General features: G+C 46.1%; 2 protein-coding genes across 5 annotated transcripts; one reads left to right on the top strand and one right to left on the bottom strand.

Annotated features, from left to right (window-relative positions):
* The first annotated feature begins 548 nt into the window (after window positions 1-548).
* On the top strand, window positions 549-31,996 carry MAX (MYC associated factor X). Of its 4 annotated transcripts, XM_040411809.1 has the most exons (6): window positions 549-908; window positions 11,773-11,799; window positions 27,658-27,765; window positions 29,953-29,970; window positions 30,085-30,208; window positions 31,174-31,996. In XM_040411809.1, exons 1-6 carry the CDS (start codon window positions 873-875, stop codon window positions 31,359-31,361), a joined length of 501 nt encoding a protein of 166 aa, XP_040267743.1. In that variant the 5' UTR covers window positions 549-872; the 3' UTR covers window positions 31,362-31,996. The 4 variants fall into 4 exon arrangements, with proteins under 4 accessions (XP_040267743.1, XP_040267745.1, XP_040267744.1 ...); XM_040411811.1 differs by lacking the exon at window positions 11,773-11,799 and having other exon boundaries at window positions 555-908; XM_040411810.1 differs by lacking the exon at window positions 29,953-29,970 and having other exon boundaries at window positions 556-908.
* Window positions 31,997-38,501: 6,505 nt separating this feature from the next.
* LOC120981473 (galectin-related protein-like) lies at window positions 38,502-41,534 on the bottom strand. The gene is made up of 3 exons (XM_040411014.1): window positions 41,487-41,534; window positions 39,370-39,588; window positions 38,502-38,857 (listed from the first exon to the last, which is right to left on the bottom strand). Exons 1-3 carry the CDS (start codon window positions 41,532-41,534, stop codon window positions 38,714-38,716), a joined length of 411 nt encoding a protein of 136 aa, XP_040266948.1. The 3' UTR covers window positions 38,502-38,713.
* Window positions 41,535-60,948: the final 19,414 nt, after the last annotated feature.

The raw sequence follows: 60,948 nt of genomic DNA, 5'->3' as shown, positions 1-60,948 counted from the left end.
AACAGGATCAGTTGATCATTTCCTTGACACCGGGATTTGATGACTGTTTCCCTGAGAATGAGATCACTCTGTCATACAATATCCAACCTGTCACCAGGGGGGAAGGCACACCCCCACATTTTCTAAGAATCTCTAGGATCCCTGTGATCAGACATTTATGCCAGGAATCTCTACTCCCCTTTAAAATGCCTCCAAGTGCAGAGAATCCCTTTAAGGCTTGTAATGCTGCAATGTATGGATGTAGATCTCAAAAGACCATCCCACCAGCTAACCTGGGACTACTGAGCTCAACATCCACACCAAACCCACACCAGTGAGCAGCAGTCCCCGCTGTCCACATCACAAGCCTGCCACTTTCCCCCCTTCAGCACTGCCCAAAAACACTGCACCCAGCAGCCTCCACGTGTCTCCAGCTGTCTTCCGGGAAACCATCTGAGCGTAAACTACAACTTCCGGCAGCCACCGCGGAGCGCGCGCATGCGCCGTCTCGGCCCCGAGCGCAGTGGGACGTGTAGTTCCGAGCCGCGCACTCTCGCTGTCTGGGAGGGCTCTCGCGCACTACGTTTCCCGGCATCCTCAGCGCTCTCCCCGTGTCGGAGGCCACAGCTCTGGCTAATGCTCCCTAGCAGTGTCTAGTCACGTGTGGCTTCCGCTGATCTGTTTTCCTGGGCACAGTGAGGTCTCCCCCTTCCTGCAGTTCCCCCTCACTCGGGTTGTTTTGTCCCCTGCGCCTTCGTTTCTTTTTTTTTTTTTTTTGTTTTCTTTTTTTTTTGTTTTTGTTTAGTTCCTACTTCGCCTTCACCACGGATCTGCCCTTCCACCCCGTCTGATCTCCCCGGGTCACGGCTTCCTCCTTGCGGGTATATGAAAGCATGAGCGATAACGATGACATCGAGGTTGAAAGCGACGTGAGTGCACATCCGATTTCCGTCTGAGATGGGGGGGCAGAGGCTCTCCCCTGTGGGCTGCTCGCCCCCCCCCCCATTATGTGGTGTGTTCCCCTTTAAGGCCACAAAGGTGGTCTGTGGATTGTGGCCCAGCTGGATCCCAGAGAGGGAGGTTCCCTTTAAATTCTGATACTGGGGGATCTGAGTAGTCCCTATTATAGACGTAAGGGGAAAATCCTCTAAATACCCGGTCTGACCGGATCGGTCACCGGTGAGTCGCGATGGTGGTCTGTGGATTGTGGCCCAGCTGGATCCCAGAGAGGGAGGTTCCCTTTAAATTCTGATACTGGGGGATCTGAGTAGTCCCTATTATGATATAATATTATAGACGTAAGGAGAAAATCTTCTAAATACCCGGTCTGACCGGATTGGTCACCGGTGAGTCGCGATGAGCGTTCTGCGCTCGTGTATATATATATATATATATATATTCTTAAAATAATTGGATGGATTGTGAGTTTTTAGGCATGGGGTTACATAGCGATCTTGGCAGTGCAGCCATAGAAATGAACGCGGTCGTAGCGCGGCGCGCAAAAATAACCGAGAAGGGTCTTTTTTTTTTTTTTTGGGGGGTGTTTTCGACCCCCTCTCATCTCTATGGCTGCGCTGCGAACATTTATTAATGAGATAATCGCATGGTCGTCGACTGCCGTGATGAAATAATTGGCGCACTCTTCTTTATCGCATACCTAAGGCCTCATGCACACGACCGTGATCCGTTTTTGTTTCCGTGTGTCTTCCATGATTTTTGGAGGATCACCAGACATGATGGAAAGTGTAAGTCAAGTTTGCCTTGCAAATGATAGGAAAAAAACGGACGCGGATGACAATCTTGTGTGCCTCCGTGTTTTTTCACAGACCCATTGACTTGAATGGGTCTGCGAACCGTTGTTCGTGAAAAAAAAATATATAATTATTTTTTTGACGGACTGGAAACACGGATCACGGACGTGGGTGACAAACGGTGCATTATCCAAGTTTTCAACGGACCCATTGAAAGTCAAATCATGGAAAACAGAACAACGGACACGGAACACAACAACGGTCGTGTGCATGAGGCCTTAGAATAATCGAGAATCGCCCACCCTGGCCTATGGGGTAAACGTACCGTTCTCACTGGCGGGTCGACGTGGTGGGACTACCTCCGCTTTTTTCATTGTAAGGCCTCATGCACGCGAACGTTGCTTTGGTCTGCGTCTCGGATGCGGACCCATTCACTTCAATCCGTGTGCTGTCCGCATCACGCAAAAAATATATAACTTGTCCGTTTTGCGGATAATAGGCGGGTATTAGCGTTGAGCGAACTTGTGTTTTAAGATTGGCGTCTAAGGTTCGGGTCATGGTCCGTGGTAACGCGATTTAAACACAAGTTCGGTTACATTAATGGCTGTCCGTGCCGTTCTGCAAATTGCGGAGCGCACACGGACGCCATCAGTGTTTTGCGGATCCTTAATTTGCGGACCGCAAAACGCACAACGGTCGTGTGCATGAGGCCTGTGGTGCACGTATTAATGTCATTTTTGTATATATTTTTTTTCCGAAATATAGTACAGCTTAATTTTTTTCATGTTTCATGTACGTCGCTATACGTGATATGGCGCCCACCGTCCCAACCAGGGGCATGATGTCATCTGGCGGTGTCATAGACAGATGGCATCACTTTCTGTTTGGATGGGCGCAGCCGCGCATGTAGTATTTACATCCGGACATGGCGGGTCATAGTGTACTCTATACTGCCCATATAGCGCTGCCATATCCTACACTAGAGACTGTAGCGCCATCGTGTGCAGCTGCCTCGCCATAGCATTGGGCACCAAGTGTGAAGATGATGGGGGCACGTGTAGGGTCAGTCGTGACGGGTGACTCTCCGGCCTGCACACACATGGGCTCTACGTCAGGGCTTAGCAACCTCCGGTGCTTTAGCTGTTAAACTACAACTCCCAGCATGCTCCATTCACTTCTTTGGCAGTTTTGAGAACAGCTGAGCTAGTGTGCATGCTGGGAGTTGTAGTTTCTTAACAGCTGGCGTGTTGAGCACCGCTGGACGGGGTTATTAGCAACTACCATTTATCCACAGGATATGTGATAGATAAGATTGTTGGGACCCCCGCACCAGTCACTAAAATGGAGGTCTAGAGCCCCTCACTGCACAATCGGTGGTCACACATGCTCGCTGGGTTTCCATTCAAAGCCTGTAGGACTGACGGCGATAGACAGCACTGACCCTTGTACCCAGTCCTGTACGCTTTGAACGGAGTGGGCCCTGCATTATGTAATGGGGGGGGGGGGGTCTCGAAACCGTGGGGGTCTCGGTGATCAAGCATGAATTTGCAGGCGTTTAGAAAAATAAAACCCCATCAGAATAAGTGCAAGGGTTTGAGGTTTATCAAAACTGGTGTAAAGTAGAACTGGCTCAGTTGCCCATAGCAACCAATCAGGTTCCACCTTTCATTTTTCAGAGCTCCTTTGGAAAATGAAACGTGGAAGCTGATTGGTTGCCAGTTTTCCCTTGGAATTTTTGGTTTTTCAGGTGGTTTCATATCACTCTCCTTATAGGGGAGAAACATTATGAAGAAAGCGCTAGTGAGCACAAACACGCTATGCGCCAAAAACACCACAAAAAAACGGAGCTGCTAGAAAATAAATAATGGTGCTAAATCCATGCGTGTAAGCGCCCTCAAAGGGGTTGTCTGAACGTTGGTGGGATACGTACAGTAAATGATAAAAATACACATGGCTTTACCCTTCCAAAGTTTTTAAAAAATAGTTTATAATAAATAGTAGATCGTCCTTTGTGCCTAGTAATATGACACCGCCCTATGTGCGTTATAGAGCGTCACAACATTATAATAATCAAGTAGAAGTCAAATAATCGCTCAAGGCAGGGGACCCTATATACTACAGACATGGGTTTTATTGACACTAGAGAAGACAGCTATGTGTGTATATATATATCACGTATAGTGAAACAGACTAAGAGTTTTAAATCGTACAAACATATTAGAAACCCCTATATAATCCATAGAAAAAAATCCTAGATTTTGTGTATATATATATATTTATTGGGGTAGTGTCTTATTGTTGTATTTGTTCTTTGTATGTTAATACTTATAGGTATTAGGGTTTCCAATATGTTTGTGTGATTTTATGTTTTTTATTTTTAGTTTGTTTCACTATGAGATTTGTCAATAAATCCATGTTTGTAATATACAGGGTCCTGTGCCTTGAGGTAATATTTGACTTTTATATTGATTATTATATTGCTAGGTTATGTCAGATAGGTGGGGGTCCCATCTGCACCCAGAGTTCAGGAGAGCGCATTCATTTTTGTGGAAGCGTTGAAAATAGCTCAGCAGCGTGCCATAGAAGTCCCATAGAAACAAATGGAGAGCGCACCGCACAAGCGCGACCACCGCTCTATATTCACTTCAATGCAAATGCAGAAAATAGCCGAGCCACCACTCGGCAGTTTTCGGCACTCCCATAGAAATTAATGGAGGGCGGCAGCGCATGCGTCGAGAGTAGTGTTAATCGAGTACCAAAGTGCTCAGGTGCTTGGGTTGAACACCTTGGGATGCTCGGGTACTCGAGTAGAACACTTTGGGATGCTCGGGTGCTTGTAGGTGAGGGCCTGCTGGTAAGCTGACCCTCTAAAAGATTGTAGGTAAGGGCCTGCTGGTGAGCTGACCCTGTAAAACATTATATGCGAGGGCCTGCAGGTGTGCTGACCCTGTAAAATATTATGGTTGAGGGCCTGCAGGTGTGCTGACCCTGTAAAATATTATGGTTGAGGGCCTGCTGGTGAGCTGACCCTCTAAAACATTATGGTTGAGGGCCTGCTGGTGAGCTGACCCCCTAAAACTTTATGGTTGAGGGCCTGCTGGTGAGCTGACCCTCTAAAACATTATGGTTGAGGGCCTGCTGGTGAGCTGACCCTCTAAAACTTTATGGTTGAGGGCCTGCTGGTGAGCTGACCCTCTAAAACATTATGGTTGAGGGCCTGCTGGTGAGCTGACCCTCTAAAACTTTATGGTTGAGGGCCTGCTGGTGAGCTGACTCTCTAAAACATGGTTGAGGGCCTGCTGGTGAGCTGACCCTCTACCACAGGCATGGCCAACCTGCGGCACTCCAGCTGTTGTAAAACTACAACTCCCACCATGCCCTGCTGTAGGCTGATAGCTGTAGTCTGTCCGGGCATGATGGGAGTTGTCCAACAGCTGGAGAGCCTCAGGTTGGCCATCCCTGCTCTACAACATTAGTGAGGGCTGACTAATAAGCATGTTGATGTGATGGAAGAGGAGGCGGAGCAGGACGAGAAAAGGAAGATTAAACCATATGCCCTTTTTTGTGGTGGAAGGGGTTCATGGGAATGCAGTGTATTCAGTACATTATAAAAAACGCATTTAAAGTGCCTTTATGTTCAGCCACTTTCCTCTGGTGGAGTGGAGAAGTCAGGGGCAATCCAGGCCTAGTTTATTTTGATAAGAGTCAACCTGTCAGCATTTTCAGTTGACAGGCGGATACGCTTAACAGTTATTATGCCACCAGCAGCACTAAATACCCGCTCTGACAAAACGCTGGCGGCAGGGCAGGCCAGCACCTCCAAGGCGGAGAGCGCCAGTTCGTGCTACGTGTCCAGCTTGGACACCCAGTAGTTGTAAGGCACTGAGGGATCATTGAGGACGTTGACACGGTCTGCTATGTACTCCTTCACCATCTTCCAAAATTTTTACCTCCTTGTGACACTAGGCCGCTCATCAGGGTGAGGGTGCTGGCGGGGTGTCATGAAACTTTGTCTTTGGAGAGTGTTGCCCTGCCTCTTTTGGAACTGCTGTGTGTTCCCCTCGTCTCCCCTCCTCGGTTGCCCAAGGAACTACGGACTCTTTTTATTTTTTATTTTTTGAGCAATTTTTCCACAAGGACCTTCTGGTATTGCACCGTTTTGCTTGTCATCTCCACCAGAGAAATGAGAGATGAGAAGTTCTCTTTGTAGCGGGGGTCGAGAAGGGTGAACAACCAGTAATCGGTGTTGTCCAAAATGCGTAAAACGCGTGGGTCACGGGAAAGGCAGCCTAACATAAAGTCAGCCATGTGTGCCAGAGTCCCAACAGGCAAGACTTCGCTGTCGTCATCAGGAGGATGACTCTCAATCTCCTCATCCTCTTCCTCCTCTTCTGCCCATCCACGCTAAACAGATAGAATTAAACTTCCATGGGTACTACCCTCTGTAGCGGAGGCAACCGTCTCCAGCTCCTCCTCCTCATCATCATCACCCAGTTTGCGCTGAGAAGACGAACTGAGGGTGTTCTGGCTATCACCCTGTGTAATGTCTTCCCCCATTTCCACCTCTTCCACATGCAAAGCGTCGGCCTTAATTGTGAGCAGCGAGCGTTCGAGTAGACACAGAAGTGGGATGGTGACGCTGATAATAGCGTTATTGCCGCTCACCATCTGTGTTGATTCCTCAAAGTTTCTTAAAACCTCACAGAGGTCAGACATCCATGCCCACTCCTCGCTTGTGAAGAGAGGAAGCTGACTGGAAAGGCGACGACCATGTTGCAGCTGGTATTCCACTACTGCCCTCTGCTGCTCACAAAGCCTGGCCAACATATGGAACGTCGAGTTTTAGCACGTGCTCCCGTCGCACAACAGTCGGTTAGCTGGCAAATGTAAGCGTTGCTGCAGCGTTGACAGACCGTCGGAAGCTGTCGATGACTTGTGGAAATGGGCACACACGTGGTGCAACTTCACCAGTAGGTCAGGCAAATTGGGGTAGGTTTTGAGAAACTGCTGAACCACTAAGTTGAAGACGTGGGCTAGGCATGGGATGTGTGTCATCTCAACGAGATCCAAAGCCACCACCAAGTTACGGCCATTATCAGACACAACCATGCCTGGTTCAAGGTTGAGTAGTGAGAGCCACAGCTCAGTCTGGTCCCTTATCCCCTGCCACAGCTCTGCGGCCGTGTGCTGTTTATCACCTAAGCAGATCTGCTTAAGCACGGCGTGTTGATGCTTCCCCACAGCAGTGCTACACTGCTTCCAGCTACCGACTGATGGTCGTACCCTGGGATGGCTGTCGGTAGCACCTGTGCCATCCCAGGGCACGACTCGCTCCCGGCCCCCACAACGTTCACCCAGTGTGCCGTCAGGGAAATGTAGCGTCCCTGTCCAAAAGCACTTGTCCATGTGTCAGTGGTTAATTGGACCTTCCCAGTAACTGCGTTGGTCAGGGCACAGGTGATGTTACGGGACACATGCTGGTGTAAGGGGGGCACGGCCCCCTTGAAAAATAGTGGGGACTGCGTAACTGGGGAAGGCCGCTGACATCAGGCTGCGGAAGGCCTCAGTGTCCACAAGCCTAAAGAGCAAAATTTCCACAGCCAGTAATTTGGAAAGTTGCGCATTTAGTGCTATGGCCTGTGGGTGGGTGGCTGGGTATTTGCGCTTGCGTTCAAATGGTTGGGGTAAGGACGTTTGTACGCTGCGCTGGGACACGGAAGTGGATGTGGTCGCTGATGGTGCTTGCAAAGGTGCAGGGCGGGAGGCATCCGGGGCTGCGCCTTTGACAGGGGATTGGCCAGCATGTAACGCAGTGGAAGAGGAGGCAGTGGTGTAACCCGCACACACAGATTGTGGACCCAGGCGTTCGGCCCACCTATTACGGTGCTTTGAATGCCATGTGGCGGATCATGCTAGTGGTGGTGAGGTTGCTAGTATTCCTGCCCCTGCGCATTTTTGTATGGCACAGGTTGTAAATTACAATTCTTTTGTCGTCCACACTTTCCTCAAAAAAGCGCCAGACTGCGGAACACCTATTCCTTGGCAATGGAGATTGCCGCAAGGGTGTGCTCCGGGGGAACAGTTGCGGGCCTGTTTGGTGTAGCCCGCGTTCTCCCTTTTGCTACCCCACTGCCTCTTCCAGCCTGTTGCGGTGCTGCGGATCCCTCCCCCTCCTTACTGCTGTCCTCGCTCGGCTTTCCATCTTCCCAGGTTGGGTCAGTTACTTCATCGTCCACCACCTCCTCCTACACTTCCTCACTCTGCTCATCCTCCTGACTTGTTGACCTAACAACAACTTCAGTTATTGACAACTGTGTCTCATACTCATCATCAATTTCACTATATGTACATTGGCTGGTCTCAGCCCTTGATTGGCACCAGAGTCCATATAATTGAGTGCGGTTCTCCACTTCATCATATATCATCCTCATCATCAACCTCTTGAGACACTAATTGGCGTTGACTTATTGGCAACTGTGTCTCATCATCATCATCAACCTCATGAAACACTAATTGCTGTTCCCCACTGTCATCTTCTTGTGACTGTGGATGCTCAAGAGTTTTTGGAAATCGGGGCACAAGATCTCATGTCCCTCTTCAAGCGTGCTTGTCGAGAGTCCCAAATGAAGGAATGGCGCTGAAAAGAGCTCCTCGGAATATCTGAGTGTGGGATCACTTGTTTGGCAAGACTCTCCATGGTGGGAGGAAGGCGTATCAGAGGGAGGATTGTGTTGACCAGACTCTTGGCTACTGAGACTGGACTTGGTGGAAGACAGGGTGGTGCTTAACCGACTGGAAGTATTATCTGCTGCAATCCAACCGACCACCTGGTCACACTGGTCTGACTTCGAGAGCATTGTCCTGTGCCCCCCCTGCAAACTAGGACTTGAAGCTAGGTATTGTGGATGATTGTTTTTCTTGTGCTCTGGCAGCAGGCACAGTTTCAACGCGCCCAGGGCCACGGCCTCTGTGTGCACCATCAGCATCATGGCCAGTTCCCTGTCCCTTACTGCTCGCCTTCTTCATATTAAATGTTATATATGCTTGAAAGTTTCACATGTAAAGTAGCGTAGGATTTGTAAGTGTATGCGCAAAAAATTTAAAAAAGGTATTTGGGATGTGGAAACGTCACACAGGAGATATACCTCAGATAATGTCGCTGATGTCAGCAGCGGCTAATAAAAAATTACAGGGAATGTCACAGGTATTTAGGATGTGGAAACGTTACACAGGAGATATACCCCAAGTAATGTCACTGTCCGCAGTGGACACCGTCTACGGAAAAAGTACACTGGATATCACAGATATTTTTGGGATGCGCACACGTTACAAAGGAGATGTAGCGCAGATAATGTCGGCCGAATACCGCCATGTGCCAAGCATCGAGATGCTCGTGCCGAACTGGCGTTTGGCCGAGGATGCTGGATCACCACTAGTCGGGAGCTTTGGTCTAGAGATAGGTGCGGGTCCAGGTTAGATAACCCCTTAAAGACCTTTCACACCCCAGCAGAATGGTCTTTGGGCTATCTCCACATTGTTGTAGTACAGCACTGGTTTTGGATGAGGTTGCACATAGGACTGTTCGGGGCGCGACTTTACATAGCATGCCTTGAATTCGCAGGTTTTTCTGTCAGATTTCATATGATTTTGCCCTGTTCCATCTCATGTCGTATTTATGGAGCTATTCTCCCTTGATGCCTAAAATATGTCAGAAAACTCCATTAGATTAGAGATGATATGCGCCAGTGTGAACGAGACCTTGCATTCAATCATGATTAGATAAACTGATTATATGTCCCTATACCTGTAGTCCAGGCCTACATGATTTTAAGGGCTCATTCAGACGGCCGTTTGCTATCCGCAGAAATGCGTATCCGTTTTTTTGCGGACTAAATGCTGACCCATTCACTTCTATGGGGCCCTTTTCTAGTCTAGGGTTTCGCAAAACAAATGAAATATGTCCTATACTTGTCTGTGAAAATCAGGACATGGCCCCATTGAAGTCTATGGGTCCGCAAAAATACTGAATGCTATCCGTTTTTTAGCGGATCCGCCAAAAAACGGACAGCATTCAGTATTTTTGCGGACAGCATACGGCCGTCTGAATGAGCCCTAATAATAATCTGTATATGGATATAGCTGACATACTTTCCATGGCTGTGTGCTGAGATGCCAAAAATGAACAAGCCCTTTAATTTCTTTCAGCTTCATTTTGTGCGCTTTATATGGATTTGTGCATGTTGTCACCGAATCCGGTACATCATTTGAAAATGGCGCTATGTCGACCAATTGTGCTCCATCTTTCTAATAGTACAGATTAGAAACCACCACACAAATAAAACAATGACTAACTTGTGATACGCTGATGTAATATGGGAAAATATGGGGTAGGGGAGTCAGTGGCCTTTAAGTGATGAGCTTTCATTTTGTAAACTGACAGGAAAAAGTGAACAGTGGCCGCAATGGCTGCTGAGCTTCATCTACAGTAAATACGGCCCAGAAGTCAAGGTGTTGCTCATGGCAACCAATGAGATTGCTGCTTTCACCTGTTAAGCTGCATTTGGGAAATGAGAGCTGGGTTCTGATTGGTTGCTAGGGGCGTCACATCACGTTTCTGTGCAGTAGTTTTCATAAGTGAGGCCTTGTCTGTCCACACATTGACTGGAGGGAAATCCTGTATTTTATGTCTATATATGCCATGTAGAATTGGTGTGTCAACTTGAAAATGGCTGCCCCCGAGTGACCTGACAGAAATGGCGGGAGACTTGTTTCACAGCCCTGGAGTCAGACAAGTGTAATGGCTGCACTCAGTGTGTAGACCAGGAGTCGGCAACCTTTAGCTCTCCAGCCGTTGTGAAACTACAACTCCCAGCATGCCTCATTCATTTCTATGGGAGTTCTGAGAAGGGCAGAGCAATAATGCATGCTGGGAGTTATAGTTTCACAATAGCTGGAGTACCGTAACCCCTGGTAGAGACCCTTATGCGTCTAAAAACGCTTGATGACCTCCATTGTGAATCCGTTTTGCTACAGCCATATAATATCTGTGTTTTGTGTGGCACTGCAAGGGAACGGCCACGCGTGGCTTAAAAGCTGTAAAGTTGCACACGGAAAATCCGCCACATTTTCAGTAGCAGTGACCTCAACATGCTTCTGACACGTTTTCTGTGAGAAAATGTCGCAGATTTCGCCCTTTGCCATGCCAAGGGTGAAATCCGTGGCCAACCCCGCAGAATTTCCGCAACAGAATCTGCATCTTTTGGTTACTGCGGATTTTCCGGTGTGGATAATCCGCAGGGGACTCGTCACACATGGCCGTACTATAGAGGGCATGTTCACATCTGCATTGGGGGGCCTGAATGGACACAAAACGGACCCCATTATAGTCAGTGGGGTCTGTTCTGTTCCATTGATTTCAGTTATGTGCCAAATCCGGCGCTTCCGTTATTTTCATCGCTCTCCTCCTCTAACAGAGCAGAACAACAGAAACAACTAGCGGCGCTGAGAACGTTAAAGGGGTTATCCCATGATTAATGTGAAAAAAATGAAAATCCTTTATCATATAGAACCAGCCCTGTACCTTCCATAGATCCCGAGATCTCCCCATTCATTGCCCTCCTAGATTTATATCGGTCTGCCAGCTCAAGGGGAGTGTCCTTTCTGCTGCAGCTAATCAGGGGTGTCCTTCCTGCAGCAGCCCTCTCAGGAGGCAGTTGAAGGATAAAACTGAGCATGTGCGGCCATCTTGGAGTGTTGGACAGAGAAATAAGGAATAGAACAAACAGCAGGTGGCGCTATACAGATACATTTTATTGAATAACTCAGCGGCTATGCTAAATGTTTAATTACATGCAATTACAAAAGTATTCAGATCCACGTGCTGGCGGCGTCTGTCCCGTATAAACACCTCATGGGTGACCGATACCATGCTTGCCAGGTTCCACCTAATTACTATATTTGAAATTTATGTTGAGAGTGTAAAAAAAAAAAAAAACACTAACGGAGGTCTATATATGTATTTTTTTTCCCCTTTTTGTTTTAGGAAGAATCTTCGAGATTTTACGGCTCGGTATGTGAATTCCCCTGTTCTCGTCTTTTTAAATTTTAGTGTTTAGCTCTCGTTAAGGGTAAGTTCACACGCGGCAAATCCACTGCCGGATTTCAACTATGGAAATTCAGCAGCCGGTTTCTCTGACAACCGCCACTGCAATAAAAAGGCCAAAACGGGCTGGTTTTCAGGTGTCCTCACCTGCGGGATCACAGCAGGTCTTCCGTTGCGCGTTTCAAATCGTGAAAGCCATGGGTAATACTGGCAGCGCAAACTGATTTCCGTGCATTTAAAACCCACGGTGCAAGTCCATTTACAGCGCATTTTTATTTTTGCAGCGTGAGGATGACATGTCATCCACCTGGCGTCTACTGTACGCGGCAAAATTAATTTCTGTGGGTCCGCAAAAAAATAAAAATGTCCAGCGCACAGATATCACCCATGTGGTCGTTCCACAAATTATAGGACGTGTCCTATTATTTTCCATATTGTGGACATAAATAGTAATGGAAGCGAGAAAAATGTGGACGGCACGCGGGAGACGTCCGTATTTTGCGGACCACCATATGGACATGGTAAAGTACATGAGACCTTACCGTGCTGCTGCTGACTTATGTGCGGCAAATTCTCTGCTTTGTACAGTAGCAGCCGAGTGGATGTGATTTAAAGATATCTGACCCAAATGCTGCCAAAATCCGCAGCAGATTTTTAAAGGGGTTGTCCGACCCGGAGGGGTCTCAGGCAGAACCCCCCAGAATAGCCGGACCTGCAACTCTCCTCATGTCAGCATCCGGTTTGACACAGGTTTAGGCCTCCTGCACATGGCCGTTTTTTTCCCCCGTTTACTGGTCGTTTTTTGCGTTCCGTATACGGAACCATTCATTTCAATGGTTCCGCAAAAAAAAACGGAATGTACTCCGTATGCATTCCGTTTCCGTATTTCCGTTTTTCCGTTCCGTTTTAACATAGAACATGTCCTATTATTGCCCGCAAATCACGGTCAGTGGCTCCATTCAAGTCAATGGGTCCGCAAAAAAACGGAACACATACGGAAATGCATACGTATGTCTTCCGTTTCTGTTCCGTTTTTTGCTGAACCATCTATTGAAAATGTTATGCCCAGCCCAATTTTATCTATGTAATTACTGTATACTGTATATGCCATACGGAAAAACGGAACGGAAAAACGGAACAGAAACGGAAACACAACGGAAACAAAAAACGGAACAACGGATCTGTGAAAAACGGACCGCAAAACACAGAAAAAGCCATACGGTCGTGTGCAATAGGCCTTATGCGGCTGCTGCAGCCAGTGGGAGACAAGTCATCTCTGGCTGCAGTGGCTACATAACCATATCAATCTGGATGTTGTAGCGAGGAGCGCGAAGAAAAGAAGCTGGAACCCAGAGGCGGGAATCGGAGAAGTATGCCTTCCGCAGGTCCGGCCATGCTGAGGGTTTCGGATGGACAGGCCAAAAATCTTTAAAGGGGTTGTCCGCTTTTTTTTTATATTGATGACGTATCCTCAGGATAGGTCGTCAATATCAGATCGGCGGGAGTCCGACACCTACGCCTGATCGTTGCCTTCTCTTCTCTGTTTACCGGCTCGCCATAGCAATTGTGGCGCCAAACAGTCTAATTGCAAGTATGGTGTCCCCATTCACTGCATTGGGACGCCTCCTGTAGTATGCCGTGAATGGGGATGCCATACTTGTAAGTACACTGCCATTGCTGGCGGCGAGCAGAGAAGGCAGTGCCTTCTCTTCAAACAGCTGATAAGCGGGGGAGTCGGATCCCCGCCGATCTGATATTGATGAGGATAGGTCATCCATAGTAAAAAAGCATAAAAATCCCTTTAAATCTACAATTTATGCTACATATTTCTTCTGCGGAATTCACCCTTTGCAATGCACAGAGTACATTTTTTTAGGATCACCATAGTAATGGCTCGTGCTTAGGATAGGCTATTGGTATGGAATCGTCGAGGTGCGACTCTCGGCATCCCTGTTGGTCAGTGTGATGGGGCAGCAGTGCCCTGACGAATGCTGTGTACAATGAATACATTTAATAGCGGCAGTGCTGCGTATTTTACCCAGTACCCTGCACTGCCCCATCAAAATGTATGTGACGCCAATATATACATACCAGTGTAAATGATGACGCCGCCACAGCAGCGCTTGTCGGTGTGCCGCTGCCTCTTCAAACCGCCGCGTAGTCTTCTCGCCTAGTTTGTCAGTCACGAAGGAGGAGGAGGATGCTTCTTGGCATACTTAACTGCTCATATAAGATTTTCTACATAAGGGTCCATTCACACGTCCGTTTTTTCTTTCCTGATCTGTTCCGTTTTTTGCTGAACAGATCTGGACCAGATCTGGACCCATTCATTTTCAATGGGTCCTGAAAAAAAATCAGACATTGAGCTGTCCGTTTTTTTCCAGGACCCATTGAAAATGAATGGGTCCAGATCTGTTCAGCAAAAAACGGAACAGATCAGGAAAGAAAAAACGGACGTGTGAAAAAGGCCTAATGGAGCAATGGATTGCTCCCGCACCCCAACGATCAACTGTTTGAGGAGGTCGCTGTGCTCTAGTGAACGCTACAGCTTCCTCGCAGCTCACCAAGCACAGCGCCGTCCATTGTATAGTGGTTGTACTTGGTATGGCAGCTGTGCCCCATTCATTTGCATGGGACTGAGCTGTGCCTAGGCCATGTGATTAATTAAATGTGACCTCACCGGCTTAGGGTAAGCCGCGGCGCACTCCCGAGTGCTGTGGCCTCCTCAAAGAGCTCGGGGCCCGGGAGTCAGACCCCCACTGATCAGATACTGATGACCTATCCTGAGGACACTTGGAAAATGCTTTTATGTTTAAATATATTTTAAAGACGTTTTGGTGACACGGTCAGGGGTCCAATCACAGCAGTCCCTGTTTCCCGATCGCTGTTATTGGTCACTCAGATCTGAGTGACCAATCGCAGCGCGTCCTGCTTGCTGGCAGGGAAAAATCACACAGCACAGCTCCGATCTCCTCATTCTGACAGTTAGGGTCCATTTGCACGTCCGCAAAATGGGTCCGCATCCTTTCCGCAATTTTGCGGAACAGGTGCGGACCATTCGTTTTTGATCGGGCCGTAATGTGCTGTCCGCAATTTGTGGATCCGTGAAAAAACACTTACAGACGTGTGAATGGACCCTTACACTTCAGGAGATCGGAGCTGCGCTGCCCTGGTCTCCTGTCAGTGCCCCCAAGTGAATAAACGACTCACAGTGCCGCAAACACAGTCAGTTCCTCTGATACCCCATCCTCTAACTACCCTTCCTCCCCACAGAACTCAGTGGGTTAATTGTTTTTAGATTTTTTTTTTTTAATAGTGTAAAGTATAAAGGGCAGTAGGTAGCTTAAAATAGTTGAGGTTGAGAAGAATAAATTGTATAATAATAATAAAAAAATATATATATATATGTATGTATGTATGTATTTTTCGCCTTATAAGACGCACCTGCCCATAAGACGCACCTAGGTTTTTTAGGAGGAAAATAAGAAAAAAAATTTTTTTAACCAAAAGGTGTGCCTTTGGTGGGTTTTGAACTAATGGTGGTCTGTGGATGATGCACTGTTATGGGGGGGATCTGTGGATGGCACATAACGTATATAGCATCTTATGCTATATATGTGTCATCCACAGATATCCCCCATAACAGTGTCCCTGTGTACGGTAAATAGTGACCCCAATACAGGGGGTGGAGGCTGGCAAGTGGTGTTGAAATCTCGGCGGGGCCTGGTGCAGTCACTGTACTCTATTACACCGGGCCCCGCACACACCAGTATTCATATGTAAACTGTAGGCAATTGATTTGTAAACTGTAGGCAATTGATATGTAAACTGTAGGCAATCGATATGTAAACTGTAAGGTAGCGCAATCCGCGTAGTACTCACTATGAAACGCCCGTACTAGCAGGCAGGCTGGCCAGTCACTCACTTCCTCACGCGCCTGCTCCGCCTGCTTCATTAATAAAGTGGGAGGAGCAGGCGTGTGAGGAAGTGAGTGATTGGCCAGCCTGCCTGCTAGTACGGGCGTTTCATAGTGAGTACTACGTGGATTGCGCTACCTTACAGTTTACATATCGATTGACTACAGTTTACATATGAATACTGGTGTGTGCGGAGTAAAGTGACTGCATCGGGCCTCGCCGCGAGTAGCCGGCCTCCAGCCCTTCCTTCCTTCCCGCTGATACATCGCAGCCGGTAAATAAATGTCAGCGTTCGCGCATCTTATGGGGCGAAAAATACGATGTGCGTGTGTGTGTATACAGTGGGGGAAATAATTATTTGACCCCTCACTGATTTTGTAAGTTTGTCCAATGACAAAGAAATGAAAAGTCTCAGAACAGTATCATTTCAATGGTAGGTTTATTGTAACAGTGGCAGATAGCACATCAAAAGGAAAATCGAAAAAATAACTTTAAATAAAAGATAGCAACTGATTTGCATTTCATTGAGTGAAATAAGTATTTGAACCCCTACCAACCATTAAGAGTTCTGGCTCCCACAGAGTGGTTAGACACTTCTACTCAATTAGTCACCCTCATTAAGGACACCTGTCTTAACTAGTCACCTGTATAAAAGACACCTGTCCACAGAATCAATCAATCAAGCAGACTCCAAACTCTCCAACATGGGAAAGACCAAAGAGCTGTCCAAGGATGTCAGAGACAAAATTGTAGACCTGCACAAGGCTGGAATGGGCTACAAAACCATTAGCAAGAAGCTGGGAGAGAAGGTGACAACTGTTGGTGCGATTGTTCGAAAATGGAAGGAGCACAAAATGACCATCAATCGACCTCGCTCTGGGGCTCCACGCAAGATCTCACCTCGTGGGGTGTCAATGGTTCTGAGAAAGGTGAAAAAGCATCCTAGAACTACACGGGAGGAGTTAGTTAATGACCTCAAATTAGCAGGGACCACAGTCACCAAGAAAACCATTGGAAACACATTACACCGCAATGGATTAAAATCCTGCAGGGCTCGCAAGGTCCCCCTGCTCAGGAAGGCACATGTGCAGGCCCGTCTGAAGTTTGCCAATGAACACCTGAATGATTCAGAGAGTGACTGGGAGAAGGTGCTGTGGTCTGATGAGACCAAAATAGAGCTCTTTGGCATTAACTCAACTCGCTGTGTTTGGAGGAAGAAAAATGCTGCCTATGACCCCCAAAACACCGTCCCCACCGTCAAGCATGGGGGTGGAAACATTTTGCTTTGGGGGTGTTTTTCTGCTAAGGGCACAGGACAACTTATTCGCATAAACGGGAAAATGGACGGAGCCATGTATCGTGAAATCCTGAGCGACAACCTCCTTCCCTCTGCCAGGAAACTGAAAATGGGTCGTGGATGGGTGTTCCAGCACGACAATGACCCAAAACATACAGCAAAGGCAACAAAGGAGTGGCTCAAGAAGAAGCACATTAAGGTCATGGAGTGGCCTAGTCAGTCTCCGGACCTTAATCCAATCGAAAACCTATGGAGGGAGCTCAAGCTCAGAGTTGCACAGAGACAGCCTCGAAACCTTAGGGATTTAGAGATGATCTGCAAAGAGGAGTGGACCAACATTCCTCCTAAAATGTGCGCAAACTTGGTCATCAATTACAAGAAACGTTTGACCTCTGTGCTTGCAAACAAGGGTTTTTCCACCAAGTATTAAGTCTTTTTTTGTTAGAGGGTTCAAATACTTATTTCACTCAATGAAATGCAAATCAGTTGCTATCTTTTATTTAAAGTTATTTTTTCGATTTTCCTTTTGATGTGCTATCTGCCACTGTTACAATAAACCTACCATTGAAATGATACTGTTCTGAGACTTTTCATTTCTTTGTCATTGGACAAACTTACAAAATCAGTGAGGGGTCAAATAATTATTTCCGCCACTGTATATGTATATGTATATATATATATATATATATATATAATTGTGGGGATTCGCTCTGGTAGACAGGGTGTGCGGACGCAGTACAAAGGCAAGTTACCAGTCCTTAAATCAAACTTCCGTGTTTATTCACACATAAGGCAAAAACAAAACGTCACTTTGCAGTCTTGGTGTCAGTTCACACACAATGGAAAGTCCACATAGCAAAAATCACCTTGTTGGCAGTTCTGCCTCCAGCAGCCCATAGCAGACTTTTAGGGTGGGGTCTGTTTCCCCTACTACACGGGTCTCAGCCCTCCAGCACGGCACAAGACTCAGATCCCAGCACACACACACTTTGCTACTGAGCCCAGCCGTCTTTTAAGGACCGCTAGGTGCTGCCAAAACCCGGACCGGCACTTAAAATCCAGTCTAGTGTTTGACCCCACCTGGCTGCAAATCAGCCCAGCAGCACACGATGGGAGGAAAATACCTGTCCTCCCAGACCATACCCTTCACTGTGTGACTAATATAAACTTTCATTGGTGGCGCAGTGCGCCCGCCCCTCTCTCTTCTTATTGGCAGCAGCGGCACAGGGGGGAGGGAAAGAGACTCCTTCTCGCCCGTGCTGCTGAGGAGAACACGGTACGCGCACTGACAATTATTGGTAATTAGATAGTTTTAGTTCGCCAGAGTACTGGCAGTTAGCTAGAAATAGTTTAGGCATTAAAAAAAATTAAAAAAAATGTAAAAAAAAATTTATACAAAAATAATATATATATGTATGTATATACAAAAGTTGTAGTTTGCATTATATAATATGGCTGAGCGTATGTATACGGCAGAGGAGGAAGACGCATTTATCTGTTCTGATACAGAAAGTGCAAGCGAGACAGAACTTTTTTAAATTTCGTCATCATCCGCTAACACTAGTGATGACAAGCCTGGCACTAGCGCTATTGACCCCGAATGGATGCCCACAGAGTCATATGCTCCGTCTGTTCCAGAATTTGATTCCGTCACAGGCATCCGTTATAATGTTATGGGGTTTATTGCGTCCATACAGCAGTCGACAACCACATATGGGGTGTTGAGTTTTGTTTGGCTGTTAACCCTTGCTGTGTTACAGGAAAAAAAATTGATTTTGCCCCCTTTCACACAAGCGAGTTTTCCGCGCGGGTGCAATGCGTGACGTGAACGCATTGCATCCGACGCTGAATCCGGACCTATTCATTTCTATGGGGCTGTTCAGATGAGCGGTAATTTTCACGCATCACTTGTGCGTTGCGTGAAAATCGCAGCATGCTCTATATTCTGCGTTTATCACGCAACGCAGGCCCCATAGAAGTGAATGGGGCTGCGTGAAAATCGCAAGCATCCGCAAGCAAGTGCGGTTGCTAGGAGATGATCGGGATGGGGACCCGAGCATTATTATTTTCCTTTATAACATGGTTATAAGGATAAATAATAGCATTCTTAAAGGGGTTGTCCGGGTTCAGAGCTGAACCCGGACATACCTCCATTTTCACCCCGGCAGCCCCCCTGACTTGAGCAGTTCATGCTCCGATGCTCTCCTTTGCTCTGCACTAAATCGCGCAGGGCAAAGGCATTTTTTGGAGATCCGTTGACCTACCGGGGCTCTCCATGGGGCTGCCAGGAAGCCCGGTGACGTCACCGGCACTGATGGGCGGTATTTAGCGCTGCCCTAGCCAGTAACATGGCTAGGGCAGCGCAGAAGCCCGCCCATCAGAGCCGGTGACGTCACCGAACACACTGCCGGGTGGAAGTTTCCGTGCGGCAGTGTGTTATTGAAAACAAAAGAGCCCTGGCCCTGCGCAATTTAGCGCTGGGCAAAGGAGTGCATCGGAGGGGGGCTGCCTGGGTGAAAATAAGGGTATGTCCGGGTTCAGCTCTGAATGCGGACAACCCCTTTAATACAGAATGCTAAGTAAATGAGGGATTGAGTGGTTAAAAAATATATATATATTAAACTCACCTCAGCCACTTGTTCGCGCTGCCCGCCTTCTCTTCTCTTCTTCTTCTTTGATGACCTGGGAGGAAAAGGACCTTTGGTGATGTCACTGCGCTCATTACGTTATCCATCACATGATCCATCACCATGGTGATGGATCATGTGATGAGCGCAGTGATGTCACCAAAGGTCCTTTTCCTTCCAGGTCATGAAAGAAGAGAAGTCGGGCAGCGCGAGCAAGTGGGTGAGGTGAGTTTAATTTTTTATATATATTTTTTTAACCCCTTCATCCCTCATTTACTTAGCATTCTGTATTAAAGAGGACCTTTCACCGATTATGACAATGTGAACTAAGTATACATACATGGAGAGCGGCGCCCGGGGATCTCACTGCACTTACTATTATCCCCGGGCGCCGCTCCGTTCTCCCGCTATGCCCTCCGGTATCTTCGGTCACAAAGTTATGGTAGGCGGAGTCTGCCCTTGTTCTGCTGTAGCGCTGGCCAATCGCATTGCAGAGCTCACAGCCTGGGAGAAAATAACCTCCCAGGCTGTGAGCTCTGCGCTGCGATTGGCCAGCGCTACAGCAGAACAAGGGCAGACTCCGCCTACCATAACTTAGGGACTGGAAACTCCGCCTACTATAACTTAGTGAGCGGAGATACCGGAGGGCATAGCGGCAGAACGGAGCGGCGCCCGGGGATAATAGTAAGTGCAGTGAGATCCCCGGGCGCCGCTCTCCATGTCTGTATACTTAGTTCACATTGTCATAATCGGTGAAAGGTCCTCTTTAAGAATGCTATTATTTTCCCTTAAAACCATGTTATAAGGGAAAATAATACAATCTACAGAATTCAGTGAAGAAGTCCGGGTTTGGGTCTGGGTACCACATGCCGATTTTTCTCACGCGTGTGCAAAACGCATTAAAACGCTTTGCACTCGCGGGGAAAAATCGTGCATTTTCCCGCAATGCACCCGCAACGCCCATGTGAAAGAGGCTTAAAACATCTTTTTTTTGGTTTAAAAAATGCTGTTATTGTGTAAAACCGTAATAAATAAGAAAAAGTATACATATTAGGTATCGCCACGTCCGTAACAATCTGCTCTAAAAATGGCACATGACCTAAATCCTCAGGTGAACGCTGTAAAAATAAATAGATAAAAACTGTGCTAAAACAACAAATTTTTTGGTCACCTTGCCCCATAAAGTGTTAAAATGAATGATCAAAAAATCATATGTACCCAAAAACGGTACCAATTAAAACTTCAACTCTTCCTGCAAAAAACGAGCCCCTGCACAAGACGATCGGCAGAAAAATAAAAAAAAATATGGTGTTCAGAAAATGGAGACACAAAAACATAATTTTTTTGTCAAAAATACTTTATTATGTAAAACTGAAACAAAGAAAGTAAACATTTGATATCATTGCGTTCGTAACAACCGGCTCTATAAAAATAGCACATGATCTACTCTGTAGATGAATGTTGTAAAAAATAAACAGTGCCAAAACTTGCCTCATAAAAAATGTAATATAGAGCAATTAAAAATCATATGTACCCCAAAATAGTACCAATAAAACTGGCACCTTATCCCCTAGTTTCCAAAATGGGGTCACTTTTTTGGGGATTTTTTACTGTAAGGGTGCATCAGGGGGGCTTCAAATGGGACATGGCATCTAAAAACTAGCCTTCCAAAAACCATATGGCGCTCCTTTTCTTCTGCGCCCTGCCGTGTGCCCTTACATCAGTTTACGACCACATATGGGATGTCACTGTAAACCGCAGAATCAGGGTAATAAATATTGAGTTTTGTTTGGCTGTTAACCCTCGATGTGTTAAAGAAAAAAAAGGATTCAAATTGAAAATCTGCCAAAAAAAGTGAAATTTCAAAATTTGATCTCTATTTTTCTTTAATTCTTGTGGAACACCTAAAGGGTTAACAAAGTTTTTAAAATCAGTTTTAAGTAACTTGAGGGGTGTAGTTTCTACAATGGGGTCATTTATGGGGGGGGTTTCCACTATGTAAGCCCCACAAAGCGACTTCAGACCTGAACTGGTCTTTAAAAAGTGGGTTTTAGCAATTTTCTTAAAAATTTTAAGAATTGCTTCTAAAATTCTAAGCCGTCTAACGTCCTAAAAAAATTAAATGACATTTACAAAATGATGCCAACATAAAGTAGACATATGGGGAATGTTAAGTAATAAATATTTAATGAGGTATCACTTTCTGTTATAAAAGCTGAGAAATTGAAATGTTGAAAATTGCGAATTTTTCTAAATTTTTGGTAAATTTGGGATTTTTTTCATAAATAAAAATTTATGACTATCATGAAGTACAATGTGTCACGAGAAAACAATCTCTGAATGGCTCGGATAAGTAAAAGCGTTCCAAAGTTATTGCTACATAACGTGTCAGATTTGCAAAAATCAGTCTAGTCACGAAGGTGCAAAATGGCCCGGTCATTAGGGGTTAATCTCGTGAAAGTTTTTGTTTTGTTTCTTAAGGTTTGTTTTTTCTTTAGTTTTATTTGTGCAGAGACTTTTAGCTGTTACTATGTCACTCCAGATTGGCCTTCATACGGTGAAATAAAGCAGCTGGTTTGCCGGGCGTACATATAAGATAGATGTTGGCCGTACAGTCTCTCCCAACTTTATAATACACCGCCACATTTGGCTCGGCAGAATGTACATGTTAATTTATTCGGGAAGCGGAGATATGTGGCTGCCAGACACATCTGGCACCACCTATGTCCAAGCAAAACAGAGTCTGGTCGGCAAAGGCCCGTGCATCACGTCAGGGGGGCCATCGAGCTGTATTGTCAGGGGACCCGCTGATTAATGTAAAAAATGAAAATCAGACGTCCTATAATACATGACTATCTCTTTCTAACTAGGACCAGCCCTGTACCTCACATGGATTCAGAGATCTCCAGATTCATTGCTCTGCTAGATTTATTTCAAGCTGATAGGTCATTAGTATTAAAATTCTGGAAAACCCCTTTAAGGACTACATGAATAGTACCGCTTACACTGACCTGCCTACACCCCTACGCTGTGCTGCCATAAAGCTCCACTGGATCAGATTGTTGGACTCGCACATAATCGAGAGGACCTCATGCGGAGCTCATGAGTCCTCTCAATCGATTTCACTGGAATTTTGCACCGGCACAGCATAGGGGTGGGGGGTATCGGCATAAAAAGTATTGATTGGAGGTCATCGGCATAAAAAGTATTGATTGGAGGTCGGTGGAGGTCATTTAGTACTGCAGGTGGTAGTGGTAAATTGAAATGACTGACTTACAGAACTATGTAAAAAAAAAAATCTCCCCCAAAAAAGTTTAAAAATTAATATTGCCTCTGTAATCACTAGAACTAGTTTGAATGTTGTTGTTTTTTGATCAGCGTGCTTTACAAAAAATGGGCTAAAAAATGATACCATGATACCAAAATTGGTACCAGTTAAAACATCAACTCACATAGCACCATCAATAAAAAAAAATATATATACTATGGTCCCTGGATGACTCTACATAAAGAATTTTTTAAAGTGGTGTCATTGTGCAAAAGTTGTAAAGCATAAATAAAACACTACATACGTTTTGTATCGCTCTAATCCTCGACCCAGAGGATGAAATGAATGGTGAATGTATACAACAACAACAAAAAAAAAAACAATGGCAGAATGTTTTTCCAGTCCTACCCTTCAAAAACATGTGCATGTGTCACAGAGTGTCATTAGGAAGTTGTTGTTATGCAAAAAACAAAGTTGCTACATTGACAAACGAAAAAAGTTTTGGCCCTTTGCATGCAATGGTGAAAAAAAATTGAAACAAAAATTGTCTAGACATGAAGGTCCAAAATAGGCTAGTTACTGGTTAAAGGGTCCTGCAAACCTACCTTGAAGAGGACCTTTCACCGATCCTGATGTTACAATGTAAGTACCTGGCAGTGTAGGGCATATTGAGGAGATGTGATATCGCTTATTTCTTTTTTTGCAGATGGGCTGCTCCATTCCCCCGTTGTGGTTTCCCACCCTGCATGCTAATCCATACCATCGGTACCGGGAGGAGGATGCGGCCGTGTTTCTCAGTGGTCTTCTTCTCCCTGGCTGTGAGCTGGGTAATCACAGTGGACAAGAGGGGCTTTTTTTCTGCCTGGCTGTGAGCTGGCCAATCGCAGCTCAGGAGATGCCCCCTGAGAAACGCGACCGCCTCCTCCTCCCTGTACCGATGGTATGGATTAGCATACCGGGCGGGAATCCAGAACGGGGGGGACCGGGGCAGCCCATTGGGAAAAAAAAAAAAGCAATATCACATCTCCTCAATATGCAATACACTGCAAGGTACTTACATTGTAATGTCAGGACCGGTGAAAGGTCCTCTTTAAAGGGGTTTTCCGGGTTCTTAGCTTTATCCTCATTTTCACCCAGGCAGGCCCTCTGACATGAGCATCGGAACATTTCATGCTCTGATGCTCTCCCTTGTCCTGCGCTGAATCGCGCAGGACATGTGCTGTGTGTGTATATTTTTTACACTGCTAGGCAGAGGCTTCTGCCTAGCAGTGTTCCCGGTGACGTCACTGGCACTGATGGGTGGGCTTTAGCGCTGCCCTAGCCGTTTTTACAGGCTACGGCAGAGCTAAAGCCCGCCCATTAGTGCTGGTGACGTCACCGGGCTCACTTCTAGGCGGCTTTACCCATGGAGAGCCCGGTGCATCACTAGATCTCCAAAAAAGCCTTTGCCCTGCGCGATTCAGCGCAGGGCAAGGGAGAGCATCGGCGCGTGAAATGCTCCGATGCTCGTGTCAGAGGGGCTGCCTGGGTGAAAACAGGGATATGTCCGCATTCAGCTCTGAACCCATACAGTGCCCTTAACTGATAACCTATCCTCTAGATAAGTCATCAGTATCTGATCGGTGGGGGTCCGACACCTGGGACCCCCCTCTGATCAGCTGTTTGAGAAGGCACAGGCGCTCCTGTAAGCACAGTGGATTTCCCTAGGCCATTGATGTCATATTCATTGGTCACATGGCCAAGTGAATGGGGCTGAGCTGCGATACCAAGCACAGCCGCTTTACAATGGAGTTTTTTAACTTTTTAAAAATGTAGCGCACTAGGTTTTAAGTAGAAAACATTCAGATTTACTAACATACGTCTTGTTTTCCTCTACTTCCGATTTCCTGACTGCTGCAGCGATGTAAATATTTAGCTTGCTCTGGAGTTGCCATGGTAGCGTCAACTAGAGTAACCTTTCCAAACTATGACTTTCACTTAGAAAAACACATTCATAAAAGTAGAGGTCACTCGACGGTATTCAGGATATCGGAGGACGGAGGGAAAACCAAAATAAGGTGTATATTAGGAAACATCGTTATTCTCAAATCTGTTTAACATGAATTGCTATATGTTACACACTATGGAACCCCTTTAAATTGTAAGTGTGCAAAGTGTGGGATATGTCCATAGGGTCCAGTGCACTTTTACTGTGTGGCTGACCTCCTGTGAACCACTGGATTGCATCATCACCGATCATATCTCTCCCCTGACATCTCCACCCCCCTTGATTTGTCTGTATGTCCTCGCTGCTCAAGATATAATTTCTGCCTAATCCAAGAGACAAGAAGTGCAGGGGTATTATAGGAGTCCCTCCTGTGATTAGCTGCCGTTATAAAACTCCCCTGACTCCTAATGTGTCTATAATAACTGTGTGCAGAATATCCAGTGTATCCTGAGAGATGCAGCTTCACACTGCTCTCCTGCTTCTTGTAAGAGCTGATAGAAAAGCCTATCTCAAGCAGCAGGCAGGGGAGACAGGCTGAAGCTGTGTCGCATCGAATAGGAAGTGAAACCCTGCAGTGACCCTATGTCACTGATCCATCACTAGCTGAACGTAATTTGATGAAAATCCACTCCAGGGGCATGATGGGAAATGTAGGGTATATATATAGAGAACCATAATTGAGGGGGAAGGGGGGGGGGGAACGACAAAGATTGGAGACAACTTGTAAATGACACTTCAACTCAGCTCAGGCATGCTCAACCTCTGGCCCTCCACCTGTTGCAAAACTACAACTCCCAGCATTCCCGGACAGCGTACAGCAGGGCATAGTGGGAGTTGTAGTTTTACAACAGCTGGAGGTCCGCAGGTTGAGTATACTGTATACACAGCAGCCTGGGGGGGTGAGGGGAGCGCTCACATCATGAATACATTGGATTCATAACTATGAGTCCGCTGTGTCCTTCCAGAGCTCCCATTAGGCCTCATGCTCACGGCCGCCTGTATTTTGCAGTCCACAAACTGCGGCTCCGTAAAATATGGATACCGTCCGTGTTGCATCCGCTTTTATTGTGGACTCGTTGACTTCAACGTTTCCGTGGTGTGCATTTGTGTGTTTTCTGCATCCGCATGTCCGTTCCTCAAAAAGACAGAATATGCCTGCAAAATGCAGACCACAGACCCATTTAAAGTGAATGGGGCCACTAAAAATAAAAATGCGAACGGCACACGGACCGCGTCCGTGATTTGCAGAATGCAAAATGGATACGGTGGTGTGCATGAGGCCTTAGTCAGCACAGAATATTATTTGTCACCTGTTGACTTATAAAGGGTTCTTTTGGGGTATGAAACCTGCTGACAGCCTATAAACAGGGACCCCACAAAAGGACTGATAGGGGGTCCCTGCAGCCGGGCTGCACATTTCAATGGTATTTATCACTAGGGGAGCACCTTTACCTTAGCGGCTACAACATTCCCATTATAGAGAACACCTGCTCCCATGATGGGGTTGGGGGTAGGACCTGCCTGTCGGCCCTTTTCTTACTACCCCTATCCCCCCCCAGTTGGCATCATGTCCTCTTATCACCAGTACGGATAAGACCGCCATGCCGTCTTAAGGATTCTCTGCATCCGCGCTCTCTCCGTCCTATATTTCACTTCCCTCCTGTCCTCAAAGCCTGAGGCATTTTCTGCATCAACATCTGTTGCAGAGCTTTAGTGCCGTTACCACGTGAGAGGTCCTTAATTATTAACCCTGTGTGGTCAGAAGAGGTACGAGCAGCGCCTCCACAGAGCCAGGAATAGCCAAGTACCCTATAGAGTTAATGTGCAGGAAATACTTGGAGAAATGGGATTTATTCATAAAGCTTGAGAAATGGTGGGAGAGGAGCAGCGTGTGAATGTGTTAGGCATAGCCGCCTATCTCCGTCTGTCTCTGTGTGGTCGTCCGGTCTGCTTAGGACTGCCGAAAGGGCATCGAGACTGGGGCACAATGCCGCACAATAGAATATTTTTGTTTCTCATTTTGATTATGGAAAAGGGGGACACCGTTTTATAGCGCCATAATAGGGGTTTCCTGCTGGGAAGGCCACTGATCACAGGGATCGTTATTCCCCCGGTGGACAGGTGTGACCGGCGCTCCTTTGGGATTTGTGGGACGGCTAAATACAACAGTGATAATAAAAGTGAATGGAGCGGTGGCCAGGCACTTGCACTACAGCGCCGTTCCTGCAGAGGACTCGGGGACCCCCCAGTCTCATTCTCAGCAGTCGGACCCCCCAGTGATGATGCATTTATCACATAAGCGGTGGGCACGCACTTGCACTAAAACTCCATTCCCGTTCTCGTTCTCAGCAGTCGGCCAATTTCATGTCGCCTGCCACCTATACAAATGAATGGCCATCCATGGGTTCATCACGTAGAGGAGGGTCATGAGTGGGGTTCCTGACACGCCATGTGGAAGCTGTCGTCCTAAGAACTCTTGGCGGCCGCCAGTAGAGGTGATCTGTATACCGCCATGTACTGTTGATATTCCCTTGATCAGGAAGTGCAAACAGGTCAGTCCGGAGTGTGAGTGGGGGGTGTTTTAGGAAAAATCTTCCCCCTCCTTTCGCTTTAACTAATCATGGCTGCGGATATAATAAAAAGCAGCTTCTTTGTGGGGGGTCTCCACCAGGATAGTCCGGGGGGCACAAAGCCTCTGAATCACGCTCCATATTTTATTATATTTACAGGCAGACAAAAGAGCACACCACAATGCACTGGAGCGCAAGCGCAGGGACCACATCAAGGACAGCTTTCACAGCCTAAGAGACTCCGTCCCTTCACTCCAAGGCGAAAAGGTGAGCTGAACATCGTAATCGGATGTGTGATATGTAAGGGTTAGGCTAGTTTCACACCTGCTGCTGTCCGCCGGGCAGGCTGTTCTGGCATAGAAGGCCAGGAATTGGCCAGACAAAAACCGTTGCGTGCAGTCGTTTTCGTCCAGCCGATTCCCAACAACGTGGCCGGTCTTCTGGGGTCCGGTGGGCAGTCGGCAGAATAGGGAGAACTCCAGCAGGCTGCTGTCTGCCGGGACAGCCTGCCGCAGATGTGAAACTAGCCTTAGCACTTAGATCTTAGAGGACATGTCCCCTCTCCTGACATCCGTTTTAGTGACTACTTGCATTCCCCATGTAATAACCATTCTGGAGCATCTATTCTTACGACTCTATGATCTTCCATTCCTTTTTTATTCGTAGTAGAAGTTTATTAATGATTTGCAATCAAGGTTGGTGGATATTACCAGTTAGTCTGAGAATATCCAGTCAGTTCTGCTGGTGTCAGACTGTGCACGGACACGGCCCCAACTGGTTACACTCATCTGAACCTTCATTGGAAACTGCTGGCATTTCATTCATAACTTGTGGATGGAACAACACAGCAATAGATGCTCCAGAATGGCAATTACATGGGAAATGCAAGAAGTTACTAAAACAGACAGAGGTGACAATCAGATGGTATTAGGCAGTCAGCAGTTTTGACCCGTCCCGGTGATAGGGGGAGCAGTGAGCATAGCTGGGGCGAGGCTGATGCAGATTGCATGACCACAAGTGCCATGGAGGCGGTCGCCCTCCGCTCTGTGCACTGAACACCTCGTCAGCCCCTCCCCTCTGCTGTGAGTGACAGCTCTCGCTGGTTCCTGATTGGACGAAAAGCTGTCACACAGAAGAGCGGGGCTGGCGGAGTCTTCAGGAGCACTGAACACATGGCGGGACTAAGAGTTGGATTTTTTATTTATTTTTTAGTCCTACAACCTGTATGATCCTCGCCCCAGGTCTGGCTTACACTGCTCCCCTGTCACCTACATGGCGCGGTCAGCAGTATTGAGGGGTCAAACCTGCTGATAGACTCGCTTTAAACCCCAGAAGCTTTGATTTAAAATGCGGGTGCAACACTTTTATATTTGAAGTCTGGGAGCAGCATTGAAATGTGTAGTTCCTGGTTGGGTCTGTGTGTAAGGGAGGTGGGGGGAGGGGTAGGATGCAAGTAACGGCAGGAGTCAGACAGCACGCTTTCTTTCGTTTTCATTTTACAATCATCGGGAGGGGTTTGAACAAACACGCGATCATTCCTTCCACTCCCGCCTTCCTGTGTCTTAATTAATCTGACAGACATTAAAGGGGTTGTCCAGCTTTTATTAAGTGATTGCCTGTCCTTAAAATGAGCCATCATTAGCGGATCAGCATCTGCCCAACATCTAACACCCCTGCCGATCAGCTGTGCCGCCGAATCTCCAGCACTGACTCACGGCAGTCAGTGGTATCTGTGCTGCAGCGATGGGCTGTGTAGTTTTGGCGCTGGACTTACTCCCAAACAGCTGATGGGTGCGGGGTGTCAGACCCCTGTCAGTCCGCTAGTGATGGCCTCTCAGTGTAGGCTCGGTGTATATGCTAGGAGAACCTTCCGCCATATACGCCAAATATCTGCATCCCAAATATCTGCATCCCTTAAGGCAGGTTCTCCATTAAATTGGTGTTCCGGGACCTAGTGCGTTACACACCTGTCGGAGAAAGTTTGTAATATACTTAACCACTCTGAAGTTGCGTGGATCAGCCACATGGGAACCGGGCCACGTGACACCCCTCTTCTGAAAGTCCTAGATTCACCGACGTCACATCCTTTACTACGTTTTTGGCCTGGGCTTTGGCTGGGATGTCGTTCTGCTGTGGACCGGACCAGAACTGTAGCTCTCCCTGGTCCAAGCGAAGATGAGATGGATTCCGGATTTTGTGTAGGCGCCACGAAGAGGAATAGTTCTGGTCCGGCCCATAGCTCAGACTGGAAACCTGGTAAAGGGTGCGACCACAGCGGAAGCTGGATTCTCAGAAGAGGAGTGTCGCATGACCACGTTCCACGCACCTTCGGAACAAAGTATATTACAAACTTTCTGCTGCAAGTGTGTTCTGTGTAATTAAGGTGGCTTTGAGGGACTCGCTGGGTCCTGGAAAACCCCTTTTAACACTTTTTTTTTTTTGGATTACGTCTAGGTAACAGTCTATGGACAGGTTGGTATTCGTTAACTGAACGGTATTGGTCTAGTGACAACTTTTTCATTAACTTAGGAGGAATAATGTTGATAAAGGTGATCAGGTGTAACCCTTTTACTTCATCCCTTCAAGGCTTCACGGGCTCAAATACTGGACAAAGCCACAGAATATATACAGTATATGAGAAGGAAAAATCACACACACCAGCAGGACATCGATGACCTAAAGAGACAAAACGCTCTGTTAGAACAACAAGGTATGGACGTGTATTCCAGGAGGTTCACCAGGTCCATCCGGAGGTTTCCACCCATTAATAGTGGGGATATCTCCAACGATGCAAACCACGTCTGGACATGTCCCCTACTCCAGGGCTGCATCACAAGCATCTCCTCCAGTCTAGTAGTGCTCAGTATTGGGGAGGGGCAAGAACCCCAAAATAGCTGTCCACTGATGGGTGTCTGTGGTGTGGCTGATATGAGATAGTCTGTAGTCAGCACCTTAGGGTGCCTTCACACATTCATTTGCATCTTTGCCTCCCATGGACCATTGCCCGTAAATAAGTCTTTATACATCAGCTCGGTCTCCCTAATGAGTCTCCCAAGGACATGGGACAACCCCTTGAGGGTGCCTTCGCACACCGCACACTTCTGAGGCTGACAACCAGAAAGTCACGTGCCAGTGAATCAGATGAATGGAACTCATTTTCAGTTTACGGAAATTTCTGCAGAATAGTTTTCCACGTGTGAAGGCCCCCTTAAGGTTATGTGGCCCTATTTGTGGGACCCTGAATACGTCTGGGTTAGGCTAGCTTCACGCTAGAGATCCGGCAGGCTCTGTGGATCCAGCATTGCCGGACGCTTCCTGAATGCCCTATAATGGAGACCGGCCTCAACCCGGTAAATATGCAGAGAATCGGCTGGACAAATATTGCTGCGCCAAATCTCTTGACGCTGGTGTGAAGCTAGCCTCATTCAGTGATACGATTATTACTTCACGTAGGCCGCAGCTATGCTTTGATTGGCGGCACAGTTTGATCGTGGCTCAAACGTTCAGCCATTGTAAAAACCAGGGTTTTTTTTGGGACAGGGCCACCAACCTTTAAAGGGGTATTCCATTGTAATAATTTTTGGGTTTCTGTTGTGTTTCACCAATCCCACATTTTTGAACATTTGCCCTAAGGTCTCAGAGGTCCATCACTCACCGTTTGATCTGTCTTTACAGTCCGTGCACTGGAGAAAGCGAAATCCAATTCTCGCCTTCAGTCGAACTACTCCTCATCGGACAGCAGCCTTTACACCAATCCCAATGGCAGCACCATATCCGCCTTTGACGGAGGATCCGACTCGAGCTCAGAGTCCGAACCCGAGGAACCCCAAAGCAGAAAGAAGCTACGGATGGAAGCGAGTTAAGCAGACACAAGCAATAAAACCAGCAGCCTGTACCGAGCTCCTCCACGTCAGGCCCTCCTTCGCCCGTAAATAGGCCCTGTTCAGCTCCTCTAAGGACTTCTGCCTAATGTTTTTGTTTGTCCAACGCCGCCTTTCCTTTCCCCCCTTATCAGTGAGTTATCGGACAGCATTTTTCTTTTCCCCTCTATATCCCCCCCCCCTATATGTTATTTAAACCTCCTTGACACGTCCATGCTCGCCATTATACAGATCTGCACTTGGCGCGTCGTCACTGACGCGTTATTACCCGCAATACTTGTCTGCAGTTTGACCTTCGTACGACAGGTATCACAAGGTGAAGAAAGCAGGTTGGGGAAACCTGAAAAAACACCCAAATACGTGTATTTTATATATATATATATTATTTTTTTTTTACACAGAGTCATTTACGCTTCCATTAGGATCAGTTTTGCAGAAAAGCGGAGGTGTTGCCGCGCCACGTAAGAAATTCCAAGTACTTGGTGCTGCTGCCGGCGACCTCCTGGGTGATTATTAGCATTAATCTTCACATTTCTGAATCCATTTGAAAAACGCTTTATTTTTTTTTGTGCATTTTTTATTTTTATTTTTTAAATTTTATTTGCATTTCTTTTCACGTACATGAAATGTCTTCAAATTGGGAATGTATTGGTGGTGTCCACTCGTGGTCTGCACAAGGGGTTTGGGATTCTTAGTATTGATTCGTACCCTCCGGCCCCCGATCTGTAATGAATCCTGTTCTGCCAAGACCGATATTGCTGCATCCATGGGATCCTATCGAGCAGCGAACGCTGAGCGTCGCCCATTGTGACGCTCCGGAAGCCCCGGCTTCAGAGGGGTCCTCAGACTTTACCTGTATTATACTACTACTTGCATCAAGAAACCTGAGATTCGACCAACTTTCAAATTGAAAACCATTTGTGTGTGTTTCTGTATGTATTTGCCAAATTAAATTTTGTTGTATGTGACAGGAAGTAGTCTTGTGTAGTGTTCAATGCAGAGTATCCGAATGCCGACCGGAGTGTCCTCAATGGGAGTCTATAGTCACAGGCAGCCCACCCCCTACTAGTACATCATAGCTCCACTCAATAGAGAGAGGGTTGTTTAAAGGGCAGTCCCCCAATATGGTCTGATCTCCTTCCACAGTCAGATCCAGAGCAGGATGATCGGCTGATCAGTGATCGGCGACTTCTGTAGTGTGAAGGGGGCAGCCGCTGACTTTGTGCCGTTTGGATATAGATATAATCCCCCCCCCCTAAGCTTTTTCTGGTATTAGACCATATTAGGGGATTGCTGTTTGAGCAGTTGCCCATATGTCTTGTAAAAGTCTATTCCAAACTACAGCTTTATGTTGATGTTATTTTTTCCAGTTTGTATTTTTTCTTTATTTTGTCTTTTTGGAGTGTTTTACATCGTGATGTATTTTGTCTGTGAAATCCGCCATTTGCTAGAGGAGGTTCCCTTCTTAAAGGGGTTGGCCCATCTGCACCTATATGCTGTCAGTGTCAGATGGGTGCAAACCCCACCTCTGGGATCTGCTCCGTTCTAGAAAGCGGGGCCCCTGAAGTGACGGAGAGCCGCGCGCTCTTCATTCATCACTATGGGAGTTCTGAAAATGGCCACTAGAGCGCGCTCCTCTATTTTCAGAAGTCCCATAGACGTGAATGGACAGCGCACAGTGCAAGCGCGGCCACGTCTCCATTCACTGCCACGCGACTGCTGGAACTAGCTGAACCAATGCTCGCAGCGCAGTGAACGCAGGGTGGCCACGCATGAATGGCTGCTCTGTGCTCCCTTCAGGGGGGGTGTCCCAAGTCTGGGACCCCGTCCTATCTGACATGGATTAATATCCTAGTGATACGCCATCAATGTCCCAGATGGGAACTTTCTGTATCATTTAATGTGTATGTCCACAGGGTTGGAACTGCTGTGCGTTTCCCATCCAGTTTTGCGGTCGGACCATCCTCCATAAGATACCGTAGCCGTGAAGTGGGTGAGATCTAAAATTTCTGCCCGGAAATGTTTAAATCCACAGCATGTCCATGCCTGTTGCGGACTTCACAGGGAAGTGAAAATCCGCCATCATACGCTTATGTTGCGTATTTTGCTGCAGATTACACACGGAAAATCGTAAAAGAATATTCACCTTTCCGGTCTTTCTGCTGCTCCTTTGGCGAGGCTTTGCTGGACCCCTGGCCGATTTCAGATTACTAGCCCCTTCCAGTGATGTGTAGTGTTGACATGTGAGTGCTGCAGCCATTCACGGGTTTCAGCGGTCAATGGGTCAACACGTCATCGCTGGAGCTTGAAGTATAGGTATTGGTTGGGGAACCAGAGAAGTGTCGGCACGGGAGCGGCAGACGGTGAGTGTGCGGCATTGCAACTGGGCTCCACTGAAGTGAGTGAGGCTGAGCTGTAATACTACACACAACCTGTAGACCGGAGTGGCGCTGTTTCTGGAAGCAGCAAGGTTTTTAAATTAAATATTATTTCATGCTCATCATGAAGACTGAATAACACTCCACGCTGCATAGGAAATCTAAACTCTTTCATTGCCCAGTTTGGCTCTTCACCGTGACCTGCCGTTCATCACCGGATGCCATTGACTATAATGGGATCTGGCTGCTTTCTGGCACCAATGTATGCACTGGTCTTTGTCTGGGCTCAAACCTGGGACTCATGCCGGAAAGGCGACAGATCCCATTAAAGCCAATGGGGTCTGGCGTTGAATGGCAGTATTTGGCTGGGCCTGATCCAGTGAACTCCTGCATGGGTTAAAAGGAGGTGTGAACCTACCCTTATTCAGCTGTATTAGGGGTTATCCTACAGCTCTCCCATACTACTGAATGCGAAAGATGCTTAGTTACTCCGTGTCGTCCCCTTGTTTCCATTACACAACCTGACAAGCCAGAGTGACAACCCCTATGGGAGTTGTAGTAGTGGCCATTTTGGCCGTCCCAGTAGAGGACTATTACTTGCTGGTAGGGGAGCTCTCTGCCCTGGCCATCTCCGTACGGCATAGGAATATCAATTCTGGAAAATAAATGAAATGTGGTTGTTCTATATATCGGTATATCTAATATCCTGTAGTATGAGGTGCGCCGTAATGTGACACACAAGCAATGAACTTCTACTGGCTTACAAATCCTCCATTGGAGTCCGCTATTATATAGCATCGGATGAAATCGGTGGCAGCTATTTTCCATTGTAAGTCTGAGAGGACATCCCGGTATGTGTGTCCTACCGGCGTGCATGCTTGAGACCTATTACTTCTCCTTCCACATAAGGCAGCATTAGGCTAGATTTGTGTCTAGTTGTCAAACACTCGGTCACTGCAGGGTTTTTATTTTTACTTTTTATTTTTTTCATTTTATTTTTTGGTCTGAGCGACTAGAACCACAACTGCCTAAGAGGCGGCCGAGCTCGTCGCTTACATCGTTATTGGTTTGATGTCGATGAATAGATAAATTCTCATTTATTATTTCTTTGCACACATGAAATTCTGTGCCCAGTACAATGATGACACTTTTTATCTTTTGTCCCCCCCCCCCCCCCTTCTTCGAAATACTAGGTATATTGTACATAAGCCCAATTGGCCGTCTTCAATTAATGTTCACCTTTACAATAAAACTATAAATAAAATCTTATTTTATCCTTCTAGGACTGCGCTTGATTTTCTTTCATGGTTACGTTGAGCGGTGTGGGGGCCATCATTTGGTGCCCTATGGGAGGTCTCCATATGTCTTTACATAGAGATATACACTCACCTAAAGAATTATTAGGAACACCTGTTCTATTTCTCATTAATGCAATTATCTAGTCAACCAATCACATGGCAGTTGCTTCAATGCATTTAGGGGGGTGCTCCTGGTCAAGACAATCTCCTGAACTCCAAACTGAATGTCAGAATGGGAAAGAAAGGTGATTTAAGCAATTTTGAGCGTGGCATGGTTGTTGGTGCCAGACGGGCCGGTCTGAGTATTTCACAATCTGCTCAGTTACTGGGATTTTCACGCACAACCATTTCTAGGGTTTACAAAGAATGGTGTGAAAAGGGAAAAGCATCCAGTATGCGGCAGTCCTGTGGGCAAAAATGCCTTGTGGATGCTAGAGGTCAGAGGAGAATGGGCCGACTGATTCAAGATGATAGAAGAGCAACGTTGACTGAAATAACCACTCGTTACAACCGAGGTATGCAGCAAAGCATTTGTGAAGCCACAACACGCACAACCTTGAGGCGGATGGGCTACAACAGCAGAAGACCCCACCGGGTACCACTCATCTTCACTACAAATAGGAAATAGAGGCTACAATTTGCACGAGCTCACCAAAATTGGACTGTTGAAGACTGGAAAAATGTTGCCTGGTCTGAGTCTCGATTTCTGTTGAGACAAATGGTAGAGTCCGAATTTGGCGTAAACAGAAAGAGAACATGTATCCATCCTCTGATGGCTACTTCCAGCAGGATAATGCACCATGTCACAAAGCTCCAATAATTTCAAATTGGTTTCTTGAACATGACAATGAGTTCACTGTACTAAAATGGCCCCCACAGTCACCAGATCTCAACCCAATAGAGCATCTTTGGGATGTGGTGGAACGGGAGCTTCGTGCCCTGGATGTGCATCCCTCAAATCTCCATCAACTGCAAGATGCTATCCTATCAATATGGGCCAACATTTCTAAAGAATGCTATCAGCACCTTGTTGAATCAATGCCACGTAGAATTAAGGCAGTTCTGAAGGCAAAAGGGGGTCCAACATCGTATTAGTATGGGGGCACTAATAATTCTTTAGGTGAGTGTATACGTTCCATTGTTTCTAGGGGAGATTATACCAGTAATGGTGCCTTCATACACACTGAAGTTTACAAGAGCGTGTTTTAGACTTGTTTCTTTGAGGATTATGGTATCCCATGGAAATCAAAGGAGAAATGGGGCTTCAGACGATCCACAACACATACAGATTTTTAGAGTACACTGATTTAAACTCCATAGGAATACATGGGAAAACTATTAATGATGCTGATTTTTCCGCAAATTCATTCTGTCAGATACAGGATAGGTCATCCGTATCTGGTTGGTGGGGGTCCGACACCTGGGACCCTCACCGATCAGCTTTTTCAGAAGGCAGCAGCCTTCTCTCAGCATTTCCTAGATCAGTGATGACATGTTCATCCATGACGTGGCCTAGGAGCAGCTCAGCCCCGCCCCATTGAAGTGAATGGGGCTGAGCTGCGATACCAAGCACAACCGCTATACAATGTACAGGTGCTTTGTAAACTGCGAGAAGGCCGCAGCACTCACAGGAGCATCAGCCTTCTCAAAACAGCTGGTGGACCCCCACCGATCAGATACTGATGACCTATCCTGAGGATAGGTCAACAGTATCAAAATCTTGGAGAACTCCTTTAATGCGACTTGGCTTAAAGGGATTTTCCAGGATTTTTATATTGAATGCCTATCCTGAGGATAGGTCATCAATATCAGATCAGATCTTACCGATCAGCTGTTCGGGATTAGCTCTGATACCAGAACTACACAGCTGCCATCCATTGTGTAGTGGACGAAGTTGGTTACTGCAGGGCTGCTCCCGGTGTGTAAGGCTAGGGCTACACTGCAACATGTGTCGCGCAACACCATAGGGCACAACTACACTGCAACATGTGTCGCACAACAATTTTTATAATGATAGTCTATGGTGTCACACTGCGACAGTCGCAGAAAAATCCATCTTGGATTTGCAGTGCGACACAATAGACTATCATAAAAATTGTTGCGTGACACATGTCGTCGTGTAGCCCTAGCCTAAATGCCTGCTTTTTATGCTGCTTCTGTTTGTGGAAATGGTGACCTGCAATTATGACAGTCACATGTCCTGCAGCATTACCCCCTAATGTATCCCTTGTATGTATTCACACACAGCAGAGAGCAGCATCATTACTGCAATACCGAAGCCTGAGACAGAAAATACATTCACGTGCTCTGTGATTCTTAGTATTTCGAGGGAGGAAACCGCCGTCATCAAAATTATGGCAAGGACATTGTATTGTAAGACAGCAGCCCAGCAGGCGTGTGATTCCTGCAGCAGCCATACTGCCAACCATTACTGCTGCACCAATATTTATCCGCCGGGAACAACTAGGATTATGAAATAATGTGGGGGATTGGGTCAGCACAACCTGTATGTAGGTGCACATCACTATGGCGAAATACATATACAAACGGAAAATACAAATGTGATCGCACTCTGCATCCAGCATTCTGCCCTGCCTCCATGCTGGACGAGGCATTGGTGTACATTTTAGCCAAAGCGTAATAAGCCACTCACCACCATCCCTGCTGGATCCGATGAAAGCTGTAATGGCACTGGACGGGGTTAAAAGCAGAGTGTGCTTGGCTTGCATGCTGACCTGCATTCCCTGGACTTTGTGTGGCTGTCATGGCCCATAAACAGGTAGGAACTAGTGTTAGGGACCACTCCATAGAGGCGACCTTGACGTGGTGAGTGGCTTATTACGCTTTGGCCAAAATGTACACCAATGCCTCATCCAGCATAGAGGCAGGGCAGAATGCTGGATGCAGAGTGCGATCACATTTGTATTTTCCAGGATTATGAAATCTTTCTATAATTAATATAATTACCTTGAGCATTGACTCGAGTGAAATGGAAAAGGTTTTCTTTTATTCATCTTACCGCATAGTAATAGTACAAAAAATTCACAATATTAAGAGAGAGCACAAGATGACAATATTCGCACAAAAACTTTTTAATCTGTTATTTGTGACCAAATACATGAGGCTCAGATCGGTGGCAGAGGTTTCATAGGACCCTCGGCTGTGGAGTCTGAGAAAAAGCAGGCAGCAGCATTTTGTCTGGCAGGATGCCGGAAGCCACTGTAGTCCATGGGGTCTGATAGGCGTCACTGGGGTCCGTAATTTATGATGACACTATAATGTCTCAGATGAACCAAGTTAATTTAGCTTTTAGACTGACCGCGAACAAGTTCCAAGCAAGTGGTAAAATTGTGCCAGGCAAACGGTGGACTGGCATCAGATAGTATAATGCCACCAGGCAGATATTGGACTTGTGCCAAGCAAGTAGTAAAATGGTACCACGCAGATAGCAGATTGGTACTAAGCAAGTAGTAGAATGGTACCACGCAGGTAGCAGACTGGTACTAAGCAAGTAGTAGAATGGTACCACGCAGATAGCAGACTGGTACTAAGCAAGTAGTAGAATGGTACCACGCAGGTAGCAGACTGGTACTAAGCAAGTAGTAGAATGGTACCAAGTAGATAGGGGACTGCAACCCAAGTGCCCCGGGCTTTAGTGTTATGCCACCTTTGTAAGTTTAATGTCTCCTGTGACCCTAAGACCCGTCACTGCTTTGAGCTGTGGGACACGATGTGTGAAGTCGCAGAGTCCTTGTCCATCTAAGAGAACCCGCATCTGTTGGTGCTCACAGAGGATCTCCATCTAGAAGGAAAACAATAAGCTTGTTATTACTCCGGGAGCAAATCAGACACATGGACATGGTACAGGGGACCGTTACTTTCTGTAAGAGCTTTCTAAAGTTTTGTATAATTTGCGTTTAATGAGGGGATGGCAATGATCTGGTTCTATAGGGCTCACGTGCTGGTAAAGGCTAAGCCAACCCCCAGGGCTCCCCTCTATATGCACTTACTCAGCAGCTTGCCCCTTTTGCCTCCACCTAACTTCTGCATTGATATTGCATAGCCCAATGTACACAATTTTTGGCTCCTTCTCCATGGAATCAAACATCCCAACCCATGTTCCTATAATCCCTTGAGATATTCATATTTTTCCTTATATTTTGTGAAGATGTCATATGATATGATAAACCAGCTGCTGTTACTGGGACCTGCAGAACAATGTCATAGACCTGGAGAGGGTTCAGATGTGGGCAGCATAACTATAGATCAGTGGTCTTTTACTCAAGTAATATCTAGTAATGTTTGGAGCCTTACCTTAAAGTTGTTTCCAGGAGTGAAGGGGAAATATGGAATTTGTTTCTCTTCTGTACCCCAAATTCCTGCAAACTTGGCATTTCGGATTATAGATCTGTCTTGGAAGTTGACTGTCAGTAGAAGAGCCACGTCTTCCTCCGCATCTTCGGGACTGCACAGCAAACTGACTGTAAAGCTGTGGACAGAACTGCAATGATCAATGCTCCCCCAAATGAAGGACTAAACACTTACTGATATGCTATCCATCTATACACAGGTAGGTGAAGCTCTGAGATCTTAGGTTAGAACATGCACCTGATTATTTGTACTCGTTTTTTTTTTATCTATGATCCATTTTGTTCGTCTGCATAGGTTTAGAAAACCAAATTAATAGAGCGGTTCTCCCACTGGGGACACTAATTTAGTAGTCAGTGATCTAGAACAGTGTTCCCCAACTCCAGTCCTCAGGGCCCACCTAACAGTCAAGATTTGAGACTATCCCACAGAATGAATACCTGTGGTAAATCCTGATGCATTGAAACTACTTCTCACCTGCAGAATACTAAGAAAATCCTGAAAACCTGACCGTTAGGTGGGCCCTGAGGACTGGAGTTGAGGAACACTGATCTAGAACATCCATGTATTACATCAACAGCCGATTAATTTTAATGCTTATTGTGTAATGCTGTATTTTATTCTGTGACGCTACAGAGTAACTGAACACTTTTTGAAGTCATCTCTTAAATATTACAGCTGCTCACTTGTGGTCATGCCAGCAGGACATCCTATGGTCAATTTTTGAGGAACCCCCAAACTACTTATAACTGCTGGTTGCCTTAGAGAGAACCCCTAAGCAGGTTCCAATGAAATTCCAGAAATTGATTAGGAAACTCTGCTGTAGAACGTTTGCAATGAAGATTTGAGCCCTGGAGACCCCACTATCACGTTTTATACCCTAGTAAGTCTTACGAATGGGATAGTGATGGGCTGATGGAAGAATCCATCAAAGTTGTTTCTACCAGAGGAAGCAACCAACCTTAGAAAGGTTGCTTCAGCTGGTGGCTCCTCGTGGGTGGTGTGCACCTTTTAGTACTTCTTTCTGCACAGCCAACTCAACATTAGCAAAAATAGAACCCACCTACTGGCCAATCCTTCCATAATTTTCTCCTAAAAGACATAATAAAAGGTGTGTGGCGTAATGGGGGTCCACTGTTTTCGATACCTTTTGGCTCACAAGCTAAGACCTCGAAGGATTGGAGACTGTTCTATTTTATTAACATATAGGTGACAGCACGTATTATGTATAAAAAAGCGACAGAAATAGTAAGGTGAGGTGCACACGTGTGTGTGTATATATATATCCGTGTGCACCTCATCTTACTGTTTCTGTCCCTTTTTTATACATAATATTATTTGTCCTAATTTATGGAATCTGATCACCTTTTAGACTTGAAAAAGTAGTGCTTTTCAACTCCGAAACGCGTTGTCACCTATATGTTAATAAAATAGAACCGTCTCCAATCATTCGAGGTCATGGTTTTTGCGCCAAGAAATATCGAAAACAGTGGACCCCCATTACTCCGCACCCCTTTTATTGGCTCTCATCACTCCTCTGGAGGATTGGCAAATCCACAAGTGAGGAGCGAACGATACCGGCAGCAGCGAGCATTATTTAAATACACGTCTACACTAGTGTTGTGCCTATGCTTGCACAACACCAAAAAGTGAGCATAATCACTTCTTTTAACCAATTGTCCAAAAATGATTACCCTATGAGCGCCTCTCCCCCTCTTTTGCCACATATGCTGTCCTACAAGACATAGGACGATGGTCCAGTTTTGATTTTTGCTATCCCCATTTAACCTATTTCTTTTACAGGGCTGATTTTAGGGGTGGCATCTAGAAGATGGGAACCCCGGGTGCAAGCTAAAATCAGCCTGTATTATTATAGTGGTATTTTTTAGGGACTGAATTATTATATTAGTGGGCTGTATATTGCGGTTTTGGCCCTTACATTTAAAGGGGTGACCTGGGTTAGACAAACATGGCTGCTTTCTACTATAAACAGCACTCAGTTTGTCCACAGGTTGTGCTAGGTGTTATAGTTCAGCCCCATCCACTTCAGTGGACTGTAATACCAGAGAAATCTCAGGCACAGTGGCCCTCTTGTTGGAAGAAGCAGCCATGTTTTTTGTAACCCTGGTTAGTCCTTTCAAACTGTCAAAAAATGGCGAAGGAGGGCCCTAATTTGTCTAGTCACCCGGGGCCCCATTTTCTATAAAACTCCCCTGCCTTTTTGTATACCCCCTGTAAGAACAACATATATCGATGGCCCAAAACAATTTTTTTTTTTACTAACTATACAGACAGATGTTACCATATGAAATGTACTGCTTTTCTTTTACCTCTTGGGTCCGACGTCTACAACTCCCATGATGGTCTTCATGGCTGGTTTCATCCCTCCTTTGATATCACCAACATATTTTTCTCCCTTCAATTTGAATACATTGAGGAATTAGCTTTATCAGGAGGGAATGATTGTAATTGTATGTGTCATGTTAATTATTTTGTGCTTTGGCTTAAAGTAGTTGCCCGGGAGTTTAATATTGATGGCCTATCCTCAAGGTAGGTCATCAATATCTGACTCCTGTTACCCCCATGATCTTGAAGAGGCTGCAGCCTCCCCGCAGCTTACTAAGTACAGCGCCATATAATGTATAGTGGCTGTGCTTGGTATTGCAGCCTAGGCCCAATCATTTGAATGGGACTGAGCTGCACCCAGGCCATGTGAACGATGATCGTGACATCACTGGCCTAGAAAGAGGCCGCGACACTCTTCAAACAGTTGATCGGCGCGAGTGCCGGGAATCAGAACCCCACCGATCAGTTATTTGTTTTTTTTAGCAGTCTTTATTAATAAATATGACATATACAAACCATTAAAATTTTTCATTGAAAATTACAATATAAAATTACTATTATTTTCAATTCCCCGTAATCACCCATTTCCCAAACCACCCTACCCTTGCGATGCGTCTCAAAGGCCCTCCATGATCCCACTAAGACAACAATAGTAGAAACATACAATTTGGGGGCAAGAAGGATTAGGGCTTCCAAGCCTCCCATATCTTAATCCACTTCTCCTCACCAGTGATGGTCAGTTCGCAGCGAACACATGCGTGCTGCCATCTTTATTAAGGTAGACTCACCCATCCGGCGATGCACAGGTAACCAATTACGTGTGCCGGGAGCTGGGCTGAAATCGAATGCAGTCACCGGGAGCAGGCAGTTCCGAGAACAGCCCGATGAAGGCCCCCGGCGGCTGTTCTCAGAACTGCCTGCTCCTGATGACTGCATTTGATTTCAGACTGGCTCCCGGCACACGTAATTGGTTACCTGTGCATCGCCGGACGGGTCAGTCTACCTTACTAAAGATGGCAGCCCGCATGTGTTCGCTGGTGAACACAGCGAACTGACCATCACTGCTCCTATTTCTTTGCCTATATAGGACATTCTCGCCCACCGATCAGTTATCGATAGCCTATCCTGAGGATAGGTCATAATATTTTCCTCCTGGAAAACCCCCTTTAAGAAAATTCTGTCTAAAAGCTGATGGCACAGTTTTGCACTTTTCCCATAGGCCAGCGGAATTAAAGACATGTACAAGATGATACTAAATTAAAAGCACCACCAAAAATTTCCATAAAAAAAACATAAAACCAAGCATTTTCGATGCTTTTTTGTGTATGTTCTCTGAACATGTGACAAAAAGACCAATTTCTTCTATTATAGTCTCATTACAACTATAGAGTCTCATTATCCTGTTGGCCAGTAAAAGATATTCCGTGGTGACAACATTTTACTTCCACCTCACAGTCTTTCAGTGCAAGGATCCTGTATACAGCAGCCTAGACCTCAGCTTCCTGGACCTCTATGAAGAGGACTTTAGAGCGAAGGGTGAGATGTTGGGCTTAGCTTGCTAAGTTTTTAGGTTCTTATGAAATAAAGGCTAGGGAGGACACAGTGAGGTAAGCCCTAGAGACAAAGATAACCACCCTAATGGCGGTCACAGATAAGGACGACTAGCGTTTAAATCTCCCGCCTACCCTGCCTTTGACTCCAAGAACACAAGAAGTATATGCAGTGTCCTGTTACCGGGGTCAATGGGGGTCCCACGTCCTCTGTTTCAATGGAACAGTGGTCAAGCATGCACCATGCTGCTCCTTACCGCCTCTACGGGACTGCCAGAGAGGCGAGCACTGAACTCGGCAATCCTCGTCAGTCCCATAGACCTTGAATGGAAGGAAATGTGCATGCTCCAGCTTTCACACTGGAAAAACAGGAACTCCGCTCACTGTGGATAGGCAATAAGGTCACTTGCACTGCAGCTCTGGGCAGTTTCACCAACAGGATTTAATATGAGAGAATTCCCGAAATAGCGCCACTATTGTTCAAAGGCTGTACCTGGTATTGCAGCTCAGTCCCATTTATGTGAATTGGGCGGCACTGCAATACCAGACCCAACCTAATGGACAAAAGTGGAGCTATTTCTGGGGGGGGGGGGACTAACCTGATTGTCATAATGTCAACTGATTTCATATAAATCTTTCTACATCATTAATAATACAATTAATAATAATACATTAACCCACTGACCATTTTGGCAAATTGCAAGGTAGGTGATTTGCGAGTCAGTACCAAGTGCCCATATTGCAGATTTTAAAGGCAGAGCTGATTCGCACGTCATTTTCGCCGCTGTTTATCCACGTTTTACTGCTCAGGTTTTGATGCTTTCTTGTGACAATTACAGAAAAATATTTTTTCAAGAGCTCCTACAACAAAAAAAACATGATATTTGAACCTGTGACAAAAAACACATTTATTATCGTGTCTGTGATATATGCTGTTTTGGGGCTCATGCACACTAACGTATTTGTTTTCCATGTTTGTTACATTTTTTGGTTTTTTTGCAGCCCATATGCAGAACCATTCACTTTAATGGGTCCGCAAAATAGCCGGAAATGACTCTGTGCGCATTCCGTTTCCATATGTCCACATGGCCGTTCCGCAAAAAAGATAGAACATGTCCTATTCTTGTCCATTTTGCGGACAAGGATACGCATTGTTAAATGGATCCGTCATCCGTGTTTTTTTTGGATCCGTGTTTTGCGGAACTGCAAAATACATACGGTTGTGTGCATGAGTTCTAAGACGGTCGTCCCTTTCATGGAGACGTGTGACTATTTTCAACTCACTTGCGCAACATTTTCATGCTCCTACTAATTAGCCCAGTCTTAGTGAATATGAACCTGTCGTACAGATAAAGATCCACCAGAGGTCAGCCTAATAGCAATATGCTTAGTCTAAGGGATCAGACCGTGCCCGTATTGCGGCCATATCACGGACGCGGACCCATTCCTCAGGATAGGCCATCAATAACTGATCGGCAGGGGTCCGACACCAGGCTCCCCTGCTGATCAGCTGTTTCAGAGTAGCTCCAGTGCTGGAAGTCCGCACCAGAACTACAGCTCCCTCCATTGTGTAGTGGACGGAGCTGGTAACTGCAGCACTGCTCCCACTGGAGTAAATGGTGTCGGACCCCCTCCAATCTGATATTAACAGCTTAACCTGATTACAATCCTGGTATACTGGCTTAGTTGCCCATAGCAACCAATCAGATTCCACCTTTCATTTTCCAAAGGAGCTCTGAATAATAAAAGGTGGAATCTGATTGGTTGCTATGGGCAACTAAGCCATTTTTCCTTTGCCCCAGTTTTGATGAATTTCTCTTCTCACTATTTTCAAAATCTCTGCTTGTTTTCAGTAAATGATAACCTCATGAAAGAAATGTGCTGTGAATGAACTGCATTTAAAGGGGTTGTCCCATCTTGGACATCTAGGATGTCCTCCCAATGTCTGATAGGTGCGGGTCCCACCTCGTTCTATACTTAGAACGGACCCCGCAAAGTGCTGGAGGGCGAACGGCGCATGCGCGGCCGCCTACCATTCATTCCTGTTGGAGCGCTGAAAATAGCTCAGCCATTTTTGGCAGTTCCATTGAAATAATTGGGAAGCGCGGCCACCGCTCCATTCACCTTTATGGGGCTGACAGAACTAGCTGAGCCAGCGCTTGGCTATTTTTGGAGCTTCCATAGGGATGAATGGAGGGTGGCGCTAATGCGCGGCGCACCCTCCAGCACTTTGCGGGCTCCTTTTTAAGTATAGGTGGGGGTCCCAGAGGTGGGACCCGCACCTATCAGACATTTGGAGCACATCCTAGCCATATGCCCCAAATGTCCAAAATGGGACAACCCCTTTAAATGCAGTCCATTCAAAGCACAGATGTCTCTTTCATCCGGTAAGACTCTGTTCACACCACTTCTGAACCCTGAGGTGTATTTTAGGAGGATCTCCCACAGAGGGCTGGGACGTATCCCAATGTATAGGCATATGTGAACGCAGACCTATAGATGTAGTTGTTGGAAATATCTAGATTAGATGCAATTGTAGCAAATCATCAGCTCTGAGAAGTGTTATGTCTATATGGGTTTTTAGCCTCTAGATGTAGACAAGAATCTTCTCAGTCGCTGACACCAAGCAGAGATCTTGAAAATAGAGCGTAGCAGAACTTTTCATTGGGTTTTGGTCAATGATCTGATGCCGCCATTGTCCCCTACTCACGTTTGTGCAGATGTCGGTCATGACGAGTGGCCGGTGCTGGCGACGCTGATCAGCGCGGATGTCAGATGGGAAGTTTTTGCTCGCCTTTCTGAAATAAACAGTGAGGAGGATGAGAGAGGAGCGCGGGGAGACTTATCTGTGCCGTGCAGTCCTAATACTGGGGGGTGATCAGCTTAGGCACAACCACAAAGTGCGGCGTGGCGTAACCATGGAAACGCTAAACTGCTGCCATGACAGGGCGCACGGCTTACAGGCAGTCACTTATGAAACATTAATTTCCAGTGCCCCATCTCTCCCAGTTACTGCGCGTTCTGCATAGCAGGGTGCCCCCAAATATTGTAATGACTATTATTTCCCTGTGACATAACACCATTAAACTGTTAGAGAGGATTACAACTCCCAGCATGCCCACCACAGGTTTACAGAAACACTACATAGAGGCAGTGGTGATGTGCTCGATGTCCTTCACCTCCATGATGGATGGTACAAGCGCTGGGGTTTTACCTGCTTAGCGGATCTTTATCAGGTCCAGTGGATGGAGTGGTATCGTGGAGAAGATGATGCGCCCGCTCAGGTTGGCCACCAGGTTCTTATTTTGGACGTTTCTGAAGAGTTCTCTACCGACTGTGACTGTCCAGACAGGGAATGTGGATGTCCTGACACTTGCTCTGTGCACACTTTACATCACGGACCGGACTGGGATTCACATGCAGCCAGTGCAACCCAACATACCTTCCCAGAAGTGCCAAACAAACAGCACATTGTGGCACAAAGTACCTCCCCAAATGCCACAAGGCAGTAATATAGTACCCACCCCTCCCTCATTGGCAGCATTTTACCCTTCCCACCTCTCCCCCACTAGCAGAGCATTTCCCTTTTTCCACCCCTCCCCCACTAGCAGAGCATTTCCCCTTTCCCGCCCCAACTAGCAGAGCATTTCCCTCTTTCCACCCCTCCCACAATAACTGCAGCATTGCCCCCCCCTTCCCATCTCTCCCCTACTGACAACAGTATTGTCCTTCTTTCTCCCCCCCCCCCAAGAGGTCAACCAGAAATTTGTTCAGGGCATGTACTGTGTGGGAGTGAGGAGTTCACAATAGTTCTCTCCATGAGAGTGATGGCGTGAAAGATGCCAAATGATTATTTGTGAAAGAGTATATGGGATCTGCCCAGAGGTGAGGCTCGGAGAGAGGACTGTCCATGCTACAGGCATTTACAATAGGGTACCAAATCGGCAGGCAGAAGAATGGTCGAGCAAGCAAAGGTCAGGGCAGGCGGCAAACAATCGTATTCTAAAAACAGGCCGAGGTCAGGGCAGGCAGCAAACAATCATAGTCAAAATACATGCCGTGGTCAGGGCAGGCGGCAAACAAGAATAGTCAAAAAACAGTCCGGGGTCAGGGCAGGCAGCAGTCAAAAAACATAGTCCGTTAGTCAGGCCGAGGTCAAAACCGAGAAAATCAATCCGAATAACAGCAGTGTGCTAAGATGGTACTCGCACGCTGCAGGGAGCTTCACCACTACATTAATAGACAGCACCAGGATCTTTTACCTTGATGAAAGGTACTCGGATCATAGATGAGATGTTTTCTCCCTCATCCCTCACAAAGTTTCTGGATGGCGTTCATGTTCTCCCGAGCCTGGTAACTGATAGGGGCGCCTAGTGTGGTGTCATAGCGCGGTCTCGCAGTGACCTGAATGCGCGGTGGTAGGGCGTAAGGTGCACTGCGGACTGTAGATGTTACTGTCCCTGATAACAGTCTCAGAAACCTCCAGATAGATAGTAACCTGGGCATGTGGGGATGGGTCTCTACCTCACCTGGTGTTCTGGTGGGCTTCGGTACCTGTGCTGCTATGATGGTCTCGGCAGGTGGTGTTGCCGGCGGTAGTGGTGCTCCTCCCTGCAGTCGAAGGTATCGGCCAGTTTCCGGTCTAGGTGTTTCAGACGGCGATGTTATAAACGGCACGATACCTTCCAATCCTGCTGTCAGATGGCGCGTTGTGAAGCCAGATGTTGTTGGCTTCTGGCCGTACGGGGTCCTCCGGGGACGATAGATATGTCTCCGGGGCTGGAGTTTTCCTCCAGCCCCCGTAGCAGCCATGTGGCTGCCTCTTCCGCAACACACCAATGAAGGTGTATCTGGGGAAGGGGCAGGGGGGGGGATGAAGGGGGAAAAAAATGGGATAAAAAGGTAAGAAATACAATAAATCGCTCGATAAAAGTGGTCAGCCTCCTCTCTCCGCAATCCTCGCCTCACACTCACCGATCTCACCCAGTGTTCCAGGGCTCAAGGGCAACGCTTCTGTGATGTCATAAAGCCGCGCTCGGCAACAGGTTGCTAAACAACGGTGTCGCCCCCCATGGCAACCAAACCCCTCCTAGCTGTGTAGGGCAGGAAACTGACATAAGGGGCAGATTTTTAACAGTATTGAATCCAATGTGTTTTTCTTCCATCTTCTCAGTTCTATGAGGAGCCAGCGGAGATGTTATATTCTTCACAGTCCAGAATTTGCAGGGACTTGGCCTAATTTTTAGAGACATTCCTGGCAAACCAGGGTAGAAAATGACACAAGCGTCGCCCACAAGCGGGTGTTTACAGATGGGTTTGGGGGGTGGGGCTTAGTATACTAAGTGTTGCTGAGATTCAAGGTATACCCTCAATATCTTCACTTAAATCCCCTTGTAGCTGAAGAAGCAGGTCAATATCCAAGAGACAATCTCCCCAGTAACTGGACGACACACAGTTTGGGAGTCAACTGACTTTACTCGGCATGCGCACCTGGTGTCAAACCGCCAACAGCCTCATTTACATACAATACATAGATGACTATGGTACAAGGAGAAGTGGGGTCAGACAATAGCAAGGGCTGATGGGGGGTTGAGGGGGGACACTGCCGCTGGTTTAAACTGGTCTCCCAGTGTCCCTGAGACAACACCCTGCTGGGGAAACAATGGGACAGGAAAAGGGGGGAGGGGAAGAGGTACAGACAAGAAAGACATTCTGTAAGTGGCTAGGTTTGCCACACTAAGTATGAAAGTCTCAATCTACCCATGCCATAGAGTCCTTTCTGACACTAGAAGAGCATGCTGGGAGTTGTAGTGCACATGCCCTTTGCAGTTGACAGATGCAATTTGAAAAAAAAGTCAGTTTGATGTTTTCTATTGGGGGGGGTGAGAGAGAAGTGATAGCGCCCCCAACAGCTTTTCCTCACCGCCATATGTACTGGTCATGGGTGAGAGGTGGCTGTATTATACAGCTGTCACCTGTTTAACCCCTTATCGACCAAGGCATCTGCGTGATTAGAGAAGGGTCTCCTTCTGTCACCCCTGCTCCAGTGACACAATCGCCTGATACTGATGGGTTACATTGGCAACCAGGTGCCCTAAAATATATCCCCAATATCTGCCCTTGAAGTAAACCTATTAAAAAAAATTATATGAAAAGTTATCGTTCTCAGTGTTTTTAAATGTTTTTTACTGTGTAAAAGTAATAAAATATGCTGTAGCATGGTGAATATAAGAGGAAAACCCAACACCCCCATATGACTGGAATTGTAGTTCCTTTCCAAATATCCTACTCTGCACGAAAATAAAAGTTTTTCAATAAATGATATGTACCCCAAAATGGTATTAAAAAATATATCCCATCCTGCAAGAAAACAACCGTCATACGGCAAAGTCAATGGGAAACTGGGAAATAAACAGGTGATCAGTGTCAAAAGGCAGAGGTGAAAAAGCCCCCAAAATAGACCATGATGAGTCCAGCGCTTACGTGCTACATTGTGTGGTGCGAAATGTATGCAATTCTGAATGCAAAAAGCCCCTATTGAAAAAGTGTGTCCCCGTGTCTTCAGAAATGGCAAGAAAAAACTTGATGAAGATAGATCCAACACATACATCACATACAGTCAGGTCCATAAATATTGGGACATCGACACGATTCTAACATTTTTGGCTCTATACACCACCACAATGGATTTGAAGTAAAACAAACAAGATGTGCTTTACCTGCAGACTGTCAGCTTTAATTTGAGGGTATTTACATCCAAATCAGATGAACGGTGCAGGAATTACAACAGTTTACATATGTGCCTCCCACTTGTTAACCCCTTAAGGACACAGCCTTTTTACACCTTAGGACCAGGCCATTTTTTGCAAATCTGACCAGAGTCCCTTTAAGTGCTGATAACTTTAAAACGCTTTGACTTATCCAGGCCGTTCTGAGATTGTTTTTTCGTCACATATTGTACTTCATGACACTGGTAAAATGAAGTCAAAAAATTATTTTTTTTTGCACCAAAAAATACCTAATTTAACAAAAATTTGGAAAAATTTAGCAAATTTCAAAGTTTCAGTTTCTCTACTTCTGTAATACATAGTAATACCCCCAAAAATTGTGATGACTTTACATTCCCCATATGTCTACTTCATGTGTGAATTGTTTTGGGAATGATATTTTATTTTTTGGGGATGTTATAAGGCTTAGAAGTTTAGAAGCAAATCTTGAAATTTTTCAGAAATTTACAAAAACTAAATTTTTAGGGACCAGTTCAGGTCTGAAGTCACTTTGCGAGGCTTACATAATAGAAACCACCCAAAAATGACCCCATCTAAGAAACTACACCCCTCAAGGTATTCAAAACTGATTTTACATACGTCGTTAACCCTTTAGGTGTTGCACAAGAGTTATTGGCAAATGGGGATGAAATTTGTGAATTTCATTTTTTTGTCTAATTTTCCATTTTAACCCATTTTTTCCACTAACAAAGCAAAGGTTAACAGCCAAACAAGACTGTATCTTTATTGCCCTGACTCTGCCGTTTACAGAAACACCCAATATGTGGCCGTAAACTACTGTACGGCCACACAGCGGGGCGTAGAGTGAAAGGTGCGCCGTTTGTTTTTTGGAGGGCTGATTTTTATGGACTGGTTTATTTACACCATGTCCCATTTGAAGCCCCCTGATGCACCCCTAGAGTAGAAACTCCCTAAAAGTGACCCCATCTAAGAAACTACACCCCTCAAGGTATTCAAAACTGATTTTACATACGTCGTTAACCCTTTAGGTGTTACACAAGAGTTATTGGCAAATGGGGATGAAATTTGAGAATTTCATTTTTTTGTCTAAATTTCCATTTTAACCCATTTTTTCCACTAACAAAGCAAGGGTTAACAGCCAAACAAGACTGTATCTTTATTGCCCTGACTCTGCCGTTTACAGAAACACCCAATATGTGGCCGTAAACTACTGTACGGCCACACAGCGGGGCGTAGAGTGAAAGGTGCGCCGTTTGGTTTTTGGAGGGCTGATTTTTATGGACCGGTTTATTTACACCGTGTCCTGTTTCAACCCCCCTGATGCCCCCCTGGAGTAGAAACTTCCTAAAAGTGACCCCATCTAAGAAAGTACACCCCTCAAGGTATTCAAAACTGATTTTACATACGTCGTTAACCCTTTAGGTGTTGCACAAGAGTTATTGGCAAATGGGGATGAAATTTGAGAATTTCATTTTTTTGTCTAATTTTCCATTTTAACCCATTTTTTCCACTAACAAAGCAAGGGTTAACAGCCAAACAAGACTGTATCTTTATTGCCCTGACTCTGCCGTTTACAGAAACACCCAATATGTGGCCGTAAACTACTGTACGGCCACACAGCGGGGCGTAGAGTGAAAGGTGCGCCGTTTGGTTTTTGGAGGGCTGATTTTTATGGACCGGTTTATTTACACCGTGTCCTGTTTCAACCCCCCTGATGCCCCCCTGGAGTAGAAACTCCCTAAAAGTGACCCCATCTAAGAAAGTACACCCCTCAAGGTATTCAAAACTGATTTTACATACGTCGTTAACCCTTTAGGTGTTGCACAAGAGTTATTGGCAAATGGGGATGAAATTTGAGAATTTCATTTTTTTGTCTAATTTTCCATTTTAACCCATTTTTTCCACTAACAAAGCAAGGGTTAACAGCCAAACAAGACTGTATCTTTATTGCCCTGACTCTGCCGTTTACAGAAACACCCAATATGTGGCCGTAAACTACTGTACGGCCACACAGCGGGGCGTAGAGTGAAAGGTGCGCCGTTTGGTTTTTGGAGGGCTGATTTTTATGGACCGGTTTATTTACACCGTGTCCTGTTTCAACCCCCCTGATGCCCCCCTGGAGTAGAAACTCCCTAAAAGTAACCCCATTTTGGAAACTAGGGGATAAGGTGGCATTTTTTGGGGGACTATTTTTAGGGTACATATGATTTTTGGTTGCTCTATATTACATTTTTGTGAGGCAAGGTTACCAAAAATTGAAATTCTGAAATTTCATCTCCATTTGCCATTAACTGTTGAGAAACACCTAAAGGGTTAATAAAGTTTGTATAATCAGTTTTGAATACCTTGAGGGGTGTAGTTTCTTAGATGGGGTCACTTTTAGAGAGTTTTTACTCTAGGGGGGCATCAGGGGGTCTTCAAAAGGGACATGGTGTCAATAAAAAAGGCCATCAAAATCGGCCTTCCAGAAACCATGTCGGTCCTTTCCTTTTGCGGGCTCCCTTTTACTGATACAGCAGTTTACGACCACAAATGTGGCATTTCTGTAAACTGCAGTATCAGGGTAATAAATTTTAACTTTTGTTTGGTTGTTAACCCTCGTTTTGTTACCGGAAAAAACGGATTGAAATGGAAAAGTGCCAAAAATTGCGTTTTTGGCACCGTTTTTTTTATTTTTTTTAACCGTGTTAATCTGGGGGGTTAGGTCATGGGATATTTTTATAGAGGAGATTCTTACGGACGCGGCGATACCTAATAAGTCTACTTTTTTTTTACAATTATTTAGGTTTTTGACTATATTATCCTTTTTGATACAAAAAGAAAATTTTTGGATCTCTAAAGTCTAGGTGTCATTTTTTTATTTATTTTTTATCCGATTATCTTATGTGGGGGCTCATTTTTTGCAGGACGAGCGGACGGTTTTATTGGCACTATTTTGGGGGCTATATGACTTTTTTATCGCTTGCTATTAAATTTTTTGTTATGTTTGGTGACAAAAAATAATCGTTTTTTGCACTTTTTTTTTTTTGACCGTGTTAATCTGGGGGGTTGGATCATGGGGTATTTTTATCGAGGAGATTCTTACGAACGCGGCGATACCTAATAAGTCAACTTTTTTTACATTTATTTAGGTTTTAGACTATATTATCCTTATTGATACAAAAAAAAAATTTTTGTATCTCTAAAGTCTAGGTGTCATTTTTTTTTTTTTTTTTTATCTGATTATCTTATGTGGGGGCTCATTTTTTGCGGGACGAGCGGACGGTTTTATTGGCACTATTTTGGGGGCTATATGACTTTATGATCGCTTGCTATTAAACTTTTTGTTATGTAAGGTGACAAAAAAAAATCTTTTTTGCACCTTTTTTTTTTTTTTTTTCTTGACCGTGTTAATCTGGGGGGTTAGGTCATGGGGTATTTTTATAGAGGAGATTATTACCGACGCGGCAATACCTAACATGTCTACTTTTAATAAATTATTTTCATTTTTTTGGGTGTCTCAAGTCTGAGAACCAGTTTTTTTTTCCGATGTCAGTGCTAAATTGGGATATAAATTTAGTACTCCATGGAAGTGTGATACTCCCTGAAGCAACCAATAATGCAGAGGCCCGGATGATCGGGGCACGTGTCACATTGAGTAGTGGTGTCCTTCCGTATCCCCCTCCTGTGACACACTCTGCACCTTTTTTGGGTTCGTCCCTTCTTTCCAGTATGGGGGACCACACCTGGAAAGTGTTGGCCAGGGACGATCCGGGCACCTACAGTTCCCGAGGTACTCCGGCCTGCTCTTTCCCGGTCCGAAAAGATCAGGGCCATGAGGACTGCCTCATAGAACTGCAGGAATGTCCCTGTGCTGCCAGCGCTTCGGGATAGTACAAAAGAGTTGTACATGGCAACCTGCACCAAGTAGACCGCAACTTTTTTGTACCATGTCCGGGTTTTGCGCATGGCGTTATATGGCTTGAGGACTTGATCAGAGAGATCAACTCCTCCCATATACCGATTGTAGGCGACGATACAATCGGGCTTGAGGACCGTTGCCGCGGTACCTCGCACAGGGACAGGGGTGATGCCGTTACCATGAATTGTGGACAGCATAAGGACATCCCTCTTGTCCTTATACCTGACCAGCAACAGGTTTCCAGTGGTAAGGGCACGGGTCTCACCCCTGGGGATAGGTACCTGGAGGGGGAGGGCAGGGAGGCCGCGTTGATTTTTCCGCACGGTCCCACAAGCGAAGGTGGATCTGGCGGCAAGGGACTGGAACAAGGGGATACTGGTATAAAAGTTATCCACGTACAGGTGGTAACCCTTATCCAGCAGTGGGTACATAAGGTCCCACACAAGTTTCCCGGTAACACCCAGAGTGGGGGGACATTCTGGTGGTTGAATCCGGGAATCTCGCCCCTCGTATATACGAAATTTGTAAGTGTACCCTGAGGTACTCTCACAAATTTTGTATAGCTTTACGCCATACCTCGCCCGCTTGGAGGGCACATACTGGCGGAAAATGAGTCTCCCCTTGAACGCAATGAGAGACTCATCAACTGCGACCTCCCTTCCAGGTACATAGGCCTCCATGAATTTGGCCCCAAAGTGATCGATGACCGGCCGTATCTTATACAGACGGTCATGGGCAGGATCACCTCGGGGTGGACATGCTGCATTATCGGAATAATAAACTCCTATAAATGCACAGCACGCCAGCGGTGATGTTGATGCAAATAATTTTATTGAACATATATGCAAAAAAGTATACAATACAAATTTTAAAACCCAGAAGGGAAATACAGACATATGTGGATGAAACAGTACCCCCTATGGCCGGTATATATATTAGTGCATAATAATAGTAAAATTGCCGCTGCTCATGTGTAACATCGGAAACCCTAAAACCATGCTGCAGAGCAGTACCAAATCACAAAATAATGAAAGATACTAATGCAAATGGAAGTGTCCAAAGTTGTAACAATGAACCCAACATTGTATCAAAGGAGCTCAACGGTTCACCTTAGTGCCCTGTGATAAAGCCAGTGAGCGAAACGATCGTCGGGTTGTTCCCCCTAGGCCAGGTTGGTTGCATTGTTCATGTAATGTATATGCCTTGTATGCTGTTTCTGTGACCATTGGTGTCCCTACTGTGCTGCTTTCTTTGATGCTCCTGGATCTCCTTGGTCTTTCAGATTGGCATTCCCACTTGGGATGTCAGTCTGTTCTCACTAAGGTGAACCGTTGAGCTCCTTTGATACAATGTTGGGTTCATTGTTACAACTTTGGACACTTCCATTTGCATTAGTATCTTTCATTATTTTGTGATTTGGTACTGCTCTGCAGCATGGTTTTAGGGTTTCCGATGTTACACATGAGCAGCGGCAATTTTACTATTATTATGCACTAATATATATACCGGCCATAGGGGGTACTGTTTCATCCACATATGTCTGTATTTCCCTTCTGGGTTTTAAAATTTGTATTGTATACTTTTTTGCATATATGTTCAATAAAATTATTTGCATCAACATCACCGCTGGCGTGCTGTGCATTTATAGGAGTTTATGATTTTGTGGCCGTGCGGTGCACATTTTGGCTGGTGACAGCCATTTTTTGGGAGTTTATTATCGGAATAATGCAGACATTTCCGGATGGCCTCAAACCGGGAGCGTGTCATGGCTGTACTGTAAAGTGGGGTCTGGTATAGGACGTCCCCACTCCAGTACAGCCTGACACTGGGTTTCTTGACCAGGCCCATATGCAGCACGAGGCCCCAAAATGTCCTCATTTCGGCTGCACTGACCGGCGTCCAGCCACCGGGCCTGGCCAAAAAGGAGCCCGGGTGTTGAGCGACGAACTGTTGGGCGTACAGATTCGTCTGCTCCACCATCAGATTTACCAGTGGGTCACTGAAAAAATGACAAAAAAAGTCATATTCAGTGTAGCCCACTGTGGAAATCTGGATTCCTGATTGGCCTACAAAATCAGGAATCACAGGCTCGTATCGCTCTGGGCTACACCAGACAAGTTCACCGGCAGGGGGCTCCGGTGGATTTAACTGGTGGGCCGGGAAACCAGTACGAGCCCCAGAGCTGCTCGTACCAGGCTGGGCCACAGGGTCCCTAACATGGCGGTCCCCTTGCTCCGCCTGGCGGCGTCTCCGCCGCCTTGGGGGCTCATCATCATCGCTAGATGATGAGGAGGACGCGGATGACAACAGGAATGTGGGGTCATCCTCATCCTCACTGGGACTCTCGGAGTCAGAGGCAAGCTGGGCGTATGCCTCCTCGGCCGAGAACGTCCGGCGGGCCATAGGGGAGTGTGTGTCTGCGTGTATATGTGCGTGTGTGTAACTCTTTATTTTGTGTGCGTGTGTGTGGGGGCACGGGTGTTCGCGGACTTAACCCTAAAACTAACAGAAAAAAAAAAAAAACAACTAACTAAAAAAAGGCCATAAAATGTGGAAAAAAAAATTCAAAACCGCTGATCAACCGTCCGAAGTTGATCAGCGGTGAGGTGTGCGATGCGCTAACAGCGGCCGGACACTAAGTGCCGGCCACAGTCAGCGTACACCAAAAAAGAAAAAAAAAAAGAAAAAAATGCACCCCAAAAAAGGTGGGGGGGGGGGCAGGGAGTGGGGGGGGAAGTGGCAGCACCCCTGGGGGGTCTAGGGTCACACAGCTGTGCTGTGGACCCCAGACACCCTAACTAGGGTGATGCAATAAAAGTTCACAAACTAACTTTCCCTTTTTTTTCCCTGCCTAAACCAAACTTTCCCTGTGCTGTCCCTATGTACCTGATGGGGGGTGCTGGGGCACAGATCGGGTCCTGGGGGCACAGATCGGGTCCTGGGGTGCTGGCAGAGACACGTGCAGGCAGCTCCTCTCTCCTCCGGCTCCGGAACACAAAAGGAGGAGGAGAGGAGCGCCTGCCTCTTTTGAATTTGCCGCCGGACCGCCCACAGACCAATCAGAAAGCGATCCTGAGTGGTGATGTCACCATCACCACTCAGGATCGCTGGATGGTGATTGGTGGAGTGAAATCACACCACCATCACCATCCTGTTCCGGGTTATCGGGTCTTCAGAGACCCGAATATCCCGGAAACGCAGAAAACCGCAGGTCTGAATTGACCTGCGGTTTTCTGCGATCGCCGACATGGGGGGGTCACAGGACCCCTAGACGCATTTGCCCCAGGTGCCTGCTCGATGATTTGAGCAGGCACCGGGTTCCGATCACCGCCGGCCGAGCGGCAGTGATCGGAACCATTCATGACGTACCGGTACGTCATGTGTCCTTAAGAGGTTAAGGGACCAAAAGTAATGGGACAGAATAATAATCATAAATCAAACTTTCACTTTTTAATACTTGGTTGCAAATCCTTTGCAGTCAATTACAGCCTGAAGTCTGGAACGCATGGACATCACCAGACGCTGGGTTTCATCCCTGGTGATGCTCTGCCAGGCCTCTACTGCAACTGTCTTCAGTTCCTGCTTGTTCTTGGGGCATTTTCCCTTCAGTTTTGTCTTCAGCAAGTGAAATGCATGCTCAATCGGATTCAGGTCCGGTGATTGACTTGGCCATTGCAGAACATTCCACTTCTTTCTCTTAGAAAACTCTTTGGTTGCTTTTGCAGTATGCTTTGGGTCATTGTCCATCTGCACTGTGAAGCGCCGTCCAATGAGTTCTGAAGCATTTGGCTGAATATGAGCAGATAATATTGCCTGAAACACTTCAGAATTCATCCTGCTGCTTTTGTCAGCAGTCACATCATCAATAAATACAAGAGAACCAGCTCCATTGGCAGCCATACATGCCCACGCCATGACACTACCACCACCACGCTTCACTGATGAGGTGGTATGCTTAGGATCATGAGCAGTTCCTTTCCTTCTCCATACTCTTCTCTTCCCATCACTCTGGTACAAGTTGATCTTGATCTCATCTGTCCATAGGATGTTGTTCCAGAACTGTGAAGGCTTTTTTAGATGTCGTTTGGCAAACTCTAATCTGGCCTTCCTGTTTTTGAGGCTCACCAATGGTTTACATCTTGTGGTGAACCCTCTGTATTCACTCTGGTGAAGTCTTCTCTTGATTGTTGACTTTGACACACATACACCTACCTTCTGGAGAGTGTTCTTGATCTGGCCAACTGTTGTGAAGGGTGTTTTCTTCACCAGGGAAAGAATTCTTCGGTCATGCACCACAGTTGTTTTCCGTGGTCTTCCGGGTCTTTTGGTGTTGCTGAGCTCACCGATGCGTTCCTTCTTTTTAAGAATGTTCCAAACAGTTCTTTTGGCCACGCCTAATGTTTTTGCTATCTCTCTGATGGGGTTGTTTTGTTTTTTTCAGCCTAATGACGGCTTGCTTCACTGATAGTGACAGCTCTTTGGATCTTATCTTGAGAGTTGACCGCAACAGATTCCAAATGCAAATAGCAGACTTGTAATGAACTCTGGACCTTTTATCTGCTCATTGTAATTGGGATAATGAGGGAATAGCACACACCTGGCCATGGAACAGCGGAGAAGCCAATTGTCCCATTACTTTTGGTCCCTTCACAAGTGGGAGGCACATATGCAAACTGCTGTAATTCCTGCACCGTTCACCTGATTTGGATGCAAATACCCTCAAATTAAAGCTGACAGTCTGCAGTTAAGGCCTCCTGCACACAGTATTTTTTAACGTCCCGCAAAACGTGGTTCCGTTGTACCGTGATCCGTGCCCTTTTTTTCTTCCGTGGGTCTTCCTTGATTTTTGGAGGATCCACGGACATGAAAGTGAAAAAAATAAATAAGTCAAGTTTGCATTGAAAATGATAGGAAAAACAGACACGGATCACGGACCGGATGACTAACTTGTGTGCATCCGTGATTTTTCACGCACCCATTGACTTGAATGGGTCCGCGAACCGTTGACCGTGAAAGAAATAGGACAGGTTATATATAGGCAGGAAACACGGGTCACGGGCGCGGGTGACAAAACAGTGCAGTAGCCGAGTTTTCAACGGACCCATTGAAAGTCAATGGGTCCGCAGAAAAACATGTTAAAAGGGACAACGGCCACGGGTGCACACAACGGTCGTGTGCAGGAGGCCTAAAGCAGATCTTGTTTGTTTGATTTCAAATCCATTGTGGTGGTGTATAGAGCCAAAAATGTTAGAATTGTGTCAATGTCCCAATATTTATGGACCTGACTGTATATGGTGCATGTCTGTCAGAAATATATAGGACACATGCCACATTCACCGCTCATACATAGGACTAATGCCATACACAAGACACTCACACATAGAGAACATATGCAGCGATCCCCTGAGGAGCAGATGCAGAGGATGGGAGTAGTAGTGCTCTGATGAGGTGTTGTGTCTTGGTGTACTGCCTCTGTGGATTGGTGCAGTGGAGATGTAGATGAAGAATGAGGCCAGAAGTGAACATATAACAGGGTCTTTTTACTAAGTGCAAAATATAACTTCTGGTACATTCAATGGCAGCAGATTCAAAGTGCAGCTTCTGGCACCAAATAAGAAGGTATGGGGGCAGGTTGGATGGCTGTAGAGGGTTAATTGCAGGTATAATTGTCCACTGTCAGGTTCAGACTTGAACTTTTTCTGGCCTAGTGGTAGTTTGATGGGTGTCTCAGCAGTAGTCCCTCACCTTACAGCAGCGTCTGTAATGCCGTTCTCAGATGTTCACTCTGCTCTCTTGTTTCTCAAGCACTTTTCTTGCTGCTCACTCCAGTTTGTCTTTCTGAAGAATCTTTACCAGGAGCAGGAGCTCTGCAGTGTGCTTCCTCTCCCTTCAAGGACTACACAGTAACCCCCCCTCCCGGCAGGACCAGCCCACTCCTACCAAGAGGGGAGCAAGAGGGTGGTTAGCCCTGTTCCTAACCATACCTTTTATTGGAATGCACGGCCAAAACAACATGAAATATACATAACATTATAATACATGAATAATATACAATTTGCAGATACCCCAGGGGCACTACACATACAACAAAATCTTCAATGTAAACGTGACATATTCATTGTTAAAGCAACAACCAGATAATAAAGTGCGAATGTGTCAATATCCCAACTCGACATCAATACACTAGTAATTCCCGACAAACGCACCAAAACCGCATATTCCTTCTTTGCGGTATTTAATGAGGAAAATCGTGCATTCTCAATGATTTCATGTTCAAGCACATATTCCATATAAATGTCCATTCTTAGCATAAAATCCGGCGTGCATCTTGGGTTCCGTCAGGATTCAGCGCACACGGCGCCCCCGGCAAGCAAGTTGCTACGTTTTGGCGGTCGGCCCCCTTTGTCAAGCATGTGTGCTGACTTGCTAACAGGGTTTAAATTCACCTGTGCAGATCAATATTATATATAATTACGCACCAATAAGCAAAACTGTCTTGTACAAGAAAACATTAAAGTTATAGCATTCGTTTAACCCTTTGGCCTTTCTGACTTTCACTCAACTATCCAATAAACCTTGCGTTGGCATATCCGCATCTCTACAAAACACCTCTTCTAGTAGCGTCCACCTCAATTCATACACATTATGGCAGCTCACCAAGCACAGTGAGTGGCGGTGCTTGGTATCATGCTCAGCTCCACTCACTTCTATGGGTCTGAGCTGCTCCTAGGCCACGTGACCGATGAACGTGTCTTCACTGGCCTAGGAAAAGCAGAGAGAAGGCTGCGGTGCTAATGCGAGTGCCGGTGCCTTCTCAAACAGCAGATCAGCGGGGGTCCCAGGTGGTGAACCCCAGTCGATCAGATACAGATGACCTATCCTGAGGATAGGTCATCATCAGCATCAAAATCTCAGAAAACCCCTTTAAATGGATTGTCCAAGTGTAAAAAATTCTGACTTCAAAAATAGAGATAACACA

Source organism: Bufo bufo, chromosome 11 (genome assembly GCF_905171765.1).
Source record: "Bufo bufo chromosome 11, aBufBuf1.1, whole genome shotgun sequence".
NCBI lineage: Eukaryota > Metazoa > Chordata > Amphibia > Anura > Bufonidae > Bufo > Bufo bufo.
This window is presented reverse-complemented; position numbering and strand designations above follow the sequence as displayed.

Excerpts from the sequence above, each read along its gene's own strand:
- MAX (XM_040411809.1), top strand. The coding sequence starts at position 873 with ATGAGCGATAACGATGACATCGAGGTTGAAAGCGAC. Across the intron at positions 11,800-27,657 it reads CTTCGAGATTTTACGGCTCG|GCAGACAAAAGAGCACACCA; the intron begins GTATGTGAATTC and ends TTATATTTACAG. Across the intron at positions 30,209-31,173 it reads CGCTCTGTTAGAACAACAAG|TCCGTGCACTGGAGAAAGCG; the intron begins GTATGGACGTGT and ends CTGTCTTTACAG.
- LOC120981473 (XM_040411014.1), bottom strand. The coding sequence starts at position 41,534 with ATGGCTGCTTCTTCCAACAAGAGGGCCACTGTGCCTGAGATTTCTCTG. Across the intron at positions 39,589-41,486 it reads CTGTGCCTGAGATTTCTCTG|TCCTTCATTTGGGGGAGCAT; the intron begins GTATTACAGTCC and ends GTAAGTGTTTAG. Across the intron at positions 38,858-39,369 it reads CTCCTGGAAACAACTTTAAG|ATGGAGATCCTCTGTGAGCA; the intron begins GTAAGGCTCCAA and ends TTTTCCTTCTAG.